Below are 72089 nucleotides of genomic sequence, written 5' to 3' on the forward strand. Positions count from 1 at the left end.
CCAGCGCTGGCTCCCCACTCCAGCTTCCTGCTAATGCAGACCCTACGAGGCAGCAGTGACAGCTCAAGGAATTGGGTTCCTGCCACTCACAGGGAGGCCTGGATGGAGTTACCAGCTCACTGCTTTGGCCCAGGCATTGTGGGCACTTGGGAAGTCAAACGGTGGGTAGGAGACCACTCTGTGCGTCTCTTAGAACAAGCCAAGGCAAGAAACTAAAAGGCGAGTTTTTCTGAGGGCTGCGCCTTTATCCACACCTGTGTCCTGGTGAGCAGGCATCCTCATGGGCCTCTGCTGTTCATCCCACTCTGCTTGGAAATCGCTTCCTTAGCTCTGCCTATGCAAATCCAACCTCGCCCTCGAAGCAAGCCAAGGGCCCCGCTTCTTCCCCACAGGTGCAGGGGACACTGACCTCTTCTCGGAGCATGTAAGAGACCACCACCCCAGTCCCTCTGCTCCCAGCACTCATCCTAAGTAGCACAGCTCCAGACAGACGCAACTCCTGGAGCCCACCTGAGGCCAGTCTCAGCTCTGGGACTCACAGCACACACACACCCAGCCTTAGGCTCTGGGACACAGCACACACATACACCCAGCCTTAGGCTCTGGGACACACAGGACACACACACACACACAGCCTTAGGTACTAAGACACAGCATACACACACACACAGCCTTAGGCTCTGGGACACACAGGACACACACACACACAGCTTTAGGTACTAAGACACAGCACACACACACACACAGCCTCAGGCACCCATCAAGTGCATACTGGGGCCCGTGGTGGTGACTGGGGCTGTTCACAGATATTCTTGGTTTCCTACAGGCGAGTTTGCATGCAACTCGCTTTGGTCAAACAGCCCAGGATGGGGACCTGCTGCCTGTTAACACCTTAGGGTTTGAGAGACACAGGCATGTTCCGGAAACCACTAGGAGGCCCCTGTGCTGCGGCAGAGGTGAGTGAGTCCAGGCGGTCCCCAGGGACTGGGTGGCACAGATGCCCTGCCGGGACTCTGGTTTTCTCTGAGTGAAACGGCCTGAGGAGCACAAGGAGGATGCAGAGGTTGGCTGGGGAACAAGGGGAGGGGCAGCTTCCAGCACGAACCTTCCAAGTCCACTGCTTCCTGCCCACAGAGGGAAATCTTTGATCCTGGAGGCCGATACAAATACAAGTTGTAGGGGGGCTGCTTTACAGTGAGTAAAGTCATTAATTGCATTTTGAATCTAAAAAAACAAACAAACAAACAAACAAAAAACCACCAGAATTTCTTAACTTAAAAAGATCTGTTTACTCTTCTTTCCCTGAGAGCTCATCTCCTCTCCTTCCAAACAGAAGTATGCCAACTTCAGTGAAGGCCTTCAAGTCTAAGGAAATCGTAGATTCTAATTTTAAAAAGTAAAATCATTTTCATATGTTCAGATTTTTATAACCAAATGAGTTTTGAAAAAAATCAGTTCAAAAAACTAAAATGTCAATCCAGTTCCAACAGATACAGAGAACCAACCATGTCATCTTCAAAAACTGGTATCGCGTTGTTCCTTATCTCAAATTAGAGAGACTTGGCCTCTGGGAAAGTTCCTTCTTAGAACCCCGCTCCTCTCGGGAGGCAGCTTTCACCAAGGCTGTGGTCCGGAAGATGTCAGATCCATTCGGCTGTGAAGCAGACAAACCTCTCTGCAACCCAGGCTGAACCAGCGACACCTACACGTTTGCACATGGCAAACAAGCCCTTAGGATACACAATGCAGAATTCCATGTCTTTAGATTTTTCAGTAGAAGTATTTACAGAAGTCCCAGTGTGGTCTGGGAACCTGTATGAGGAGATCTGGCTGTAGTGTAAGTCTCCCTAATAAATATATATTTTTAAAAACACAAGTTTAGGGACAAGCATTTGGACTAGTGGCTATATCACTGGGTGCGGTGCCCACATCCCACACTGGAGTGGCTGGGTTCCATACTCATTCCAGCTCTCAACTCCAGCTTCCTGCTAATGCTGACCCTAGAAGGCAGTGGTGTTGACTTAGTAATGAGGTTCCTGTCACCCATGTGGGAGACCTGGATTAAGCTCCCATCCCGGGGCTGGCACTGTGGTGCAGCGGGTTAAAGACCTAGCCTGAAGCACCGGCATCCCATATGGGTGCCGGTTCCAGTCCCAGCTGCTCCTCTTCCAATCCAGCTCTCTGCTATGCCCTGGGAAGGCAGTAGAAGATGGTCCAAGTCCTTGGGACCCTGCACCTACGTGCGAGACCCAGAAGAAGTTCCTGGCTCCTGGCTTTGGATTGGCATAGCTCAGGCCATTGCAGCCATCTGGGGAGCAAACCAGCAGATGGAAGACTCTCTCTCTCTCTGCCTCTCTCTGCCTATCTCTCTGCCTATCTGTAACTCTTTCAAAGAAATAAATCTTAAAAAAAAAGAAAAAAGTTCCCAGCCCAAGCTGTCATTAGCATTTGGGGAAAGCAGCAGCAGGTGGGAGCTCTCTATCAAATAACAAACAAATCAATGAAAGACAAGTTTATCTTGGCACATAAAAAAACTCACGCCCAACAGTTTCATTATGTGCATTTTTCATAAACTTGTTGAATAGCCCTTCTATTTAAAATAAAACCAAGGGCTGGCACCATGGCTCACTTGGTTAATCTTCCACCTGCGGCACTGGCATCCCATATGGGTGCCGGGTTCTAGTCCCCATTGCTCCTCTTCCAGTCCAGCTCTCTGCTCTGGCCCGGGAAGGCAGTGGAGGATGGCCCAAGGTCTTGGGCCCTGCACCCCCATGGGAGACCAGGAGGAAGCATCTGGCTCCTGGCTTCGGATTGGTGCAGCGCTGACCGTAGTGGCCATTTGGGGAGTGAACCAATGGAAGGAAGACTCTCTCTTTCACTATCTGTAACTCTACCTGTCAAATAAAAATAAAAAAAATAAAACAAAACCAAAGAAAAACAATAAAGCCTTCTGACTGCAGGCGTTAAGAATACTAAGCGAGGTTCCTTTTTTCTATCCAGGCATTATCTCTATCACCGCCTTTGTCAAATGCTAGGACCATTTTCCTTTTACTAAGGATCATTGTACAGGGTATATGTGGAAATGCACAAAGAAAGGCAGATAGCGAAAACGTCAAATTTACACCAATTACAAAAAAACTGATTTGCTCTAGTGACAAGTTTAAAAGGTCACTTCTATGTGCTTCTACCATGTCTGTTTAGTTATTTACTTATCTCTAGTTACCTTTAGTTATTTAGTTATCTTGTTATGACTGTTCTGGAAACTTTTTAGCTATAGAACAGTGAGTAAGCAGTTAAAAGTTCAACTGCTTATTCTTAACTCTGCTCTTAAAATGATAAACAATGAATCTTTGCCAAAATATTTTTTTCATTAAATACAATTAAATACACATTCAGGATTGTCATACTGAGGACTAGAAAAACAAACAGTCCCTGAATGACTTCAGAATGTTAGTGTACGGCACACATATAACCCCTTCAACTTAGGACGGTCACAAATTCCTTTAGCAAACTCTTTGACTTTTAAATACCAACTTGAACACAAAAATGAAGATGTAATACAAAAAGGATCTTTAGAAAGAGTGCAGTGTGGCCACACATGGGGTTCGACTGCCACTCAGAACAAAGTTTAAGTTCTCAGCACATTTAACAAAGACTGTACTTCAAAGCCAATTATTTTCAGAGAATTTCTCAGCGACATCTCAATCACATACTTGAGTTGGCTCCATAAAGCTCATACCGTGATAAAGTAACAGGAAGGAACTTGCCACTCAACTGACGTGAAAACTCAAATTAAATCCTTAAAATAACGTTCCCACTGTATCTCTACCGTCACAATCTCACCCTAAACATTTAAATGCATTGTCATTTCCTTTCCTAGTCACTGTAGAAATATCACTTCTCATAGTGCAAAGCAGCATGTTGACCTAATACCACAGCATCTCTACGAATTTGGCACTGAATATTCTCAAACTTTGTATTTGCAAATTTGTTCAAATATACAACCACTTTGCTTTAAATCTGTCACCCAGTTCTAAGGATGTTTACAATACAAATAAAAGGCCAGCATGATGGTGCAGCAGGTTAAGCTGCCACCTGCAAGGCTGGCATCCCCCTGGTTCGAGCCCCAACCACTCCACTTCTGATCCTGCTCCCTGCTAACGCGCCTAGGAAGGCAGCCAATGATGGTCCAAACACCTGGGCCCCTGCCACCCATCTCGAAACAAGCATGGAGGTCCTGGCTTCAGTCCAACCTAGCCCTGGCTGTTGCTGTCATTTTTAACACTCTTTCAAATAAGTTAATATGTAGTATATATATATATGTATATGTACATATGAGAGATGTATCAGATATTGATACAGTCTGATCATTCAGAAACTACTTTTAGAAATTAATAACTTAGAAACTAATATTTAGAAAGTAAATAATACTGTGATTTTTGTAGATACAAACAGTCAACTACTGGAAACTTGTCTGGCTCCAATTAATTCCGGGGAAAATGTTTGGGTAGCTGTAAGGAAGGCCACGGAGGAAGTGAAACGCTTTGGCCTCGCAGGCCCAAGGCCCGCACCTAGAGCGCAGCAGAGAATGGTGCACGCGTAGCAGGCTGGCTAGTCCAGGATTTGGGTTAACAGCGCAACTGTTTTTTTTTTTGACAGGCAGAGTGGACAGTGAGACAGAGACAGAGACAAAGATCTTCCTTTGCCGTTGGTTCACCCTCCAATGGCCACTATGGCTGGCGCGCTGTTGCCGGCGCACCGCGCTGATCCGAAGCCAGGAGCCAGGTGCTTCTCCTGGTCTCCCATGGGGTGCAGGGCCCAAGGACTTGGGCCATCCTCCACTGCACTCCCCGGCCACAGCAGAGAGCTGGCCTGGAAGAGGGGCAACCGGGACAGAATCCGGCGCCCCGACCGGGACTAGAACCCGGTGTGCCGGCGCCGCAAGGCGGAGGATTAGCCTAGTGAGCCGCGGCGCTGGCCAGACAGCGCAACTATTAACATGGAACAGTCCTCACCCTACAAAGGATATCAGAACCACTACGAATCTCACGTAGACAACAGGCAGCCACAAAGCCAAACCTTTTCTCTGTATCTGACAGGTGGCTGCTTTCACAGCCATTCCACAAAGTTCCACACAAGGCATCCAAACCGAGTTTTCTAGGGTAGTCAGTTCATCAAGAAACAAACCTTTCAAACAGAATCAAATATGATTTGACAGGGCGCTCGGTTTCAACAATTAGGCAATAACAAGGAAAAAGAGTAACTCAACACTAGTTTTAGTAATGAATTAATGGGAAAAAGTCATTGCCTTAAATTGCCTTCGATGTTCAAAAAAATACACCCTTCCCCCAAAAACCCCATAAACAGAACTGTGGGACATTCCGAAAAGTGAAGAGGTACCTCACTGGCCTCAGCCTCACTCAGTTCTAAGCCTGGCGAGGCCCCATTGTTGTTATTACATATCTGACAATAAACAGTAACAGTTTTCGCAGTTCAATTTTACTTGTATCACCAGTTCAATTCTAAACTCCCTCTTTAATTGTGGAAGCTAAGACTCAACTCACCCAAACCAGTAAGATAAGTCACTCTCAGACGTGAACACAGATGTGATGGAACCAACACTCCCAGTTAGTGGAGCAGGCACCCACTCCCTCGTGCACACAAGTGCCATCATGAAGCGTGCACCATGCGCAGTAGTGGAACTCTTCCCAAGACCACTCCCACTCCCAACTGCAACTCTTCCAGAGAGTAAGAAATAGACTTATCTGTTGTTGGGAATGTTCTTGCCAAAGAGGTACAGTTTTCAGCTTCTTTACCTCTGGTATGCTGTTAACCATCAATCCAAACTTTTTGGCTTTGAATAATCTTCCTAGGACTAGTAAGGGACACATCTAGTTCAAATCATGTATCTTTTTAAGCAAACTTACCAAGTTCAACTTGGGGGGGGGGGATACTTGTAAGTTTTCCTGATAACTAATTTCAATTTTTTAGAAGAACAAAAATGCTTTGAAATGGCAAACAATCATCAATATACACACACATTATGCAATTGCCTGTTTATTTAGTGGCACCAGTTTTGCAAACTAGAAATTATTTCTATTTTTCATCTCACATACAATCTGCAACCATTCACAGGCTGAATGCAATTTCTTCAGTGGACTTGAAAACAAAACAAAACAAAACAAAACAAAAGAGTACATTCTTAAAGTGAGAACTGAATTCACATACGTTCTTTGGACCGGGAAAGGGTACATAACGCAAAATATACATTTATGGACTTTCTGTGAGTTTGGATAACATCAACTGCAAAGTGAAGAGTCACTGTGGAGAATTTTGTTACACACCATTTAGGAAAAAAATTCTGCAGCTGTATTAGTCTTACATTTATAGACTTTAACACGTACATGTCTCTCCACTGGAACACTGACACAAATGAAGTGAAACCCAATCAGCTGAGGGGCATGTCATTCAAACAAGGCATTCCGCTACAGACAGCTTGCTGAGTACCTCCAGGGCTGACCAGATGAGAGGAGGATTTCTGTCTCCAAAGTCCCACAAATGGAAATTAAATAAGCTGTAACTGAATACTCAGTTTTGGTAACAAATACAGGTCAGCAACTGTTCTCTTTGTATTTAGGATACTTGGCTGTCCATGGTAGAGCCTAGTTTAACATGCTATAGTAAGTAAACGGTCAACTGCTGATAGTCTGAAATGAATTTTAACATTTAGGGGTGCTCAAATCTTAAAACCTGAGACCTGACAGTTAAACCGCATTATTAGTTAATAAGTATTTATACTGTGGAAGTCAGAAACACCCTGGACACACTCAATTTCCATTTCACCAATTTTCTGAATTTTAAAAGTGGCAAACCTTAGAGAAAAAAAATTATCTTCCAAAATCAGTTCAAATACTACATGTTTTCACCTTTAAGCATTCTCATTTCCTCCCACTACATTCTTTTTCAAGAAGGATCTTCTAGTATGTTCCAGCCAAGCTTCTCTCTCGCTTTGCCTTTTAAAAAGTGAAACAATCCCTTAAAATAGGCTCAAGTTATTTTCATGCCCTTGAAGCACGTTCATGGGTCTGCAGGAAAAAGGAGGACATCTTACATTGCTAAGTACCGGCTGTTCCCCAGGGGAACGAGGAGCCACGGCGATACTGTAAACTTTAGGGAGCCAGGCACAGCACCCGCATTCTCCTGGGTTACAGAGGCGCTAGGCTTTATCAAGCTCAAAGGACCTGTGACCACACAAGGTTGAGAACCACTGCCAAAATGAATTTGCGCCATTCAATGTACCGAATTAGGGTATTTCTAATTCTATAGCTACAAAATCTTTTATACACATCTAACTTACTTCAGAGAGTACCATACAAATGTAAATATTACTAAGTCGTCTTTTACTAGACTATGTAAAAGGAAAGGAAAAACTCTAAACATTTTTCCTAAACATGTAGTCAGTGAGAAAGCCATTAGTAGAAAACTGGGTTTTGGAGCGATGAAAAGAACTGAAAGGTTGGGTTTTACAATGAAGAAATGATGCATTTCCTTATTTCAGTTGTTTCTATGTTGAAGAATCAGTAACTTTTATCATTATCTTCCTGGAAAAATCAAACTGTATGAGCAGTAAAGGTTGATTCTTGCTGGTTTATGTGATACAACAGCTCACTAAAATGTATAGCCAGGTCCACGAAAGCCCCTCCTGTGGCTTTTACAAAGAATTAAAGAGTACCCCTGCAGTCCCCCCTCACTGGCACTCCACGCTCCTCCTCCAAGTGTGCTTACTTCCAGCCCAGTTTAACCTAGTATTTGTCGACACTGATGAGGTAACTCACTAAGCTTTCTTGATCAAGAAAATGGAATTGGGTCGTTCAGTCTGAAAAAGAGAACACCAAGAAGGAAGTAGAGGAAGTGAGGGCAACAGCTCATGCAGATAAAGAAAAAATCAGCATCTCATGGCAACTGAGCCCATGTCTGAGCTGAGTCCTTCCACTGAGCACTCCTACCTGCTAGTGACGTAAACAGGACACCACACGGAGGCCACTAGGTTAACACGAAGAACTGGTAAAAGGCCAAAAATTTGGGTGGAGGTGAATCAAAGTGGAAATGTCACTTGACAAGGAAGTAGGGCCCGTGTCTCGTTATTTCTGGAGAGCATTCTATCAGTAATAACTAAGCACTACGCTTCACCAACAGACACTATTTTGACCAAACAGTACAGTATTACACATTTAGAAAATGTATTCTTAATGTATTTCAAGCATATTCTGAAGTAATATAAAATTTAAAAATAAACCAAAACATATGGCACATTATTAAAGGAAATAAAGTAAAATCAGGCATTTAAAACCTTCAACTATAAAGACTTCCTAATGCCTAAAAGAAAAACAAGCTAGAAGACTAGATCATTCTATTGAAAAAATGGTCATGTCACCGGTAGTATCGGAAAGCAAAAATATACGAAACTCTTTAAGGCTCCTTTCCAAAGAAAACCTCAAATGAGAAACAGTCATGTACTGAAATATTTACCTACCTAATAACCAAAGCCTAATACTGTAAAATCAGCAAAGTTTAGACTAAAGTACATATCACGAAATTCAAAATTCAGCAAAATTGGAAAGACCAGTACTCCTTTTCATCAGTTCTTTCAGAAATCACAAGTAGGATTCCCAGATGAATCCGCCCAGTAAAGATGGGCAGTCAAATGACCTTCAGATACTAAAACCCAGTCATCATCTGACTGATATGGATATTAACACTGGCAGTGTGCTATAAAGAGCAGAGTTTTACTGAATACCAATTTAGCTACACACACACACACACACACACACACACACATACACACGCATGCACAAGTATTTTTTAATGCTTTAAACTCAAGCACCTCCTATTTCCAGGGTTGGAGAATTCTAAGGAATACGTTACACCTATTTCTCTGACTTCTGTTGTCAGCAGGAATAGCAAACAACATGCATTCATAATCAAGCACACAGAATGGACTTAAGCCTTGCCTCGTCAATTCAATTTTATTCTTACACCAAGCAAAACTTTCTTCAGAATGTAATTTTTAACTCTGGGAAAAGAAAACAGAACAAAAGCATTTCCAGATGAACAGAGGAAAAAAGAATGAGCTGTTTAGGCAGGGAACTGCCCTGTTCAGGAAAGTTCCTGGTAGACAGTAGGTGGGCAATTTCTTTTTAAATCAGCCATCCAGTTACAATATTAACATAGACTAGATTGCAAATTCTTACCAAATGTAAACTCCTTGAAAGCAAGAATCTAGTCATCTCCTTACAGCCCCAAGGTGCTTAGCCTAGAACAGTGCTTTGCAATTAACACTCAAAAACAAGACAACTAAAAACCATTTTGTGGCAAAACAGTGTTATTAGCTGGATTAATCTATGATCAAATGAATGATCACTAAAAGTACTGCTGTAATTCAGAATATGGGAATTACAGAAACGATTTATTCTGTAATCCAAATTTCTTAATGTTAGGAAGTTAGTATAAAAAATTACATCGCTGGAGCAGCTGCATAGTAGTCTAGAAGCAAGTTAATGACTATAACTAAAAATATGTTTGAGACAGTTCTAAAGCTGAATAAGAAAAGTACCACCTTGATTTGTCAGAGTTAATTCTTATATTGAGAACTTCTCTGTTATCTCTAAAAGTATATTCTAAGAAACTGGAAATTAGGAGAGCTTACCTTTTTAAGATAGTAAGAGATAGATCAGTGAAACTGTTCATGTTAGGGCAACAAGTGCCTACTATGTAAAACTGAATTTCCCATTAAAAGCAGCAAATTGGGTTCACCCTAATAAGAGATTTAAAGGACAGTGTATTTTTAATACTCTATTATCATCATTCAAGAACTCTTTCCCTCCAAAGTAAGGAACACAGAACACATCAAACAATTTTGAGGCATTTTCCTGAGATGCTAAGTAGCATAAAAAAAGTAGGGTCAAGAACTGAAGTGGTACAAAAATGAAGTGCACAATACAGGTGCAAAAGTGCGTTTTACCAGTGTGGTTGGTTTCCCACCATCACCATCGCCTCCAGGCACCAGATCGTGGTCTGCTTGTTAGAACGCATTTCCCTCCCTCCGTGTTTTCACAAGGGAAAATCCCCACCTCCTGGGGCAGTGCTGACTCACGTGGAAAAGACATCATCTTCTAGCTCACACTCAGACGTGGTCTTCTCTCATTTCCACGCTTAGTTTTAGTACTAGTAATTTTAACAGAGGGATACTGTAGTAGCTTGTTTGGTTTAAAGACTCTCAAATAAGAAAAACCCCTACATATGCTGTTAACCGAATGAAATACAGGTTTCTGTCAGATTTCACTTGTGACTTAAGTTTTGCATTCCAAGAGTACACAGCCCAGTTCAAGACTGTAAAATTTCTGGGACTAAAAACTTCAGATTACTTTCAAAATGAAGGACCTGACTTATTGTACTAGTACATCTGGTAATCAATCTATGCTAGAAGCAATGGTGTCCATGAAATGCACACTTAGATGCTTGCAAAGCCGTAATGAGAACGTTATCACACTTTGCACTCTACCACAGAGCTAGACATTAAGCATTTACTGTATGTAAGGAATTACAGAGGTAATTCCAACTGTTATGAATTTCTAAATTTAAATAGTACTTCAGTTTTTCTTCATTCATGCTGGATTCAGATATAAATTAAACACAATTAAGTTACATTTAATCACCTCACAAATGAGAGGGATAATGAAAAGATTTTGCTGGTATGAAACTACTTAAATCAGAGACATTTCACATTACTCTTCCCACTACTCCCCTAACTTTACATTAGTTTTAAGGCTATATATACAAATATGTATATCTCCAAGTTAGGGAAAAAAATATATAACAAAATGGATTATACTAGTTTTTTTTACACAAGGTTTTTTGATTTTGTATTCAAAGTTATATTTTACTCTTCTATTTTATTAGTTTTCTAGTGGGGAATCTGCCTACTGAATGAGTAAATTACATGGTGATAAATACAATACTCACCCTAAGGAGACAAAAATACAGAAGGGCACAGACAGCAGTCTTTTCAATGTGACAGATTTTAAAACTCACTTTCACATATGCTTAACCAGAAGGATTTAAGCCTAAATAAATTAGGTTATTTTATTTCTACAATTCCTTAAGTTTTGAAAGTTATTTTAAAGGCCAACAGCTAAATATTATCAACATGCTATAATTCAAGTTACAAATACATCGTAACCACTTGGATTCTAAAGACATGGGCCAATTAAAAATCACAGGCAAACACACACTCACACACTCACACTCACACACACCTACCATAGAGTGTTAGGCTGTGGAACTTTGACAATTATTTTAATTAAACAGTAGGCAAAGTCAAGCTGATGCACATCTTAATGAAAAACAAGCAGCCCAAAAGAAACTTAGTTAAAAAAATAGATTAAGGAACAACAGAGACTTAAATCTTCTAGTCTTTCTAACAGAACAGAAACAGTTCCATCTATGCCTTGAATAACAGTATCATCCAATTAAAAGAGACTACCAACTGTCCCTATGAGAAAATTTCATTTACAATGGCACTGGGTATTTTAAAAGGCAGGGGTACAAGAGGAATTACACATACATGATTAAACTTCTTGTTTGTTAAATCAAGCTTTATTGATAAAATGGAATTCAGAGTATCTTACTAGGACAGCAGCAGGCCCAGCCAATCATGATAGCAAAAATATGGCAGTCTCCTCCTCTATGTAGGAAGCTGCTGCTTATCAATTAGTAATTAAATGTAAGGACTTGTAAAAGAGGTGCAAAGAATCAAGGCGTTTGAGCCTCAAGATTGATGTTCTTATGAATATACTGTATTACCTGCAATACTCATGGCAACAAGGAGAGAACATTCGGAAAGACAGTTAAATGAAGGGAATGGCTGTATCAGTGGCGCCAATCCTCCCACCAAGAACATTAAGATGGTTTCCAGCAACTCCTTGGATGTCCAATTTTGTAATTATTCCCCATAATCACGCGCATATTTGAGTGTCTAGCTGACACGGCTGCTGCTCTCCCTGTCCCAACCCCAAGTCCAAACATAACATGACTTGAAAGGGTTATGTATCTGTTGCTTCACACAACAAGCCAAACATATCTTTTAACTTTGATAGTGATTTAAAGCAGTTCATAATTAAATATGAGCATTTTGTACACGGACAATTACACTTTACAAAAAAACAAAATCATACAACAAAAATTGCTGGAGTCTGATTTACAACATGAATTATGGTTGAAATCACGTTTACATAAGTCTCAAATTTACAAAAAAAAAATCAGTTCTGGGCTAGCTGTTGTACTGCTGAAGTTCTCTGGTGTAATCTCTCTCACCCACGTCATATCCCCTTCCTTAGAGTTGAGGATGGATGTTAAAAGGTTCAAGCTGTACTCTCCTTTGGAGGTGAAGGTAAACTCCATGGCTAGATGAGCAGTTTTACCACATATCATCAGTTGATGTAGAGTCCTTTATAAAAGGAAACAAACAAAACAAGGAACTAAATTAAAGCTTAGAGGTGCTAAAACTACTTTCTGGATAATGCAGAGAGATAAAGGTTTTGTAAAACTGACTTTTAGCATATAAATGTTCATCTTAAAGTATACAAATATGTATGTATGTATTATCAATAATCTATTCCAAGAACTGTTAACTCTGTTTTATGTTTGGAAAATGTGGAATGAGGTTACGTGAGGTTTAACAAATGTTATCACTGAATCAGTAACACTATATAATATAGAATACAAAGAATATTTTCTTTGATAAACTCAGTCCGTTTTTAGAACACAACTTTCATAAACTTTTAATGCATTAGAAGAGACTAAGACCTTAAGTAATACAAAATTTGGGAAAGCTTCATAATGCAATACATAAAACACTTGAGCTGTGCCCAAATGATTTTAAATGACCACTTCTCTATAAACATCACACTACAAACAGACTTGCGACAGAAAACTTGCTTGGAGAATATGGCATTCTAATGTCATATAAACAGTGCTCCCTACTTTAATATTTAAATGAGATCTGCATGCTACTTCAGGATTCTAGACAAAGTATTTCCAGCCACAAAAACCATTTAGTGGACATGGATATTCTGCAGTTCTGCTGTGGCGGCTCACAAAACCTAGAACAATCTCAGATTCTGAGCACACATATTATTCCCACGACAACAAAAACAGACCATCAGGTGAAGACAAACGTTCTGAAGGAGACTGCTTGTGGAAGCTTTGAAAAACCAGAATAATTCAAATGGACTTTCTTCGGTTTCGAGAGAGGTGGCCACTCACCATGATTATGTCCTCAATCACTAGAACTGTGGTGCAGGCAGAGATCAGAGCAAGCAGAGTTCAGAGCAATCAGTCAGGGGTATGTGTGAGAGAATGGGTGCAGTGAACAGCTCTGCAAAAACAGGTAGGAAGGATATGCATTTAGAGTGGAGGGGAGGGAAAGCAGAGGGAGCTAAAACGCTACTTACAGTGTCATCATTTTTGTAAGGATTCAGTCTATTGTAAACGGCTTCAATTACATTCCGCCTAAATAAAAAAAAAGCAGGAAATTAATTTTTTTGAAAAAGTACATAGTGCTTAATTACTCACAGCCAGGTGTTCATCAAAACTTCAAAAACAATCATATACTTAGAAATTATTTTAGTTCTGTTTCTTACGTTCAATAAGGGAACCTCACTTTAAGATATCTGGGCTCCAATATTAAAGTAGAGGTGAATTTACTCTACAATGTAACATTCTATCAACCCAGTTAATAGAAGACAAAAGTCACGGTTTGAAAAGAAAAGCAGTCTGACCTGGTCTACTCAGATTGGCAATAGCTTAAGTGGTTGTGAGTCAGCACTGGTAAGGAATGCCATTCTTACAATGTAATACTAACATATACTTAGTAGTCAGGAGATGAATCTTAGTTTTGAAGAAGTAACTTCAATGGCTAATGTAGTAAAATAATTCAGACAATTTAAGTTTTTGCTTTTTAAAATGCCCCTTGAAAGGTGCTTGTAAAAAAGAAATATCAAATATGGCATTTCCATGACAACCTAGGAATTTTTTTGAATAATATGTAAAAATCCATAGTAGCATGTATAAGTTATAGCTTCTCTCATTACAAAATTGATTTGAAGCAATTTTATAGCCAGCCATTATGCAGGACATATGGGAAAGAAAAGTTTCCCCAAAATAAAAGCTTCAAACAAGAACTTTTATAATCATTATGTAGTGAAATGATTAAAAAGAATATGGCATAGTCACAAGACACAGTGGAGAATCAAGGAAATAAAAATAACACATCTCTTATAAGTCAATTATATGAGTATTTGAGGTAAAAATGTTTTAAGACTTGAATGATAAAATTGCTTGATTTCTCCACTGTAGTATGTGTAAAGCTGTCAGCTTAATATTTAACACAAATTAGTCCAGTTCCATGAACTAAAGTGGAAAGAGAAAAAGGCAAAAAATGTGTTCTCCTATCTCTCCTGACACCAACTGTAACCAAAGAGCAACCAGCAACCAGGAACACTGGGAAAGTTAGAGATCCAGGAACATGGCTCAGATGGATGAAGGCAATCTGCAGTGTTGGGTTATGCAGATTGACAAGCTTATAAACCTGCTACTAAGACTCGGACTTTGGTATATGTAGTTTAAAAAAATTCTTTCACTCTGTTATCTCATTTATGCTGCGTGAGGCAATCAATGTCACCCAAGTTTCCACCAAAGCTAACTCTCAGTACGGGTCCTTACAGGCACTGGTATTCTGCTACCTAAACAAGGATCACACCCTAATACTAAAAGAACACAGAAATCACAGCTTAAATATTTTGAAGATGCAGACAGCTGCATCACTTTAGAAATTAGGGGTGCACACACACTTGATCACACACACACACACACCGTTTCCACACCCTAACACGGAATGTCCGAGTGCACAGAGCGGGACTTACTTGCTGGCCAGTTCGCCCCCTGGAGGGAGGCTGGGGATGTTCTCGCTGGCTAATGTGCGCATCACGTGGACTAAGTCCGGGACGCCTTCCCCCTGCTTCTTTAGGATTTCTGGGGATCAGAAGTACTTTTTTTGTAAGTGTTATCCAGATTAAATTTTTTAAAAACTGAAACAAAGATAACCTAGGTTTTTAAAGATGGCATTTACCACATCTGAGATTTTCTAGACTGGCATCATTAAAACAACAAACAACAATAATAAAGTCCCCAGGTTGACCTTTGAAAATTTTTGACAAATGGATGTAGAAAAAGACACAAAAGATGAACTTCAATGAATGAAAATAAGATAAAAATGTAGAAAGAAAAAACATGTCATGTTAAATTGATGCGTTACAAAATCAGGAACACGAATGTATACATGAGAACATCCTTCTTAAGATGTCAACTAGTTACTTCGGAGGAGATAACTCCTTTCTTTAGACTGGAGACATGTTTCCTGAATTTTACCCTGTAAAATACACCGCACTGATTAAAAAAATAAAAATAAAAAAAAGGAAACAATTTCAAGATTTGAAAAAAATAACTTTTTCTAAGTATAAGGGAATTTATTGATTACATACTAACACAAATCATTTTCACATTTATATTTGCCAAACAGTACTTAAGTAACATGCACACAAATTAAGTTATACACTGGAACTCCACTCTCGGCTCAATTTTCCTCTAAAGTATCTTTAAACAGTATATAGATATATAATACCATTTCCTTTGTTGATTACTTGAGTCAAGCCTTAAATGTAAAAGGTCTAAATTTTTAACAAAGTGTTTAAAAACAGGACGATCTGATAACCATACAACTGCATTTAAAAGAATTAATGTCCAAAAAACCAGCTATCAAATGGGTACAGCAATACACCCTGAATGTTGCCACAATCTGTTATTCCTATCACAGAATATAAAAAATTATAACCAAAGATCCTTACAAAGAACTCTAAAGCTATTCACTTCCAAGTACAAAAATTCTTCATGTGGGGGTTTTAGCAAATTCAAGCCAAAGATATTCAGTAAATTATGTGTTCAAGTTTTGTTTTTCAATGTTTATATTAAGAAATGGCATTTTCTTTGTCATCAATGGGGCCAGAAATGATCATTCTAGTTCTCAATTTGTAAATACTTTGGAAAATAACAATGCATACGAAGATCTTTCATCCTCTGATCAAGCTTCAAAATGTGATTTCATCATATTAAAAGACACATATTGAAAGACAGACATTGCTACCCATGATATTTCGTTAAAGGTTCAATTTCTCTTTTAAGAATAAAGACCAAATTCACCATCTAGTAGTTTTTGCCTTTAAAAAAAAACAAAAAAAAACCAAAAAAACAAAACCAGTCTTAAATCTGAACAAAAACCAAGGATCTCAGGTTGGGTTTGCCAAGTTCCTTTATTGTGGAGCATAGTTATTCTACATGGTTCTAGTGCTGGAATCTAATGTACAAAAATAAAGGGATTTGATGTTTACCTAAACTGCACAATTTCACAATCTAAAACTATAAAACACTTAACATACAGTCTATTGCTAAGCCAATACAATTATTTGGATAGGTAACTACATACAATAGAAATGAACACTGATGATAAATTCAATTGATGATGGTTTCAGGTCTAAAAAAACATTACCTTGAATTCTCTATATTTGATGTATCTTACATCTTTGTTAAAATATAAATTAGGATATTTTAACTGTGAGAAAATTACAAGAAACCAAATCCTTTAAAAAAAAATAACGTAAAGCTTTAAAAACTTCGTAAGGGACAATCCATTTAAACTATCTGAACATTAACACTAAACTAGACTTGCTTCCTTATGCTTTGAAAAAGAAAATTATTTTTAAGAAATATTCCTTTAATTCTCTTGGACTATATATTTTAATTAGAATGCAAAAAGACTGAACGCTTTTTATAAAGAATATATAGGTATAGAATATCCATGTTTCACATACATATATACAAACACATTCTGCTCTCCCTCCCCCTCTACCAGGTATGAGGGATTCTTCCCGGGTATGTAAAAATTAGCAACTTTAAAGCTCAGGTAGTCAGCAGCAAAAATTTTAAAAATATATGCATAAGTATAATCTTAAATTGGTTTAGAAGGCCCACAAACCTAGTATGGTTTAAATTACAGGCTGAATCTTTTACACCCACAGACAGCAGGAGAAAGAGCTGAAAAGCCTTTGTCCTCTTCTACAATGTGGACAGAGAAGCCAAAAATGTTCAAAGCAAACAAAATGAGGTCTGATGGGTCACAGTAATTTACTGAAGGCATTTATTTACAGAAAGGAGGGGGGAGAAGAGGTTTTGGTGCCTGTTTTAGAAGCTGAATGCAGTATTTTTCACTTATGACACACACCAACTTTTATAATGCAAACAGTTACATTCTTCCTATGTTTTTAAATGCAGTTTTAATTGATAAAATATTTATTCTCTAGTTGCAGTCTCATCAAATCTATCTGAGTAAAGAATACCTTATTTCACTTACACAATAATCTCTAATTGAATGGTACAGGCACAATAACACTTAAACATATCAAAAATACTGATTATTAATGTAAACTCTGTTCAGGTGGCAACTCTTGCTTCATAATATAAAACTTAATAGTGTAACAAAATTATGGAAAATATTTCATAATTCCATCAGAATCTTACTTTAATGAGAAAAGTAGCAATTCATTTCTAAAATTTGATACCATTTCATAGTAAAAATAATGAAGTACTTATTTCTTTAAACCAATATCAAAACATGTACTCCCAAGTTACTTTAAAGTGTCAATACATTAAATATCATCTTATCTCTATACATATTATTCTTGGGGTTTCCTAATTTTCTACTAATTGGCAGTTATAACTAATGACTTTGTAGCAATCTAATTTTTTAACTTTATTGTCTACAGATAACTTCTACTGAAATGATTAATTTAAAATATAAAAATACCAAGACCTTTGATAATAGTAAGAAAACACTCATTGAATAGTACATCCAATGAATGAAATGCTAAATACTACAGACACTATTAGACATATCACTATCAAGTAGGGGAGGGCAATAAAAATAAAATAGCAGCTTCAGACAGTACTGAAAATAAAAACCAATCATGATTGCAATATCACACTGATTATGACTGATATCAAACAGTAAAAAGGGAGGAAAACAACTCAAAGTACATACTGATTGTAACAATGCAGGCACAGTGGGGAATGTACTAGGTCAGTGCTTGCACGCTCTTCAAGGTCTTTAACACGCAAATTAACGACAGCAGGAGCCCAAAATGCATTTTAACACTGTTAAAGTTTTTCTCCTTACAGGGACTACATAATCTATATACTTATTACATATATGCAGTAAACTGATATTAACTGGGCAGACTTCAAGTTTCTATCAAGTAGGAGCTGCATGAAACATCATTCAAACTTTTTCAGATATTTAAAGGTGCTACACTTGAGCCAAATGGCTTTTGATTTGTTTCAAAGTGATTTGCAGAATTATGAGAAATATACTTCAGGAATTCCCCACTCATTTCTTGATCTTACTCAGCTACATTTCTACAAAGTAGGGAATTATCATGTCTTCATTTAAGAACATCTAGTTTGAGACAGTTAATGCCTCAAGCAAGAAGCCTTGAAACAATTTACCGAATTTTTCAAAGCTACAGCACACAAATGTTGCTAATCATAAGGCTGTGACCTTCCTGTTATCAAGATGGTATGCAAACTATCACCATCAAAATAAAAGTCTTTGTAATTAAATAAACCACAAATCAGATTTTCCCAGCATAAAACCACTCATACCAGTGAATTCATCAAGCATTTGAGAGTCCACAAGTACTTCAGCTTTTTAAAACAAGTTATCCTGAAGAGAATGCACAGGGCCACATCAGCTGGTACTGCTAACCTGGCTGTGACAGGACAGACTACACACATCTAAACAGCTGCTGCACAGACGCCCCGTCCCACTTCTGTACACGCAACAACACTCGATGCCAGAGGCATGGAAAGATCTAAGAGCTAACGTGTTAATAGTTTGATTGTGTTGCAGATTTTTCTTTAATAAAGCTACTTATTTTTTGTTAAATGATCCACCTTCTACTCTGCATTCCAGGTACTTGTCCAACTCTGCCTCCTTCTTCACCGCTTCTGGTGACACTTTGGGTGCATTTGGAAAACAGATCAAAATCACACTCATGTTGTCTCGACTTCCCTGGGAAGAAAAAAGTTTGAGAGAATATTTTGGTTTTTTTTTTTATTTTTATTTTTTGTGCTCTTAAAGCTAGCAATGTCATCTATAGTTATAATTGTCCTTGTGTTAATTTTAAGGAAGAAAAAATACAGGTATGCACACATACACTTGTGTGTAGAGAGAGAGGAGAACAGAGAATTTTTATGGACAATCTCCCGCCCCCATATAGTGTATATACCATATAACCTATACTCTAATAGACAGGAGAGAAACATTGCAGGTTAAAGCCCACTCTGATAATCATTTTTTAATAATTCTATCAAAGCTATTGCTAAACATTCACTGGTAGTTGTCTTAAAGCAATATCTAAAACATATACACATATACGTGCACATTCATGCCATACAACATGACAGACAATTCTACTGGTACTCTTTACAACAGGATTTGCTATGCAGATCTCTGACAAATTTACAGTTAAAATAATTTACAATAAATTGTGGGGTCAACACATTTGCCTCCTAAGTAAAATATGGAGTTAGAAGTAAAACTATATACATTAACTTTATAAACTACCTTTTAACTATCATTATAAAAAATGACCTTTTAGGAAATATATTCAAAGATACCCGAGTATTCAAAATGATTTAATTAAATGATTGAATTGATGGTGGGGCCTCCCTCTACTCTCCTTCCTACTAGGAAACTGGAGTTAACTTTTACTTTTTAAGCATTTAACTCAGGTATATGGAAAAGACTGATCTTCTGTATCATTAGCTTAATCAACAAACAAACTTAAGAAACAGAAAAGATCATCAGAGGAAAATTGTATAAGATGTGACAAATGTTAATATGTTTGCTAATTTTTAAAATAATGCAGAGGAGCTAAAAAAAAAAAAGTGGAATCTAAGGTATACTGTGTATTTGCACTCAAGAAAACTGTTCTTAATTTACCTAACAAGCATTTAACTCTCAAGCAGTGCAGAATAAACTCAATAAATGCTACTTTCCTACAGACTAAAGGTGACAACATATGTGCCTTAAATCATATTCAGTTCTCCTGAAATTCAGAAACTGACCGTATGCACTATTAATAGAGCTGTTACTCTATTGATGTCAACATATGCATTGGATATCACAGAAATCAGGTATCAATTAAGTCGAGTTGCTAGTGTGTCTATAAAACCATACAGAATGTTGAATTTGAATCTCTGAATGTTAAATCAAATACACGAATTTTATAAAATCAATGTGTTAAAAAGAAAAATCAATAAAACCACCACTGACAAAATACAACAATAAGCCATAAGTAAAATGTCAAGATTTTCTAGTTTTAATGCTGCCACTCAAGTTGTATAACCCTGTTTGAGTCATTTATAACTTACCTAGGAGAGACAGCAGCTTGTATAGAGGACGTATTATATGTTAAACTAGACAACTTACATATTTCATTCCAGCTCCCTGCTAACATGCCTGGGAAAGCAGCGGCAGATGGCCCCAAGTACTTGGGTCCATGCACCCATGTGGAAGACCTGGAAGAAGCTCCTGGCTCCTGGCTTTGGAATAGTCTAGTCCCAGCCCCGGCTGTTGCAGCCATCTGAGGAGTGAACCAGTGGATGGAAGGAAGATCTCTCTGTCTCTCTCCCTCCCCCCTCTCTGTAACTCTTTAAAAAAAAAAAAAAAAAAAAAGAGTATAAGAGTACAAAAGTCTACGAGGTAAGCCTTGATCCAGGTCTGTCTCACTATAGAACAAAACAGCCAAACTAGCTCATCTATGGATATGATCCCTTCTGATGCTCCCAACAAGCATACAGGACACAGTGTGAGAGTATGTCTTACCCTTTTCACAATTAAACTGATTTTTCCAGAGAATTTAAATCACTTACCTGAGTTAGAAACAGTCTCACACCAATTTCTTCTGACTCCATGTCCCAGGCTATTTCTATGACATCACACCAAATGCTCACTAAGTACCTTTGCTGGTGCTGATTCATTAAACCAAAGTCGAAAAGTACTTCCACATATGTTCTGAGATATCACATGGCAAAAGTATTAAATTTCTAAAATGTTTTTTCACTTGTATGAAAGCTAACCATCCCCATCTTCCTTCCTTTAAAAGAAGCATTCTAATATAATCTTTTTACCTTTGATAAACATCCCCATTATTAGAAGGTTCCAAGTAATCGTGGTTACTAAAAGACCAGTCAGTTGACAACTTGCATACATGATAATGGGGTAATTTACTTCTAAAAAGTGTCCCTGTATTTTCATAATAGATGAAGAGTAACCTGCAACTGTGCTAAAACTTACTTTTGAGAACCGCAGGTTACAGAATGATTAAATACTAATTAATACAACATAAATTGTTTTATGCTTAAAAAAAAAAAAGGTCTAGCTACCTTATACAAACAGGTGTCGACTACTTCATTGCAAACTTTCTCAAGGTCATCAGTGACTTCAAGTCTGGATCTTACAAAATCACAGAGCTCTTCGTTTCCCATGACATCCCAGATACCATCACATGCAAGGATAATGAACTGATCATCTTCTTCAGATCTTTCAATGTCATGGACTTCAGGCTCTGGAGAGACAAGCTGCTCTGTAGGACCTTTTCCATGGACACACTTGTAATCAAAATCCCCAAGAGCCCTCGATACAGCCAGAGAGCCATTCACACGCTGAATCATGACAGAGCCACCTGCATTCTGAATTCGTTCTTTTTCCAGCGGATTACTTGGTTTGTGATCTTGTGTGAAGAAGTGAACTTTCCTGTTCCTACAAAGTAAACCTCTTGAGTCTCCACAGTTAATGAAGTAAGTGTGCTGGGGTGAAATTAAGACCCCCACCGCTGTTGACCCACTCCTATCTGCACCGTGCTTCTTCTCGGACATAACTCGCATGTGTTCATCAATCTCCAGAAAACCTGTTCTGATTCCATTCTTGACGTTTTCCACAGACGGTGCTCCTGCAGACCCTTTAAAGTCCTGGTTATTGGTGATGTGATCTAACAAATGCTCACAGCAGTACTTGGCAACCTGAGAACCAGCATGCCCATCATACACAGCAAAGAATGACCATGTTTCAAGTCCACTTGGCAAACCGATCACAGCCGTGTGTGCATCCTCCATTTCCACGCGCCAGCCTTGCATGCTGCTTAGCCCATATCGCAACCCATTACCCTGCCCCTGGGCATTATGCTTTTCCATCTTTGGCTTGTCTAAAAATGCTCCCATTATGTCTTGATCCTCTAGTTCTGCAAAGGAAAAGAAACAGGAAAGTCAATCACTGCCTTATCTTTTCTGAAGATACAGCAAAAGTCTTAGACAAGTACTCACAACTCTTACTATAAGCAGACACCTGTGCTGTTGACTTACAAACTGGACACTAACAGGGAAGAACTGGGGGAGAAAGGCTGATCACGCACAGCTCAGAGTGGACCGCAGGTAGTGAGACCTAAAGCATGGGGATGAGGGGAAGCTGATAAAACACTCTCCCTGATGCTTGGGGTAGAAAGGGGACCTGACAGTGGCCATCAACTTGCACGAACCGGGACAAATGTTTAAGGATATACTGCACCTTTTCTTAGGGTATCTCAGAACTAACTCGTATGTGTATCAATCAAGAAAAGACAAATTCACAGGACATATAAGAATCCTATTAATTCAAACATCTTAGTTCCACGTTTAGGAATTTCCAAAGTTTATCCAAATTACCCGGTTCTATTCCCACTACATGAATCCACTGAGAAAGTAAAAAAAGATCTTCTTACAATGCTCACAATTGGCATACTCCTACCTTTACTCAAGTCAGCCTCCTTTACTGGAATCCCATGCTCCTCCTCTCTGCTTACAGAAAACAGTATAAAGTCTGGCTCAAATTCTACCTCTTCCATGAGGTTTTTCAGTCGTTGATTAAAAAAGTCTTTAATACGTTGTTAAATTACTATAAATGGCCCAATTTCAACTTTCTGTTGTTAAGATTTATTTATTTATTTGAAAGGCAGAGTTACAGAGATGGACAGAAAGGGAGAGAAAGAGATCTTTCATCCATTGGTTGACTTCCAAAATGGCTGCCAACGGCCAGGGTGAGGCTAGGCTGAAGCTAATAGCTTTAAGGGTGGCACAGGCCCAAGCACTTGGGCCATTTTCTGCTGTTTCCCTAGGCCATCAGCAGGGAGCTGGATCAGAACAGGAGCAGCTGGGACATGAACTGGTGCCCACGTGGGATGCTGGCACTGCAGGCAGCAGCTAAACACTTTGGGCTAAAACACCAGCCTGTCAATTTCAAGTTAAAAGCAATTATACAAACCACAAAGCTTCCTATACAAATATACCAAAATTAATCTAATAATCTAATAATCTAAAGGCAAAAACACATTACTATTATACTCTATTTGACCACCATGTATAAATAGTAAAGGAGATCAAAAGGTCTTGCCCTGATGATGAGTCTGAAAGCTTAGTTAATCTCCCTTCCCAATCCTCCAAAGTCTGGAATGGAACAGCACAAGGCACGGAGACAGTTGGTCAGGTCTTAGGTTGGCCTCTAGATGACTAACAGCCTAGGTTCATGGACACTTGGGATCTGTGTAACCCAATGAGTCGCAACAGAACTAAAAGTGATCTGAAAGAAATAACAATGAACAGAGGTTTAATGGAAGTGACCATCACAAGGGACAGTAACTAGGTCTACCAGTATGCAGCTGGGAGACTAGGAGACAGATGCTAACCTCAGAGGAAACTGGGAGAGAAAGAGGGAAAATAAGGCCCTCTACAAAGGAAACAAGAGCTACGTTTGGTTTCCCAGGAACCTTCTGCCTCTCCTTCCCATCCCCAACCCAGAACCAAACAGATACACAGAAGACTAGCTGACTGGTGTAATAAAACAATCTGCTTACTCCTCTGCCCCATTACAATTCCACTAGCCGAAGGCAGACACTGAAAACTAGTTATCATTCATCCTTTACAGCAGTATTTATCACATTACTTTTCAGACACCAAATGGATACACATTAACATAAAGGTGAGTATTTTGATTGGAGGAAAGATAACCAACCATGATACCTTACAAGTAGACAATGTTTAAAAATTCTAAATCCTTCTAGTATTTTGCAAACATTACCTCATTTAACCTCAACAACCCTTTAAGGTGAGTGGTAATATTATCTCCAACTTACAGATGAAAAACCTTAGCTGAGATTAAAGAATTACAATAATGTCACTCAACTAGAAAGGACTCTCAAGTACCATTAACCCACCAAGGCAACGGTTCTCAACCCATGGTTGTACAATAGAATTGTCTGTAGACCTTTTGAAAAAATAAAGGTTTCCAAACAAGAACTTGCAGGATAGGAATGGAAACTAGGCATCTGTATATTTAAAAAATTTCACACGTAACTGTAAGGCACAGCAAGATTACAGATCACTGGAAAAGATCAGGTGGAATGTACAAGGTAGAGGATGGGGGACGAGAGATGAACACACAGCCATCAAAGACAACAAGCCGATTCATAATGGGGTCAAAAGCAAGTACATGACAATATATATCAGGGAAGTTTTACAAGAGGAAAGACTCCACTATTCCAAGGAGGGAGATGTAAACTCATTAATAGACAAACCAACAGAAGAAAGCAGAAATGACAAATCTTCCTCCTCTTAAGAATTCCCAAACAAAATAAAGTATGTATGAACATACATTACAAAGTTAGACCAACCTGGATTTAAATTCTGGGCCCATTAATAACTGTATGACTATTTAACTTTTCTGCATCTCTCTCCATATCTGTCTAAGAGGGTACTCATTTTACAGGCTCCTATGAAGATTAAATAAGTCATTCAATGCACTTAGCATATTGTCTAGCATACTATAACTCTCAATATATGGTAGAAATTATAATATTTGTTTCACTATTTTTTCTGTCAGAAGGAAAATTCAGTTATTCTAACCTTTCCTCCCTGCAAACAGTGGTGACTACCCTTAAACTTTAAATTTCTGTGTGATACACTTTACAGCACACTTTAGGGGTTGCCATTGTGGCACAGTGGGACAAGCAGCTGCCTGTAACGTAGAAGTCCCATATGGGCACCTGTTCAAGTCCTGGATGTTCCAATTCCCATCCAGCTCTCTGCTATGGCCTGGGAAAGCAGAAGATGGCCCAAGTCTTGGGTTCCAGCATCCAAATGGGAGACCCAGAAGAGCTTCTGGCTCCTGGCTTTGCGCAGTTCCGGCCGTTTCAGCCATCAGAGAAGTAAACCAACAGATGGAAGACCTCTCTCTCTCTCTGCCTTTCAAGCAAATAAATAAATCTTAAAAAAAAAAAAAAAAAAGATGAATTCCAGTGTGTATCAGGTGGCAATGGTAAATAAACACTGTTCCTTTCACTCCAGACGTGTGATTGTGTTTTCTGAGCTGAGGTATATACTTCTTACTATAGTCACAATCAAAAGCTTGAAACTCGGGGCTGGCACCCTGGCTCACTTGGCTAATCCTCCGCCTGCGGCACCAGCATCCCATATGGGTGCAGGGTTCTAGTCCTGGTTGCTCCTCTTCCAGTCCAGCTCTCTGCTGTGGCCCAGGAAGGCAGTGGAGGATGTCCCAAGTGCTTGGGCTCTTGTACTTGCATGGGAGACCAGGAAGAAGCACCTGGCTCCTGGCTTCGGATCGGCATAGTTCCAGCCGTAGCGGCCATTTGGGGGTTGAACCAACAGAAGGAAGACCTTTCTCTCTGTCTCTCTCTCTAACTCTATCTGTCAAAAAAAAAAAAAAAAAAAAAAAAAAAAAAGCTTGAAACTCACTGCCTTAGAGAAACTCTTGCATATGTCCAGGTGATGGGGCAATCTTTTTGAAGAACTGTTAATATCAAACACTGGAAACAATCTAACTGCTCATTAGAAGGCAAAATGGGTAAATAATAGAATACCAGGTAGCAAAACTGGTTTTACTATAAGAAGTATTCTTAAAAAGAAAGGGCAACATGGGGGAAGATGCAGCAAAGCACTTCTATGTACATCCTTGTTACAGCGTAAAACAACACGCAGGACACACACTCCATTCAGGACAGCAGCTCCAAGAGAACAGGGACTCAGCTTCGTTCACTGGCAGCCCCTCCCTCCGGACAGAGCCTAACACAGAGCAGAAGTGCAAAAAAATGTGTTGAATTACAAAGTTTCTGTCTGGGGAGCAAAAGAGAGAATGGCTTCAGGAAAGGGCCTGAAATGGCCCACTGTCAATGTAATTCATATTTCCTGGGCTTTGAAGCAGTAACAGGGACTTTAGGCACATAATTTCTGCTTTATCTTTTAGTTTTTTTTTTTTTTTTTTTTGCTTGGTTTTTTTTTTTTTTCCTTTAATTTGAAAGGCAGAGTAATAGAACAAGGGAAAGACAGAGAGAAAGAGGTAAGAGATCTTTCATCTGCTGGTTCACTCCCAAAACGGCCACAACAGCCAAGGCTAAGCCAGGCTGGAGCCTGGAGGCTGGAGCAGCTCACATTCAGACTGGCTCTCCAACATGGATCATCTAAGGGAAACTATATTCCTTCCTAGGTTACTTTAATTAAGAAATCAAAGAAAATAAAAACAGGAGCCAAAGAAAACAAAACCAAGGAATGTTTCAAAAGCACTCAGGATCGGGGCCGGCGCTGTGGCGCAGCGGGTTAAAGCCCTGTCCTGAAGCGCCGGCATCCCATGTTGGTGCTGGTTCGAGACCTGGCTGCTCCTCTTCCGATCCAGCTCTCTGCTATGGCCTGGGAAAGCAGTGGAAGATGGCCCAAGTCCTTGGGCCCCTGCACCCGTGTGGGAGACCTGGAGGAAGCTCCTGGCTTCGGATCTGCACAGCTCTGGCTGTTGCGGCCATCTGGGGAGTGAGTGGATGGAAGACCTCTCTCTCTCTGCCTCTCCTCTCTCTGTGTAACTCTGCCTTTCAAATAATAAATAAAATCTTAAAAAATAAAAAAAAATAAAATAAAAAGCACATAGGATTTTCTTCAGTTTAACTTAGATTTCCCACTAAACGAATGCCTCTCTGCTTCATTCTTCCTATAGCCCATATCCTCACACCACACAACTACATAACAGGTAGTTAAGGCTAATAACATCTAATAGTTACAGCAGAATTACTACTAGCCACTGTCCTACAGTTGTATATGTTAACTTCTTTTATCTTCACACCAAAAGATAGGTGCTACTCTTACCCTCTTCCACAACTGAAGAACCGGAGCTGTGAAGTTAAGCTGCCTACTCAAAGTCAACAGCAGTTGCCTCATTTCAGTGCCACTATTCCCTGAGCTAGACTGCGGAAAGGGGAGCGCAGGCATTAGGCTTAGGACACTTAGTCCCCATTAATCCAGCCTCTCTCAGCTTCCTCATCTGTACAGTGGACAGATTAATACTCACCACTGACTACTGCAGGACGTTTAAATGATGCAAAAATGAGGCATGCGGGGCCAGCGCTATGGCGTAGTAGGTTAAACCTTGGCCTGCGGCACTGGTATTCCATGTGGGTGCCAGTTCCTGTCCTGCCTGCTCCTCTTCCAATCCAGCTCTCTGCTAATGGTCTGAGACAGCAGTTGAAGATGGCCCAAGTGCTTGGGCCCCCACACCTATGTGGGAGACCTGGATTGAAGCTCTTGGCTCCTGACTTCAGATCAGCCCAGCTCTGGCCACTGTGGCCATTTGTGGGGTAAACCAGGATGGAAAACCTCTCTCTCTGTCTCTCCCTCTCCCTGTCTCTAACTCTCCTTCTCAAATAAATAAATCTTAAAAAAAAAAAAAAAAATGAGGCACTCAGCAAATGGAAACTAATTATGACTACTGTTGCTACATACATAGCAACATCTAGATTCCAACCTCTTCTAACAGGGACCTTACTCTCTTTTATAGGTCAGTCCAGTACTTATTTCCCAGATGTGCATTCGAAAGTATAATAAATAAGACTTTTGAAAAATATACACAAGAATGTAACAAAAACACTAAATTTAACAAATGAAGTCAATCATTTGATAAAATTTGAGGACCCATTCCACAGCAACTGCAAAAATATGGTCAAGAAAAAATGACTAATTTTGTGATTGGACTTTTACACATGATCATTGGTGATTCAGAAATCTTACCTCGTTGGGTTCTGAGTGATCTGTGGAGTCCTGGGAAGCAGCCAAGTGTATGCTAAATAAATTCAGTTGGCTATGTAAATGTAATACCAGAAAATTATTTTACTATAAATACTATGTTTACATAGTCACCTTGTATCAGCAGACATCTAAGCAGTATTTTATTTCGATTATTAAATTGGCATGCATCTAGAAGTGGTAAAGATCAAAGGAATTCAATTAATTAGCCCATGAAAGTTGAAGTCAGTTTCTGAGAGAAATTACGAATTCTTGCCTGAGGTCTTTACTCTTGAATATACACTGGGTCTGACCACAGCGGTGGCTATTTTTATCAGTTGATCTGAACTTTTTAAAACAGGGTAGTAGTACCATGACAATCATGAGACTTAACTACTCTTTGATATAATCACAGAATTTAGTGAACATTTTGTCTTTTGAAACTAAACTAATCCCTAATTGAAAAATTAAGGTTGGGCCAGTGAGTTATTCATTAAAATTCAGCCACTGTCTTTTATATAATATGCTTTCCATATTTTGATTTATTTATTTTGAACGTCATAGTAACAGAGAGAGAGAGAGATCTCCCATCTGTTGATTCACTCCCCAAATGGCCGCAACAGCCAGACTGGACCAGGCCAAAGCCAGGAGCTAGGAGCTTCATCCTGGTCTCCCACATGGATGTAGGGACCCAAACACTTGGGCCATCTTCCATTGCCTTCCCAGAGCATTAACAAGGATCTGGATGGGAACTAGAGCAGCCGAGACTCGAACAGGTGCCGATAGGGAATGCTACCATTGCAGGTGGTGGCTTAACCCAGTCTGCCACAAAACCTGCCCCAGCCACTGTGTTTTTTATAAAGGAAACAGCGGAATATTGAACCTGGTCATTTGGCTTAATCCATTCATTATTATACCAAAGAACAATTTTCAAAACCCCTGTCTGCATTATTGTCAAGATCCCCTGGGGCTGGCACTGTAGTGCAGAGGGTTAACACCCTGGCCTGAAGCGCCAGCATCCCATATGAGTGCTGGTTCAAGACCTGGCTGCTTTACTTCCCATCCAGCTCTCTGCTATGGCCTGGGAAAGCAGTGGAGGATGGCCCAATCCCTTGGGCCCCTGCACCCACGTGGGAGACCCGGAGGAAGCTCCTGGCTCCTAGCTTCGGATTGGCACAGCTCCGGCCATTGCGGCCATCCGGGGAGTGAACCATCGGATGAAGACCTCTCTCTCTCTGTGTAACTCTTTCAAATAAATAAATAAAATCTTCAACAACAACAAAAAAATCCCCTAAGCATTAGCCTTGAAGTAACAAGAGTTAGTCAACAAAGAATATGAATAGAGTCCTTAAAAAACTGAATAATAAAACTCTACAAGGTATTTTCTGATTATCTACAGATACATAGTCTAATACAGAATCCCTTGTAGGAAAAATGATATTCCCTTAGTATCTGATGTCAAAATTCTTAAGATTAACCCTACTTTTTCTGAGAAGCACTACCTTGATCAGATACTTAAGAGGGTGGTCAGGCTCAAAAGATATACTCAACAGAAGATCACTCACTGCTACACAGGCATCCCAATGACTGTGGATGTTGGTAACTTCGTTTGATAAGCACTAAAATAGGCTTATTATAAACATTTGGGAGGAAAATCTGGAGACCTGCATTAAAAGCAGCAGCTCCTTGGAGAAAGAGGAGGAAAAAAATAAACACCGGCTAACAGCACAGGCAGTGGTATACAACAGGGCAACATCCAAGTTATTTGTAGATGGATGTGGAGTATACTCACTACTACTACCAAATGTCTATATTCTACACTGCTCACTAGTGCCTACACAGTGGACTCTGTCCTCAACGATGAAGACACTCGGTTGACCTCTGGAATGTACATTACTGAAGCATAGATTAAGCAATATATTGCAAAGCTGGAATTCCATGAAGAATCATATGCTCCTTGTGACATGTCTGTACGGGATAATTTAGGCTACACAAACCACTTTTACCTTGCCAAGCTATATGACATAGTAATTGAAAAACTATGCTTTGTAACCCAACACAGCCATTTCTGCTATCTTCCAGGGCAAAGATAAACAGAAACAACCATAGTGGCCATTTGTGGGGTGAACCAACAGAAGGAAGATCTCTCTCTCTCTCTCTCTCTCTCTCTCTGTCTAACTCTGCCTGTCAAAAAATAAAAATAAAAAATAAAGACACTCATGCATCTTACCCATTAAAAAAAAATCTTCATGGAACTGTTTTCCCTTTAGCTACCCCACCTGCCTGTCTTTTTCCCTTTAAACTTGGAAAACGTGTTAGCTGGCTGCTCCACCAAAATCGAGTTCCTCCAAGTCACTGAATCCAAGAGACATTTTCAGCCTTGATTCAACGGACTGCTCGCAGCAGTATTCACCACAACACTCCTCCTGCAACACGCTTCCTGATGGCTTACAAGATGCTGCACACTCCTGGTTTTCCCTCTACCCCTAACCTTCCCACCCGTGTCCTTGGTAGGCTCCTCCTCATCTCACAAGCTGCCAAATACTGGCCCTCCCAAGGTACAGACCTGGGTCCTCTTTCCATGAGGGTGCAGGAAGGCTCCTTAAGATTTCCTTTACCATCACCAAAGGCCAAGGACATGGCTAACACCTCCTTCTATCATCTCCTGTCGGTCCATCAAGTCTCATGGATTGTATTTCCTAAATATTCATAAATCTTCACTTACTTTCTTTCTCCCACACCCTAGTCTCCAAGCTACACCACCCCCACTGTGGAAGCCCAGCTTCCTCTTTTGCCTCTTCACATGCACGCTGACACCCCTCCAACTGGCATTCCAAATTGTAGCCCAAGTAAACCTTTCACAATAACAAATTTCATCCTATCACTCCTGTACTAAAAGGCTTTCAGTGGCCTTCCACTGTTCAGAGTGGGGACAGAGGGATACAAAAATTGCTTCATATGGCTCACGGGAAAGCTCTGAATGGCCCACTCCTTTCACTTCTTCCTGTTCCTCCACCACATTCCCTACTCCAACCACAAAGTCTTTCCTATACTACCTAGTACTTTTTACGCTTCCTTCCTCCAAATTCACTAACAAATGCTACTGCCGCTACCTAAAATGCTTTCCCCTCATCCCTTAATCTGGTTAATTCCTACTCATTCTTCAGATTTTAATTCAAACCCCAGCTTTTCAGAAGCCCCTTCTTGAATTCCTTAGGTCAGTTCCCCAGCACAGAGCACACAGCTGACCAACAATCATTATTTCCTGAATACATGAACTCAAAGAAAAATCAGATGCAAATAAAAATTTGATAACGAGTGCACCCAGAGAGTACATACACATACTCATAGAAAAGTAAGACACTCTGAGGGAGAAAACAAGAAGAGAACAAAGTTTTCCTCAGTTCTCAAAGTTTCCTCAGTTCCTTCTGAAACTCACGAAGCTCACTGGACTAACCACTGAAAATCCACTCTTGTTGGCAGGTGTTGTGGCCCAGTGGGCTAAACCGCTGCTTGGGATGCCCGCTTCCCATGTCAGAGTGCTGGTTTGGGTCGTGGCTACTCCACTTCCAGTCCAGCTTTCTGCTAATGCATCCTGGGAGGCAGCAGTGATGTATAAGCACTTGGCTCTCTGCCACCCAGGTGGGAGGCCTGGACTGAGTTCTGGGCTCCTGACACCAGCCTGGCCCAGCCTTGGCTGCTGTGGGCATTTGGGGAATGAACCAACAGGTAGGAGCTCTCTCTCTTGCTTTCCCTGTTGCTATGCCTTTCAAATAACTAAAAAATATAAAAATGTTTTAAAAAGACCCACTCCTAGTCACCCATGACTACAGAAACTGAATGAACAAATACCATAATGTAAATAAAATCCTGGACAAAAACATGAGTAATCGTCAAAACAAAGTTATGAAATGGGTATTAATCAGAACAGCTGCAAAACTGAACCCTAAAAAACCACAGAGAATAGAGTTCTAAAAGTTCATGGACTTGGAATCACACAACACAAACTATTACTCATGTGCATATGCTGCGTGGGGAAGGAGGCAGGAGACATTTCAGGACACTCCAGGGACACAAAGTGCATACCCATTCCCTCTTCATTTAAAAACAAATCCCGCCAGCGCCGCGGCTCACTAGGCTAATCCTCCGCCTGCGGTGCCGGCACACGGGGTTCTAGTCCCGGTCGGGGTGTCGAATTCTGTCCCAGTTGCTGCTCTTCCAGTCCAGCTCTCTGCTATGGACCAGGAGTGCAGTGGAGGATGGCCCCAGTGCTTGGGCCCTGCACCTGGAGAAGCACCTGGCTCCTGGCTTTGGATCAGCACAGCGCGCCTGCCACAGCGGCCATTGGAGAGTGAACCAACGGTAAAGGAAGACCTTTCTCTCTGTCTCTCTCTCTCTGTCTCTGTCTCTCACTGTCCACTCTGCCTGTCCAAAACAAAACAAAACAAAACAAAACAAATCCCAGCCAAGCAAACATCTACTCACTGTGTTCTAAAGCCAAGTTCATCTCTGTATGGCTTTTCTTTTTTTTTTTTTTCTTTTTTTTATTTTTTTAAACTTTTATTTAATGACTATAAATTTCCAAAGTACGACTTATGGATTACAATGGCTTCCCCCCCATACCGTCCCTCCCACCCACAACCCTCCCCTTTCCCACTCCCTCTCCCCTTCCATTCACATCAAGATTCATTTTCGATTATCTTAATATACAGAAGATCAGCTTAGTATACATCAAGTATGGATTTCAACAGTTTGCTCCCACACAGAAACATAAAGTGAAAAATAATAGATGATTTTTTTTAAACGATGATGAAATCAGAGCAGACCTATTGTCATGTTTAATCCCAGTGAGAGTCAAGTTGGGAATTGATAATTTCTTTTTCTTTTTTTTACAGAGGATCAGTTTAGTATGCATTAAGTAAGGATTTCAACAGTTTGCACCCCCATAAAAACACAAAGTGAAATATATTGTTTGAGTACTCGTTATAGCATTAAATCTCAATGTATGGCTTTTCTTTAGTTTAACTTCACATTACAGAAGAAGTGACAAGTAATTTGAATTCTTAAAAATAACACATCCAGAAAAACAAAATCCAAAATATAAAGAGAACTTAGAAAATTGTCCCACTATTCAATTATTACTAGGGAGATACTCCTTTTATGTCTTCAGGATTCAAAATTTTAACAGCATAGCACATATAAAATGCAAAGAAAAAAAAGGAACTCGCCTTTCCATAAGAGTAAAGTTACAGGTCTATGCAATATGTGCCTTTAGCTTAATATCTAACTTTCCTCACTCAAAAATGAGTGACCTCATTAGTTGCAAATTAAGCTTGTTCTAAGAAATGTGTAAGAACTGAAAAGACTAAAATTCTAGGAATACCCAGATAAAAATCATTAGTAAATTAATATTTTAGTCCAAAATTATCCTGATGAATTAATTCCTACTTAAAAACTCCTATTTTCAATTCCATGATGAAGGGTGATTTAAAAAAAGAGACAGTTTTACTATAGAAACATCAATTTCTAAGAAATGAAAAAAGAAAAAACAGCTGCAATTTTGGCCTGCAAGTTGGTAGCCTGAATCTGATCTTCATATGTGCTGTAAGTCCCTCCCGCACCAGACAACATGTGCTCTCACCACCACTTCGCACTAACCACACCCAGCCTACTTCAGCTACCTTCCCACCATGGCGTCTGATTCTGCGTCAAGGCTCTAACAACATACAGTGATGAGGATTTACCCTAGCTGGATTTCTTACTAAAGGGGCTGCCTCCTCACCCAACAACAGCAAAGCAAAATACTTCAATAATGGTCCCCAAAGTTATCAGGTCCTAATCCTGTAAATGTTACCTTATTTGGAAAAAAAGTTCTTTACAGAAATGATTAAGAATCTCTAGATGAGAGGGTAATCCTGGATTAGCCAGAGGCCTATAAATTCGATCATGTGTTCTCAAGGGAGAGAGGAAGCAGTGCCACTCGGGGACAGGAGTGGCTGCAAGGTGCCATCGGCGACCAGGAGGTGGAGAAAGCCAAGCACAGGCTCACCCTTCACGCCTCTGGACTGAGCACACCCCTGCTGGCACCTTCACGCTGGCCCAGTGAAACTAATCTTGGACTTGTGGTCTCTCGTACTACAGAAGGCAGTAATCTGTACTGTGTCCCATCATGACATGTGTGGCAGTTTGTGACAGCAGCCACAGGAACAAATCAATACTCAATAGCAGGGACCCTGTTGGAAAAGAAAATCCCAACTGGTAAAAATCTTGCAAGTTCAACAAGCAGCAAGAGAAAAATCAATAAAGTTTCTTACCTACCTAAAAAAAGTTAACAGGACCAGCTCTCTATCATCTCTCAAAAAATGAATATTGGGGCCAATGTTGCGGAGCAGTGAGTTAAGCTCCTGCTCCCAACACCAGCCTCAGAGCACCAGTTCCCATCCCAGCTGCTTTGCTTCTAATCCAGCTCCCAGCTATTGGGCCTGGGAAGGCAGCAGAAGATGGCCCAAGTATTGGGCCCCTTCTACATGTGGGAGAGCTGGATGGAGTGCCTCTCCATCATTCTGCCTTTCAAATAAATAAATCAGTCTTCAAAACATGGAATACTGTAGTCAACCTGGTAATTCTACATAGTTCAGCCTGTCATTTTAAACTCCAAGCAGAAGATGGGAATGGTATCTGGCATCTTGAGAGGATAGCCAAGAAACATTTAGTCACTATTTTTGGCCAAACAACAGAAAAAACTGCCATCCTTTACACAAAAAACAGAAACAAAATTTATGGAAATCACATCAAAGTTCTGAAGTAAAAAGCAATAGTTTTAAAAAGTACTCAAGGTCGGCGCCGCGGCTCAATAGGCTAATCCTCCGCCTTGCGGCGCCGGCACACCAGGTTCTGGTCCCGGTCGGGGTGCCGGATTCTGTCCCGGTTGCCCCTCTTCCAGGCCAGCTCTCTGCTGTGGCCCGGCAGTGCAGTGGAGGATGGCCCAAGCGCTTGGGCCCTGCACCTGCATGGGAGACCAGGAGAAGTGCCTGGCTCCTAGCTTCGGATCAGCGCGATGTGTCGGCCGCAGCGGCCACTGGAGGGTGAACCAACAGCAAAAGGAAGACCTTTCTCTCTGTCTCTCTCTCACTGTCCACTCTGCCTGTCAAAAATAAAAATAATAATAATAATAAAAAGTACTCAAGAGGGGCCAGCATTATGGCACAGCGGGGCAGGCAGCCACTGGTGATGTCTAGTTCAAGCCACCAGTGATGACTAGTTCAAGTCCCAGCTGCTCCACTTCTGATCCGGCTCCCTCCTAATGGGCCTGGGAGGACAGCAGAAGATGGCCCAAGCACTTTGGAGGGAGGCCCAGATTAAGTTCCAGGCTCCTGACTTTAACCTAGCCCAGCCCAGCCACTGGTGACCATTCAGAGAATGAACCAGCCAGTGGAAGACCTTTTTCTCTTTCACTGCCTCTCTAATTCTGCCTTTCAAATAAGTAAGTATCTTGGGGGAAAAAAGGACGCCAGGACAAGTCACAGCTTGAAGAAGTTACCCAGAAAACAGAAGAAAAATATGTAACAGCTTATATATAAAGAAATTACAAAAAATTTGGTTTAAGAATCAAAAGATAAAAAAAATAACAAACCAGAATACAAAAGTCAGGCATTTGGTGCAGCAGCTAAATCACCACTTGAGATGCCTGCATTTCACACCCCAGTGCCTCTGCTTCCCCCCAGCCAGCGCCCAGCTAGTGTGCACCCAGGGAGGCAGCAGTGATGGACCAGGCAGTCAGATCCCTGCCACTCACAGGAGAAACCCAGACGGGGTCCAGCCCCGGCTGTGCAGGCATTTTAGGAGTGAAGCAGCATATGACTTTCTCTTTTAGATAAAAATGTAAAATTTTAAAAATTGGTTAAGATGGTATTAGCAGGGATAAGGAAAGAAATTGAAGACATAAAAATTGCAGTACTATAGTGTTATGAGAAATAACGGAGAGGAGGGAAGGACCTACAGCTAACAATAAACAAGGAGTAAAAACTGAAACAAGAACAAGCAAATTGAGAAGACTGGAGAACAGAAACAAGCAAGGCAGACTGAACAGCTTAATTAGCACATTGCAGAAAGAAAATTAAATAGAAGAGAAACTAAATTCCAAAGAAAGAAGAAATTTATCCTAAGCTAAAGGAAAAAAAATCTGAACTGGAGGAGTTCATCAAGTAGTAGTTAAATTTAGTAGAAACTGACCTAATCTGGTGAAGATAATTAGTTAAAAAAAAAAAAAAAAAAACTAAAGATGCCCAGAAAATAAATAAAAACAGACAAATCAGGTTGGCTTTGGACTTCTCTGCAACATTAGATGACAGGCAATAATAAAGTAATGCCTATAAATGCTGTGGATAAAGAGGTATATTCCAAGAATTCCATGCTCAGCAAAATTATTTACATGTGAAGGTAGCGAAAAGAAATATGCCAGCCCTAAAGCAGGGCTATCCATCATCCATGTTCCAATTCCAAAAAAACCTACTTAAAGATGATTCAGGCAATCAAGAAATTTATCAAGAAACTTAAATATGCAGATGTCATAGTACAAAAGCACTTTGAGGTAAGCAAAAACACACTAGGCAAATGTCATCAAACAGCCATCAACAACTGTACCATAAAATCAAAGAACAAGAGATGAAATAAAAACAGGAGAAGAGCTATCTTTTAATTAGTGAAAGGGGTAGTCTTAAATTGTAAATGAAATTATATAAATTTTTATGTGTCAAATAATTAATAGATTGATCCAATAATTTAACTTGCTGAAATCAAGTTATGCTTTCTGTTCGAACACACCTGAAACATTAAAAAAGCATTTATGGGATTATATACTGAAAAAACACAAGTTTTATAGATTCCTAATACAGTCCTCATCCCATTCCCTGGAAAAAAGCAAAGAAAATAAAATGATCCAGATCACATTATCCGATATGAATAAAATAACAGCAGATATTAGTAACAGAAAATTCTTCCTTTGCTTCCTTGCCAACACTTGTTAGTGTTTATCCTCTTGGTAATAGCCATTCTACCTGCGGTGAGGTGATACCTCACCGTTTAAGAGAACAGTTTAAGAGAACCTTAAACATTGGAAATTTTTAGAAATCATACGCTGAGGCCATTCTGCAGTAAGTTTGTATATTTCTATAATTACAGAATATTTAGAAACAAAAATAGAAAAAAAAAAAACTTCTTTTCAAATTCTGAGATGTAACCAAACCTAATTTAGAAAAACTCATGCTTTTAATAAAAAAAAAAGAGTATGCTACTCAACAAAAACTAAGAAAAAAAAGTATATTCACATGGAATTTAAACACCACCCACTCACAAAAGGAGAGCTAGAAGGATATAACATATTGTAAATATTATGACAAAACATAAGTTATATGAAAGAAAACTAGGTAAACCACTAGCTAGTCTAATCAAGAAAAACAATTATGGGGCAGGCATTTGACCTAGTAGTTTAAGATGCCCGTGTACATCAGGGTATTTGACAATGCTCCTGACTCCAGCTTCCTGCTACTACAGACCCTTGTGAGAGACCCAGATTGAGTTTCTGGCTCCCAGCCAGACACCAGCCAGACCCAGACCACTGTGTGCATTCGCAGAGTGAACTAGTGGATAGCATTTTTCTCTCGCTCTCTACCATGCCTCCCACCCTCCTCTCCAAACAAAAAAAAACATTTAGGAAACAATCAGGCTATCTTCATATCACAGAAATTTATTTTTTAAAGATAACACACAATGAATCTGAAAATATGGAGGACACTGTCAAATCTTAGAGACAAATCACTAACTTTTTTTTAAGTGCTGGAGTGAAGACCAGTAATTCTGGAGCACAGGTGGGTTTGTGCCACCGTGGTTAAGATACTCAGATCCCACATCAGTCTCCAGTCGGTTCTGCTCTCAATGCTAGCTTCCTGCTAATGCGCCCCTGGGAGGCACCAGATGACAGCTCAAGAAGTTGGGTCCCTGCTGCCCGCTTGGCAGATGTGGACTGAGTCCCCAGCTCCCACACATTAGGGAAGTGAACCAGCAGACAGTAGCCCACTCTCTCACACACTGCCCATCTTTCTGCCTCTAAAATAAAAATTTTATAAAACCTGAAACTCCAGAGTTGCTCATGAACTGAACATTTTTCAAAAGAAGATATACAAATAGCCACCCAATTTATGAAGAAATGCTCAACATCACTAACCATCAGGAAATGCAAATCAAAATCATAAAGAGGTATCACCTCACCGCAGGTAGAATGGCTATTACCAAGAGGATAAACACTAACAAGTGTTGGCAAGGAAGCAAAGGAAGAATTTTCATATACCACTGATAGGACTGTAAGTACAGTTATCACAGAAAACAGTATGGAGGCGACTCAAAAACTAAAAACAGAACTAGCACAGGATCCAGCAACGCCACCACTGGCTCTTTACCCAAAGGAGATGAAACCAGCAAGCCAAAGAAACATCCCCACTCAAACATTTACTGCAGTATTATTCACAACAGCTGAGATGTGGAATGAACTGAGGCATCCAGCAAGAAATGAATGGATAAGGGGCCGGCACCGTGCTCACTTGGTTAATCCTCCGCCTGCGGCGCCTGCATCCCATATGGGCTACAGGTTCTAGTCCCAGTTACTCCTCTTCCAGTCCAGCTCTCTGCTGTGGCCTGGGAGGGCAGTGGAGGATGGCTCAGGTGCTTGGGCCCCTGCACCTGCATGGGAGACCAGGAAGGGGCACCTGGCTCCTGGCTTCGCAGCCATTAGGGGAGTGAAACAACGTAAGGAAGACCTTTCTGTCTCTCTCTGTCTATAACTCTACCTGTCAAAAAAAAAAAAAAAAAATGGATAAAGGAAAAGTGCGGTATTTACATAAAATAGAATATCCAGTCATAAAAAAAAAAAAGAGTATCATTTTGCTTTTTTACAACATGGATGGAACCAAGACAAAACATTAGAAGCCAGGCACAGAAAAACAAATACCACAAATTCTCACTTGCAGAGGTAGAAAGTAGAACAGTGATTCCTGAGAGCCTGGGAAGGGTGTGGAGGTGAAAGAGGGCAAGAGGTGGCTACTGGGTACTGGGGTGCAGCAGGATCAAAGGTGCAACTTCTAATGTTCTACAGCACATCAGGATAACTATGGTTGACAACCACTAATTGCACATTTCAAAATAGCCAGTAGAGAGGATTTTGAAACAACTAATAAAATCTGACTATGCACATTAAATAATGGTATTGTATAAATGTTCAATTTCCTAAATTTGATTATTGAACTACTGCTATAAGGGGATGCCCTAAATCACATTCTTATGGGATTTACATTAGGTAGCTATGTGTAAAGGTCAACTGTATCTTAAGTGTTCAGCAAAAGCAAAAAGTAACAAGATGCATGTGTGTACACCAAGAGAATATGCATACACATACACATGTACACACTGCACACAGAAAACAACAAAAAATTTATAAAACCAATGTGAGGGCCAGCACTGTGGCACAATGGGTTAAAACCCCGGCCTGCAGTCCCAACCCCAAAATTGGATATATTGAATATTTTGATTTTTAAAATATTTTTTAGTGGCTGGCCTATGGCAAAGCAGTTAAGCCGCCACCTAAAGCACCAGCATCCCATATGGGCACTGGTTGAGTCCCAGCTGCTCCACTTCCGATCCAGCTCCCTGCTAATGCACCTGGGAAATGCACCCACGTGGGAAACCTGGAGGAAGCTCCTGGCTCCTGGCTTTGAATTGGCTCAGCTCCAGCCACTGAGGCCATCTGGGGAGTGAACTGGCAAATGAAGACCTCCCTCCCTCTCTCTCTTTCAAATAAATAAAATAATTTTTTTTTTAAAATGTGCTAAAATGTAATAGCTGGTCATTTAGCTAATTATAGGAATTCACTGTACTTTTGTCAACTTTATTTTGAAAATAATTCAAATGTAAAGAAAGTTATTAAAAATAAAAGTGTACCACATGAAATGATTTTAAAGCCAAGTTTTTTTTTTTTTTCTTTTCAAGATTTTATTTATTTGAAAGGCAGAGTGAGAGACAGAGACAGAGAGGTTTCCATACACTAGTTTTCTCCCCAAATGGCCCTAACAGCCAGGACTAAGTCAGGCCAAAGCCACAAGCCAGGCGCTCCTCTCAGTCTCCCACATGGGTGCAGATGCCCAAATACTTGGGCCATCCTCTGCCATCTTCCCAGGTGCATTAACAAGGAGCTGGATTGGAAGTAGAGCAGTTGGGACTTGAACCTGTGCCCATAGGAGATGCCAGTGTTGCAGGTGGCAGCTTAACCTGCTATGCCACAACACCAGTCCTCAAACCAGGATCTTTCAAACACTAAAGGAATATATTCTATAACTCTCAAGTTACCTATAGATCAGAGGAAAAAAAACTTTCCACTTCTTTTGACAAATCATAATCTTGATATAAAATCTGACAAAGATTGCATTAAAAAATAAAACTACAATCCAAACACACTCATTAATACAGATGAAAAATCTGTGAATAATAAAAATATTACAAATATTTAAGGACTGGTGTTGTGGCATAGCGGCTTTACCTGCTACGCCACAGCGCCAGCCTTAAACTTGATTTCAAATTACAGCACTTAAGAGACAGTGCTGATGGTAGAATAAATTGATCAGGGGAAGAGAACGGAGACTCCAGAAAGTGAGCTATGGGAACAGAGATTAGTAAGTGGTGCTAAAACCAGTGATTTGCTCCGCTCTCACCCATGGTGAGTGGTTGAATCTCTACTTCATACCTTAAGCTATGAGATCAAAGGTTCAAGTCTGAAGTACTAGTAAAACCATACCAGTATATCCAGGCAAGTATGAGGCTACTTCAAAAAGTTTGTGGGACAATACAATTAAAAAACATTTATTTTGGTGCAAAAATGTTTTGAATTCATGCATAGCTTTTCCCTAAACACATTTCCATGAACGTATTAAAGACCCTGATATTCCTATAATCTGATGGTAGGGAAGGAGTTTCTAAAGATGACAATAATAGTACAAAGGAAAATAAAAACAGTGATTCCAGAGGAATAAAAATTCTACACTATAAAACAAAGTTCATAAGTCTGAATTGCAAACATCTCTATCAGCAAAATATAAGATAAAGACTTAACATTCCTATAATAAGATTCTTATACAACAAAAAACAAACACTTAAAAGGAAAAAAAATGAAGAACACAAATAGGCGATTCAATGAACAAAAGAACACAAATAGCTAAAAAATACATGGATCAAAGACCACCCTCAGTAGCTATTAAACACAAATTGATTTTTACATATTACCTGGCCACTACAGGTAAAGGAGTAGAAAATTTACTCATACTTCTCATAGGTAATAAGCTGAGTTCCATCTGAATGATACATAGGATATACTAAAACAGCAAGTAACAAAAACAGTCCACAGACACAGGCTTTACAGCCTGGACTTCATGGTAGCCATGAAGCCCAGGAACTGTTAACACATCTTTTTTCACGTCAACTCCCTGGAACATGTTAACATAGTAATAGAGTTTTCTAACATATACATTTATTGTACAGAATCAGAAAAACAGCAAAATAATGGTTCTTTATTCGACACAGTACAGCTTACCTGTATTTAACAATTTATCTTGTCTCATACTTTCTAAATATTCTTAAATCATAGCAATCTTCAAATTTCCACACCTATCTTAAGTTAGAATTCTCTCATAGAGTCTATTAGTCTGCAATTCACAGAACCAAGATCTCTAGAATGTCCCTAAAATTGCCCTCAGGACTGCAAATATTTTCAGATCCCTCTGGTTAAACACACTTTTAATCAAACTCAACCCGGTAGGTTAGCCAGTTAAAGCTTAAGTTTCTCCTACAATACAGATCACCTAAAAAACAGTAATGAAGATTTATATAAGGAAAATCTTTTGTCAAGACAGGAATTCTTGTTTTTAAAAACAAATTTACATATACATATTTTGTAAACTTGGTTTTCTTACTATACACCTGCATTTAAATCAGATAACACACTTTCTCAGTTAAATAATGAATCTCAATTGATGTAAAGAAAATGTAACCTACTTTCATTACCTGGTCCTTAAACAAATGATACACAAAATATTACCAGCAACATTTCTGATACAGAATTGAATTTAGGGTTTAAAGCAGGTCATCCAAGTATTCACAGTTCCCAAGCGTTTGCACTCCCCTCCCCGCCAATTTCCACTCTGCACTCTGTCAGGGCACTTGCAGTCAGCTCTTAGAATTCACAAACAATTCTGATTCAAACACAAAGCACCTCTGCTCTCAAACTGAGGTCAGGTCTCCTTTGGCAGTGGCATTTCCTCAGTTAGCTCCATTTTCTGGCCATTGGTAGACATCTAAAGCAGACCACTGAGCGTGTGGAGCACCAGGAATAGGTTTCTATCCCCAATCTGAAATCCCTGAAGGATGGTACCAGATAGTCCTCTAGGAAATCTCTCTGAAAAATAATCCCAAGGTGATATGTCTTTCTCACTCTACTGCCTCCAACCCAAAGATCTTGGAATAACTCAGAATATACGATTATGGCTCAGTTTCAAAATCTAGACACAAAGTTCTAGAAGAAAAGTATCTTAAGAGTATTAAATCTCATCAGAAAAGGCACGTATCTTTGGTGCTTCACTGATACATGACTAAAGCTCAAAATTCAGAACTGAAAATTTTTTAAAATTTCACCCTTCTTATCTTGTAACATATCACATCTTTGCCTTTTGCTTCTTCCCACTATGCCTTATTCTTTCCTAAACACCAATTCAGTATCATTGAATTTTTAACTCTTTCTATTTTGCTCTTACCACTTTGCCCCTCCCCAGCCGGAGCAACCTCTTCTATTTTCCCTTCTTGCTTTTATTTATTTTCACTTAATTGAAGGAGATACAGAAAAAAAGAAAGATCATCCATCCACTAGTTCACTCCTCAAATGTCCATAACTGCTGGGCCTGGGCCAGGCAGATGCCAGGAGCTGGGAACTCAATCAGGGTCCCAAGTGGGTAGCAGGGACCCACCTGTCTGAGCCATCATTTGCTGCCTCCCAGGGTGCACCAGCAGGAAAGCTGGTCTGAAGCTGAGGGGGACTGGAACCCAGGCACTCTGGAATGAGGTAGAGGCACCCCAATGGTGTCCTTGGTGCACCACATGCCTGCCCCTGCCTTCTTCCTTTCAATTCTTCATCCTTGGATTTAGTAGGAAAATAAGAAGGCAGAGTTCAGGCAAGCCATATACAAAGGGAAACATTTCAGTGAATTCATACAGGTCTGACTTTGAGAGGCAGAAGGGAAATGGCCACCACTTTAGGGCCAAGCTGAGGGGCTCCCGAGCAACCCACAGAGAACAGCACTGCTGGAGAAGAGCATTAAGTCCTTGGAGTTCTAACACCAGTAAAGAGCCTGATTCTTTATTTAAACTTGGATACAGTCCCCCAATTACTATATAATTTTCCTGGTCAGACAAGAAGGAAAATAATCATCATTTAAGCTACAGAAGAAGGCTAACTTGTCCAAAGTTAGCTATCTAGGAGACATACAAGACGTGTATAAAAATCACTGACCAAAAGTTTACCTATGTTCTATTTACATGAAATACCCAAGGTAGGCAATCTATGGACAAAAGGCAGCTGACACAAGGCTGAAAGGCCTGGGAGAGAGGAGAACGGGGAGTGACTGCGAATGAGCACAGGGTTTCTTCTGGGGATGATCAAAATGTCCTGAAATTAGATTGTGGCGATGATGGTATAATTCTGTGAAAAGTATATTAAAAACTACTCAACTGCAAACTTTAAATAGGTGAATTTTATGATATATGAGTTACGAAGTTGCTTTAAAAATTAGTTTTCTATGTGTTTCATTTAACATTAAAAGGCTAAAAAGATGGATCATACAAACTACTATGAAAAACACTTAAACATTTTTCAAAGTTACCTGAAAATTTCTCAGCTGCCAAATATTTCATCTTATAGCTTAAATACTTACTTTTCAACCAAATATTTACTTTCAACAAATTAACAGTCACTCATGATTCTAATGCAAGTTAACTAATAATGAATTAAATGTGCTACAAGTTGAAAGCTTAAAAACACAATTTGAAAAAGCAAACTAAAATCAGTAATTGGACCAACCAAAATAACTCAGTTACAGCTCTTGTATGCTAAAGATCATTTTTCTTACCCTAAAATTATTTAAAAATAATTAGTCTTTACCAAGCTAGGTAAAAATTTACAAGTATTCAACCAACGGCCAGCTTGCAACAGACCCTGACAGAATTTCAATTTCACAAAGTGCACGTGATACATTCTGAAAACTGTGAGACAGAGCTTGTCCATTTTGATGTTTCCTTCATGCGGTATTTTTTAAAAAGTCTTATTTATTTTATTTGAAAGGCAGAGAGAGCCAGCAAGCAAGCAACCCGCCAGGCACATAGGTGGCAGGGGTCCAAGTACTTGAGTCATCCATTCCTGCGGCAGGAAGGCAGACGGGAAGCGGAGTACCCAGGACTAGACCCAGCACTGTGAAAGGGCAAACAGGAATGCCAGCCCACGTGCGCAACTTTTTAATTTATCAACACCCAGACATGCGCTGTAATCTGAATTACATATTTCATAAGATAATCTTAAATTTCTACAAAGGTATGTATGTATGTACTGTGTAATTTCTTTAAGTAAATTTTCTAAGTATATAATGGCCTGGAAATATCTACACTGAAGGGCTCCAGTGACTATGAAAATTAGATACTAACCTATCTTCACCAACAATTATAGTACAAGCAAATCACTGAAAAGATTCAGATGGCACAGTTCTGTTATTTACAATCTCAGTGTGCCTCGTGTGCTAACTAACCCAGCGTATCAGTTCTGGGTAACTTGCCTCCAGATTCAGAAGCAGATTCATTCCTAGTGGCTGGTTTTCAGTCCCTGCACACTTGAGGACTCAAGAGTCAGACTGACCCAGAAAACAAGCAACTTTCTAAGCCAACTCATTATTTTTTTCTTTTGTTTAAAACAAACAAAAAACACCCTCACACAGAGCATTTGTAAGTGTTTGCTGATGAAAGAAGGGGAAAACAGAAATTTATTTAAAATTGTGATGGTAAAAGGTTCATTCACATACAAAATCCAGGGATGCTAAGTATTTGAAGTGAATGAAAAGTCCCTGCTGGGGAAAACAGAAACAACCAGAAGCCTTTGCCTCTGACAGACTTTGGCTGCTACAATCTAGCATTCTCCAAAACAGAATCACCACTGAGTCCATGAACTATGATAGGGGATGCTATGATTGTAGAGAAATGGGTCCTGGGAAAAGAATACTGTGTGAAAGTTCTTTGCGTTTCTGGCTTAAAAAAGAAATCTGTCTATCTACTTCCTGTTCCTAACAGCGTCACCTCAAACGACAGGGCCCAAAATTACCTTTTCAACCCCCTGCCCCTTCCTTGTCTCAGGAAACAAACCTCTCCCACACACACACCCAGGGCTGCCAGAACAGTTTCCCTTATCCTGGCACCAACCCTGTGAACACCTCTCATTCAGATGTTAAGATCACGTGCTTCTTTGCAGTGTGTAGCACGTACTGATATTTGATGAATCTGTGGCACAAGCTAATGACAAGCCTTCATTTTGATGTACTCCTTATTAACGGAGTTAATGATTCTTTTCTACACAGGAAAAAGCATTCATTCCCATAAAAGTCAACTGTATCCTATCATTCCTATCTTGTTCACAGAATAATTTTACTTTGGTTTTATTCCATACTGAAATATAATGAATTTTTCATTAAGAAAATATTCGACCAAAAACAAACTTGCAGCTTCCCAATAATTTTCAGATTTTCGAAAATGACTTTAGGGGCCGGCGCCTGCAGTGCCAGCATACCATATGGGCACTGGTTCCAGTCCTGGCTGCTCCACTTCCCATCCAGCTCTCTGCTATGGCCTGGGAAAGCAGTGAAGGATGGCCCAAGTCCTTAGGCCCCTGAACCTGCATGGGAGACTCAGAGGAAGCTCCAGGCTCCTGGCTTTGGAACACGCAGCTCTGGCTGTTTGGTCAATTGGGGAGTGAACCAAAGGATGGAAGACCTCTCTCTGCCTCTCCTCTCTCTGTGTAACTCTGACTTTCAAGTAAATAAATCTTTAAAAAAATGACTTTAAAAAGTTTCTCAACATTAGATACACAGTTCCATTATTTAAAAAATGCCCTGTAAGGTATATTTGGAGGAGATAAAGAGAAAAGTTTTTTTTTTGTTTTGTTTTGTTTTGTTTTTTTACAGGCAGAGTGGAAAGTGAGAGAGAGAGACAGACAGAAAGGTCTTCCTTTGCCGTTGGTGAACACCCTCCAATGGCCGCCATGGCTGCCGCGCTGCGGCCGGCGCACTGCGTTGATCCAAAGGCAGGAGCCAGGTGCTTCTCCTGGTCTCCCATGGGGTGCAGGGCCCAAGCACTTGGGCCATCCTCCACTGCACTCCCTGGCCACAGCAGAGAGCTGGCCTGGAAGAGGGGCAACCAGGACAGAATCCGGCGCCCCGACCGGGACTAGAACCCGGTGTGCCGGCACTGCTAGGCAGAGGATTAGCCTAGTGAGCTGCGGCGCCAGCTAAGATGTTTTTATTATTAGGTGACAGCCACCTGTTCTCTGTCCCTATTTATCTGCTCATTCATTTGAAATGGATTGTTTTAAGAAGTATTTTCTATGTGAGTAGCAAAGTATAAGGTAATTTAGAAACAACAGGATTTCTGGGAGGTAGAAACTTCTCTTTCAAGGTCTCTTAGAAAAAAAAATCTTTAACTTCATCTTGGAGTTTTATTGTATAAAACACACTAGGAGGTACCAGTGCTGTGGCGCAGCGGGTTAAATCCCAAGCCTGAGGCACCGGCATCCCATATGGGCACTGGTTAGAGTCCCGGCTGCTCCTCTTCTGATCCAGCTCTCTGCTACAGTCTGGGAAACCAGGAGAGGATGGCCCAAGTCCTTGGGCCCCTGCACCCATGTGGGAGATCTGGAAGAAGCTCCTGGCTCCTGGCTTCGGATTGACACAGCTCAAGCTGTTGCAGCCATCTGGGGAGTGAACCAGAGGATGGAAGACCTCTCTGTTTCTGCCTCTCTCTGTAGTTCTTTCAAATAAATAAATCAATCTTAAACACACACACACACACACACACACACACACACTAGGGCAGGCATTGTGGCACTTCATGTAAAGCACCCCTGGGGATGCCTACTTCCGAGCTCAGTGTGTCTGGGACTGAATCCCACCTCTGCTTCCCATCCAGCTTCCTGCTAATGCACACCCTGGGAGGCAGCAGAGGATGAATCAAGTACTCGGGTCCCTGCTACCCACAGGGGAGACACAGAGGGAGGGGAGACTCGGAGTTCCTGGTTCCAGTTCCCACCCCAGCTGTTGCTGGCAGTGGAGGAATAAACCAGCAGATGAAAGATTCTCCCCTCACCCCCCAATGCCTTTCAAATAAAAATAAACTTAAAAAAAAAAAAAAAAAACTTATAATCAAGGAAACCAGTACAAGATCACTGTAGATGCTGCCTATGTGTTAAAAAACTTACAATATCAGGAAGCATTTGAAGATGAAGAAACACAGAGTAAACTATGGCTTGACCACAGAACAAAAGCTACCACTCTAATAAGGGCCCCTTGACAGTCAAAACATACTCAGCAAGGATAATATTCTACTGCTTTACAAAAAGTGATGACACTGTCATAAATTTAACATTCTGAAGCATGATGGCATACTGCAAAGATTTTTTCTAAAACCTTATTAAGTTCTGAAATCCTGTTTAAAAACAAACTACACAGTAGCCATGCTTATCATTTATCCTTAATATTTTCATTTCTGTATTTTGAAAACAAAGGTAGGCCGGCGCCGCGGCTCACTAGGCTAATCCTCCGCCTAGCGGCGCCGGCACACCGGGTTCTAGTCCCGGTCGGGGTGCCGGATTCTGTCCCGGTTGCCCCTCTTCCAGGCCAGCCCTCTGCTGTGGCCAGGGAGTGCAGTGGAGGATGGCCCAGGTGCTTGGGCCCTGCACCCCATGGGAGACCAGGAAAAGCACCTGGCTCCTGGCTCCTGCCATCGGATCAGCGCGGTGCGCGGGCCGCAGCGCGCCGGCCGCGGCGGCCATTGGAGGGTGAACCAACGGCAAAGGAAGACCTTTCTCTCTGTCTCTCTCTCTCACTGTCCACTCTGCCTGTCAAAAAAAAAAAGGTAACCAAGCTGCATCTTTTACAGATGTAATAACAAACTTGGTACAATTTTCTATCACTCATACCAAAGAAAAAGTGCTAAGAATACAACACAAAGTTGGGAGTGAATTATGTTCTTATTCTTTGAAACAGTATATTAAATAATATATTCTTCAATTAAAATAACATATACTACGACTCAAAAAATGTTTATCCACCTGCCCACCTGAAGCAGTCATATCAGATGAAAACAAAGCACCAGCCTATATTTAAACTGGATTATACGTGATCTATGCTGTCCAATCTGCTCCACTTCTGGCTCCCACTCAGTTTTCTCTGTCTTGTTTTCAACAGAAAGTAAGCAGACACTATAATATACTGTAGAACAGTATATAAACAGTCATACTGAGAACCTGTTTAAAATGAAATGAAACAAGATCCCTATTTTTCAAGGAATTTATTTTCAATTACCTTAACACTAAAATTTCCATTTATAATACAATCTCCATAGTAAGTCCAATTAGGTAGCTTGTGTTTGAGATACCTTCTTAAACTCACTAGGAACTGCACTGAACAAAGAACCAATGAAATAATTTATGACAGCAGGTTGCTAAACAGCAAACAGGAATAAAATAGGCCATAAAACAAAACTGTGTTTGGCTTCAGGAACTCACTGTATTATACTCATGTCTTACATGCTTTAAAAATTTTTTGCATTTGAGAGGCAAAGACAAAGCTCCCATCTGCTGGCTCACTCAAAGGCCCAAAAGTCTGAAGGTGGACTGGGGAGCAAAGCCGGGAGCCAGGAACACAAGACAGGTCTCCCCTGTGGCTGGCTGCACCTCCACCATTTGAAGCATCATCACTGCCTCCCAAGATTTGCAGTAACAGGAAACAGGAGGCAGGAGCTGAAAACGGAAACCGAATTCAGGCACTGCAATGTGGGATGCTGGCATCTGAACCACCAGGCTAAAAGGCCACTCCCTTACACGCTTTGTTTGTGTTAAAAACTGTAATAGCTCTGGGTGAAAAGTTCTAATGTAATTTTCAAATTGAGTATAGATTGCCATCTCAGGACCCAACTCAGTCAAAAGAGTCACTCTGGGCACGATGGATCCATATATACAAACACTTCTGACAACTGTCATCCAATACACGACAGTAGCAATAAAAGTGCAATGACCCAGATACAGAATTATTTTGCAAAATCCAGGGATATGTATTTGACTTCTGTTACTAGCTGTGAAACTGTATTGGGGCCGGTGCTGTGGCATAGTGGGTAAAGCTGCTGCCTGCGGTGCCGGCATCCCATATGGACGGCAGTTCAAGTCCCAGTTGCACCACCTCTAATACAGCTCTCTGCTATGGCCTGAGAAAGCAGTGAAAGATGGCCCAAGTGCTTGAGCCCCTGCACCCACGTGGGAAAACACAAGAAGCTCTTGGTTCCAGACTGGCCCAGCTCCAGTTGCTGTGGTCATTTGAGGAGTGAACCAGTGGCTACAAGACCTTTCTCTACCTCCCTCCCTCCCTCCCTCCCTCCCTCCCTCTCTCTCTGCCTCTGCCTCTCTGTAACTCTGCCTTGCAAATAAATAAATAAATCTTTAAAAAGAAAATGAGTTGTGATAAATGAGAAAACTAAAGCTGGAGAAAAGAATTCCAGCCTATAAATTAACATAAGCAAAGATCCCTGGAGAGAAAAAGCAAAGGGTGTTTTTCAGAGATACAAATGCACCAGTCTGATTAAAATCAGTTCTAACTTACAAGTCAAGGGGACCAGTGAGGCAGGTAAAGCTGCTGCCTACCTTGCTGGCATCCCATTTGAGCACCAGTTCAAGTCCACGCTGCTCCACTTCCAATCCAACTACCTGCTAAGCCTAGGAAGGCAACAGAGGATGGCCCAAGTGCTTACGACCCTGAGACACACAAGGGATACTGGAAAGAAGCTCCTGTTCTCAGCCTGGCTCAGCCCTGGCCATTGCAGCCACTTGGGAAGTGAACCAGTGGATATCTCCGACCCTGTATCTCTCTCTGTAACTCTTTCAAATAAATAAACTTTATTTTTATTTTAAAGGTTTATTTATCTAAAAGGCAGAGAAAGTGAGGGAGACACAGAGTGGGGTTCATTGGTCTACTCCCCAAATGGCTACAATAGCTGTAGCTTGGCTAATCTGAAACCAGGAGCCAGGAGCTTCTTCAGGGTCTCCTACATGGGTGGCAGGGGCCTAAAGACTTGGGCCATCTTCTGCTGCTTTCCCAGGCCATGGCAGCGGGCTGGATAGAAGCAGGACAGCCGGGATTTGAACTGGTGCCCATATGGGATGCCGGCACCACAGGTGTCAGCTTTACCTACTATGCTGCAGCCCAATAAATAAATCTTAAAAACAAGATAGGAATGTAGCCAATAAACATGGAAAAATGCTCCCATCAGCAGTCACTACGGAAATATAACTTAAAATGAAATACCATTACACATCTGCTAGAATTTTAAGCAGGAGAAACTCAAATATCCATCAATAGGTAAGTGACTAAATAAACTGTGGGATATCACTAGTCAGCAACAAGTTATAAATTACTAAAAGGTGAACAACATGGATGAATTCCCCCAAAAAATATGCTGAGCAAGTGAAGTCAGACACAACACATTACAGGTTCTCTTATTCTGTTTATATGACTTAGTCGGCCCAAACGTTTGGGTCCTGGCATGCACGCACGTGGTGGCAGATCCAGAAGAAGCTCCTGACTCCTGCCTTCGGCCTGGCCCAGCCCCAGCTCCACCTGTTGCAGCCATTTGGAGAGCGAGCAAGAGAAGGGACGATCTCACTCAATCCCCCTACTTCCCTGTGTAACTCTGACTTTCAGATAAATAAATCTTAAAAAAAAAAAAAAAGAAAAGAAAAGAAACCATACTAAGACTTCCCAACATTATTCTAGGAGCAAAAGGGAGTCACTGGAGCACAGAGAAGAGAAAACTGTAATTTAGGAAGCACTTTGTGATGGTTTCTAGAAGAGGGAGGAGAATGCAGGGCCGGAAGCTGCTGGGGAGAAAGACCAGCTGGAGTGCTAATACAAGTCTCTTGGTTGGGGATGAGTTAGTAAAGACCTGCATCATCCCAAGACAGCTTTTCAGTCTTAAACAACCTAGGACCCACATAGTAAAGCCTTAATGTCTTATTAAATATAATATATATATTAAAGCCTTAATATCTTTTGTGAAGACTCTACTTTGAAAAAAAGTAAAACAGAAAGAACTGAGCTAATCAAAATAATTGTTTCCTTATTCTCCCTCATTTCCTTCCTTCCTTATCAATCTAGTCTGAAAATTCACCTTTGCTTTATTACTGTTAGTCTATGCCCTGTTCAGCCATCTATTCCTTCCAAACCAACCAATGCTTTTCCAGCTTCACATTGCCACAAATAATCTATGCATATTCGACTCTCTCTTATCTTAATTTCCAGTCTGTTCATACGCAAGCACTATATACCCACAGCCTTCACAGCCTCTTCTAAATTCTCTACTCAATTTCTTCTACTTTGGCTCTCAGGTTCACTGCCAAAACTACTCAAAGACAACCAACCTCCCACCCCCACCAAGTCCACTCCCCGAAGTATCCCAAATTTCATATCCTCACTTAAAGCTGCACTTTCTTCATGGCAGAAAATGTCCATCATAATCAGAGCACTGAATCTTTAAAGTAACCTTAATGAGAAAGGCGTTTCCACTTGACAGATAAGAAAACTAAGTCTTGGAGAAAATGAAGGAGCCAACCCAACAATACCCTACCAGGAAGTGGATGAGCAGCAACACAGGCACTTCTGACTTTCAAGGGCTACTGTTTTTTTTTGTTTGTTTGTTTTTTGTTTGTTTTTTTTTTTTTTTTTTTTTGACAGGCAGAGTGGACAGTGAGAGAGAGAGACAGAGAGAAAGGTCTTCCTTTGCCATTGGTTCACCCTCCAATGGCCACCGCGGTGGGCGCGCTGCGGCCGGCGCACCGCGCTGATCCGATGGCAGGAGCCAGGAGCCAGGTGCTTCTCCTGGTCTCCCATGGTGTGCAGGGCCCAAGCACCTGGGCCATCCTCCACTGCACTACCTGGCCACAGCAGAGAGCTGGCCTGGAAGAGGGGCAACCGGGACAGAATCTGGCGCCCCGACCGGGACTAGAACCCGGTGTGCCGGCACCGCTAGGCAGAGGATTAGCCTAGTGAGCCGCGGCGCTGGCCTGTTTTTGCTTGTTTTTAAAAGACATTTGTTCACTTGAAAGTCAGAGTTACAGAGAGAGAGAGAGACGGAGAGAGAGAGATCTTCCTCCCACTGGTTCACTCCCCAAATGGCAACAGCCAGGGCTGGGCCTCGTTGAAGCCAGGAGCTTCATCCAGGTCTCTCACTTGGCTGGCAGGTACCCAACACTTGGTCCATCTTCTGCTGCTTTTCCCAGGCCATCAGCAAAGAGCTGTATCAGAAGTGGAGCAGCTAGGACACGAACAAGAGCCATTATGGGATGCTGGCATCACAGGCAGCGATTTAACCAGCTATGCCACAACATGGGCACCCTTCAGGGATACTTTTACCTTATTCTCCTATAGGGGACCCTCAGTGAAACTGTTTTGATTATATTTACACAAACATTTTTCTAGGTTCTTCATTAAGGGTATTAACCATCTGAAACTCAAAACTGATTACATTGTTCAATCTGAGCAATGGTAGTTGATGAAATCGAAGTTCTAGCTCTGTTAACTTCTGAAACTTTGGAAATAAGAAAGTGGACTTAATTTATTGTTTTCTGAATGTTTTAGAAAGAATTCTTGGAATAGAAAACTACATAATCAGAAGTACTAACATTCAGTTTTTGGGACTGGCACTATTGTATAGTAGGTTAAGCCTCTGCCTGTGGCACCAGCATCCCATATGTGTGCAAGTTCATGTCTCGGCTGCTCCTCTTCCAATCCAGCTCTCTGCTATGGCCTGAGAAAGCAGTGGAAGATGGCCCAAGTGCTTGGGTCCCTTCACCCATATGGGAGACTCCAAAGAAGCTCCTGGCTCCTGGCTTCAGATTGGCTCAGCTCTGGCTGTTGCAACCATTTGAGGAATTAACCAGCAGATGGAAGACCTCTCTTCTGTCTCTCCCTCTCTTAGTAACTCTACCTCTTAAATAAATACATCAAGTTTTAAAATCTTGATTTATTTAAAAATCAGTTTTTAAAATTTTAGTTTCCAGAACTAAGAAGGCTCATCTAACTGGGAAGATCCTACTCAGAAATATTGTGAAAATATTTTTATATCCACAAATCTGATCCTGTCAATTGGGTTTTCTGTGCCTGTAAGGTAGACACTCAGCACCTGGTATCTGTGGGAGAATAGTTGCAGGTTCTCCCTCTAAGCAGATACCAAAGCCCAAGGATGCTGGGGCAGGCATCTGGTGTAGTGGTTGTTATGCGCAGGTCCTGAATGGAAATACCTGGGTTCAATTCTCAGCATCTGACTCCGCCTTCCTGCACACACAGATCCCAGGAGGCAGTAGCGATAGCTCCTGCTACTCACACAGAAAATGTGGACTGAGTTCCTGGCTCCTAGCTTTGAAGGCCCCTGACCGCGGCCACTGTGGGTATTTGGGGAGTGATCCAGAAGATGGGATGCTCTCTCTCAAATTAAAAAAACATAAAAATAATTGCCCGCTTGTTTTTCTAAAAAAGGTCTGCAGGTGCTTAAGTCCTTCATATAAAATGGTGATGTACTTGCATAGAACCTATGCACATCTTCTCATCTACTTTAAATCAGCTCTCCATTACTGATAATACCTAATGTAATATAAATAGCTATTACATAATATATATTGCTCATACGGATGGGGAAGAGTCCCTACATGTTCAGTACAGAAGACACTCTTTTTCAAATAGTTTTGATCCCATGATTCTCTTGATGAGAAATCCACAGGTATGGAGGATCAACTGTAAAACAGAGATACGGAGATAACATCATGTATTTTAGAGGACTGAAGCAAAAAACTAAAGCCAGATACAAATAAATGGTCAATGAACTATGGCTTTTATTATTTCCTTTCTTCTGCATCTAAAGGTAATTCAGTCTTATAGGATTTAAATTCAAATTATATCAACCACAAAAACTGACTTTCAATCCAGATCCTAAATAAGAACACAATGTAAACATGGTCAATGGATCCTCCCCCAAAAATAAGAATTACAAAAACTCAGGTTCCCTCCTTTGTACATTTACTCAAGGATGGAGTTGGTGTTGCAGCACAGTGGGTTAAGCCGCCGCTTGCAATGGCCAGCATCCCATATAGGCACTGGTTCAAGTCCTGGCTGTTCCACTTCTCATCTAGCTCCCTGCTAATATGCCTGGAAAAACAATGGAAGATGGCCCAAACCCTTGGGCCTCTATACCCATGTGAGGGACCCAGATGGAGTTCGTGGCTCCTGACTTCAGCCCAGCCAGCCCCCACTGTTATAGACATTTAAGGAGTGAAGCAAGGAATGGAAGATGGATTGATGAGTCGACCTCTCCCTCTCCCTCCTTGTCCCCACCTAATCCAGCTCCCAGCTAAAGCGCAGAGGAAAGTCCCAAGTGCTTGGGCCCTTACACTCATGTGGGAGACCCAGATGAAGTTCTTGGCTTCAGATTAGCCCAGCTCCAGCCATTGCACCCATTTGGGGAGTGAACCAGCAGATGGAAGACTTCTCTCTTTCTCTTTCTCTCTTTCTGCCTCTGCCTCTCACTGTTAACTCTTTCAAATAAATAAATCTTTTATAAAAAGGAATACCTACAATATCTCTAAGACTATAAACACAGTACCAACAAAGACCAATTTATTGATAATAATTTACTTGTAGCTTTCTCAGTTTCTTAAAAACTTATCAAGTCTCACGTTTTAGACAGGTATACAGACAGTCACTCAATCACTTCCTTTCTCTAGTTCCTCCTACCTGCCTCAGCAAAAGAGCTAGGAAGAGATTACCTAGATAGAACAAGCAAAGGACAAAATCATCAAAGAACATTTGAGTGTTCTGGAGATTGGTAACAAAGTATAAAACTGTTATTTGTATAATGTGGCACCCATTAGAGTGAAGGAAGACAAGAGCTCAGACTGCAACTTAAGTTAACTCCAGCTTCTTTCATATAAAGGAGAGAAGCAATCCCAGGTCAGAAAAGTGATATATCCTGGCAAATAGCAAAATAATAAATGAAGCAAACAAAATTAACTTTTTGCTGTTGACATGGAAGACAGGACACACTGTAACACAAAAGCATTACCCAAGGTATAAAACGACACTTTCATATCACCCTCTCCCCTCCCAAAAGAGCCATATATTTTGCAGGGCCACACCTTGCTTTATCATCTTAACTCTTACAAAATTCTGCTTGGGCAGACTTTCTTACATGGCTATCTCCTGATCTGATGAGAGACAGAAAGTATGCAAGAATACCACTAGTCAGGTGCCCAGTTAAAAGCAGAACATCATTTGAGGGGACCATCAAAGTATCACCTTGTAATTAGTTCTACATGAGCACAGATGCACACCTTAAAAAATTAATCCAGCTCTCTTTGGGCATTTCAGAGACAACAGCTTCCTGTGGACACATGTCAGTCTTCAGTTTAAAATTTAAGATAAATAAGCATTCATAGTTAAACTCAGCCATACATTCTTTTAGCTATTATAAACTGTCTTGGTGTAAAGTGAAATTACAAAATTACAAATTCAAAGACTGTAGCTATCTAGGAACTGCTCAGCAATATTGACCATATAACCAAAGGATGTTGCCATAGATTTATGTTTAAAAATGAAGTATTAGCGTTGTGTGTGTGGGTGCAAACTGTTGAAATCTTTACTTAGCATAGAGTTGGTCTTCTGTATATAAAGTTAAACTAAAAATGAATCTTGATGAAGAATGGGATGGGAGAGGGAGTAGGAGGTGGGACGGGAGTGAGGGTGGTGGTGGATATGGGAGGGAAGAACCACTATATTCCTAAAGTTGTACCTATGAAATTTGCATTCATTAAATAAAAGCTTTTACAAATAAAAAATGAGGTATTAGGCAACAATTTTCCCAAATGAAGGCTTATAAAAACAAGATAATCAAGAGCCAAACTGAATGGATAAGAAAACCTTCCAAATGTGTCCTTGCATCAAACTACCATGGGCCATGTGCCTGTTCAAACTTGTAGCCCCAAACACCCTTTGCCTCCCATGAAATTTCCAGCCTCCACCCTCTCAAGAGTTTCTCTAACTTCCCTACCCCCACAGAAAAATCAGTAATGGCCATCTCCAGAAATAGCTTTCCTCGAGACAAATCCCTAACCTAAACAAAAATCAGCCTTAGCACTCTGGTTCATCTGTGACTAGCAAGTATTGATTTGTAAAGGTATGTTAAGTAGACACACACTGTTGATGAGAAAAAAATGAGTCGGACCATTCACGTGACTGTATGATCTACCCCTCTGCTTTACTAATTTGGAAGCTGAGATCCAAGCAGGTTAAAGGACTTCCCCATGGACACATACTCTGGAGCACAGCCATGACTAAACAGTTCTTGTCTGGGGCAGTGTTCCCTTCAATCGGTTCTACTGCAACTATGGTCATCATTTCAGCCCCTTCCTACTAAAACATAACAAGATACAATCTGTGTGGAAAATACATAAAGAAAACAAGCCCTGTAAGATGCAATCTCTAGCACTCAGCCGCATCATTTCTCGAATGTGCAGAGGTAGCTACCTTCAAGCAGTATCAGTCTCAATGCCCCTCTTACAATCCTTTCACTGATGTGAGAAGCTTAATGTGATCAAATAAAAACATCTTAAGCATGCATTCCACATGCACTCCACTGTTGTTTTAATAACGTGCTATTACTATTATCAACTTCTAGGTTAAGAGTAACCAACCCTGGTTAACCAGATACATGTATGTCACACCTAAATTTAAGAGTTACAGTATCAGGCCAAAAATGTTACTTTGTACTTCAAATCACATATTGGCAAAGGAAACATGACATCAATTATGGTAATACCTAAGGTTAGAAAACAGGGAGTAGGTCACTATCTCCCCAGTCTGCAATTCCTGTAAAGCAATTAACATAAGTATATTCTCTGAAAAAGGCCCATATGTAAAAAGGTAAAAGTGAAGTGTTTCAGTAAAGGGGGGCGGGGGCTGTGGGCCACGCCCTGCTGTCCCGACAGCTCTGTAACCCTTAGGGCTCAGAACACAACTTAAATAAATGAACCCCAGGGATGGCCTTGTGCCCCAGGTAAACATCCCATACGCAGGTGCTGACTGGAGTCCCAGCTGCTCTGCTTCCAATCCAGGTTCCTGCTCATGTGCCTGACACGGGAGGGAAAACGGCCCAGGCATTTGGGCCTCTGCTACCCAGGGGATGGAGTTCCTGGCTCCTGACTTCGGCCTGGTCCAGCCCAAAGCGCGGCTGCTGCAGCCATTTGGAGAGTGAACCAGCTGATCAAAGATCTCCCTCTCTCCGTCACTCTGCCTTTCACACAAATAATCCTTTCAAAGAATTACATGCCTCTTCTGAGTGCTTTGCAACTCAAAAGCGGTTGTTTAAAAACCTCAGTGTGAGAGCTTGGGAAAGAGTATGCCTTTTTCTCTAAGACCCTTTTTACACGTCTAGTGTTGTTTTTTTTTTTTCCCAGTAATGTCAAACTCACTTATTCCTCCAGCCACCTCACATACTCTTCCAATCAGTCCTTAAAACTCATGTGTTCGCTGTTTTTCCAAGCAGCAGGCAACTTGGGCACTCGGATCCCTGGGCTTGGACAAGTCGGGTATGACCTTCGCGGATTTCTAAGCACAAGGTGGTGCTTGAAGAAGTGGGCAGAAAAAATACAGCTCAGGTGCTGAAATTCTCAAAACGCATCCGAAACTGCGGGAGGCAGAGGGCTGTCCGCAGCCGGCTTGTCTTTCACGAAAAAGCCTCCGAGTTTATTTAAAAAGCCACAAGCACAACAGAACCACAGCTCAACCAGCCCCTACCATCAGCAACTTCCACCCAATTCTACACGGTTAAAAGGGACAGGAAGCCAGAGGACTCGGCTCCAAGGGATTTGCGCGATGCCTTTACTAATGAATGGGCCGGCGGCAGCCCTGGGTCGAGCTCAGCCCTGCCCCCCTGGAAAACCTTAGAGCTTTCTACACAACCGGCCAAGCCCAGCTCGGGGGGCGGCCTCCAGCCCGGGGCAGCCGGGCGCCGGGGCGCGCGGGCCGCCGAGAAAAGTTCCGCGGGCCCGCGGCCCTCGCCCAGCGCGGGGGCCCGGGGGTCGCGCCCCCGGCCCGCGCCGGGCGTTCGTTAACCCCGGGAGGAGGCCGGGCCCGGGGGTGGAGTTGTCGCGTCTCCGCCCGGGAGCGCCGGCTTGTTTACAGGCCTCAGGCCTGGCCGCCGCCGCGCAGGCCCGCGCCCGCCGCCCGCCCGCCCTCGGCCCGAGCGCCGCGCTTACCCGGAGCAGCCGCGGGCGGGCGGGTCCCCTGCGGGCCGAGGCGGCGGCGGCGGCGGCGGCGGCAGCGGCGGACGGGAGGAGCCGGGCTGCGTCCGGGCCCCCGGCTCTCGGCGCCCTCGCGGCTCAGATCATCCGGGCGTTGGAGCGGGAGGCAGAGAGCGGGTCCCGGAGGAGGACGAGGAAGAGCCGAGGACTCATCGCTTTCCCGCCCCACCTGCCTGGCGTCCCCCCACCCCTCCCTCCCTCCCCAGCCACCCGTGCCGAGCTGCAGCCGCCGGAGCACCCGAAGCCGCGGGGCCGGGCCGGCGCCGAGACCACTGCTTCTGGAGCCTCCCGCGCGCGCTCCCGTCCCTAGCGCCGCCGCCGCCTCTAGCGCGGCCCCGCGCAGGCGCGCTCACGACGGTCGCGCTGCCCTTCCCCCACTCCTCCGCCAGCCCCGCCCCGCCCCGCCCCGCCCCGCCCCGCCGGCCCCCGCGGCCGCTACAGCTGTGGCGCGGCGGAGCAGCTGGAGAGACCCGGATGTCGGAGGGCAGGCACTGCGGCTGCAGCCGGCGGGCGGGGGCAGGGACGACTGCGGTGACGTCACTGCCTCGCGCGGCGTCTTCCCTGCGGCCCTCCTGAGCTGAGGCAGAAGGGAGGGTTGGAGTCTCTGGTACGAGCCCAGGCGCGGGCCTTCGATACCTCGCTGACGGTGGCTGGAAGAAATGTACGAGAGCTGGGAGCCCCAGGGCCCGAGAGCCGCGGGCCGAGCCAGGGACTCGGCTCTGCCTCTGGGGGGTCCGCTCTCGCCGCCCGGCTCCTCTGCCTGCCTGCGGACGCGGTCCCCGCAGCCCCGACGCCAGGCCCGGAGCTTCTGACCCTCGGGCGCCTCCGTGGCGCCGCAGTGACCCCCGGGGACCTAGGCAGGGGCCCGGGCCGCACCGGCTCTCCCACCACCACCACAATGCTCATGGGACTCTCCGTTGTGTTTATTTGCATTGGCTGAGACGGTCACGTGGCTGTGTCCCGAGGGCCCTCAGGCGACCTCCAGGGAGGTTGAGGGGACGGAGGGCTTTAAACAATGTGGAGGAGCTGAAGTTGGTTGAAACTGCACGTGCAGGTGGCCAGAATCCAGTCAAGCGAGCTAGACGACGAGAACCCGACCCACGCGGCTCGCGAACGCGGCGGGTAGAATGACACACACCCCGGGCAGCCAATGAGCGGAGGCCGGGGTGCTACACGTCACCGGCGCGCGCTCCCATTGGCTGGGCTGCGGCCCGCCCCCCTGGCCCCAGGCTCAACCTGCTCCTGGCCTTGGCTCACGGCACATGCGCAGGAACAGAGGTTCGAGTACACATCGGTATTTTAAAAAAAGGTGTTCTGGCATGTATAAAGGAAAGAAAAAACTGCTTCATTGTAGGGGGCAGGTCTTCAAAAATAAATAAATAAAAATATTAGCCAGATTCAGTTCTGACGAGTGGAGGTAGCTTGAGGAGACCTTTCTGTAGCAACCTTGCTACTTTGTAGCTCCCAAAACCAAGTCATTGCCCCAGTTGTTAAATCCAGATCGTTGTACTGGCTGCTTGTTACCATTTACCAAAAATCCCTTAGCTGCTTGTCAAGTCGCAAAAGCCACCTCCGGGTTTTTCAACAGGACTTTTGGGGACAAGTTCTGTTCCCTTCCCTTTTGGCTCTGTGACCTAACAAATACAATCACTAGTCACTGCCAGAAGAAATCTTCAGGAAACCCCAAAAATCACCCCACTCAGTATCTTTGGGGTGAGAATTTCTTAGAGTACCATGAAAACAGATCACTCTCAGGTATATAAAGTAAAAATAAAATCTATGCGTTTGTTTGGTCCAAGTGTCATTTGAGGTCACATTTCCTAATTCTCCACACAACTGCCAAAAAAAAGAGGGGGTGGTTAAGGGGGAATTAGATCAAAGATCTTTGAAACTCTGCCTTATTGGAATCCTCCATACTTCAGACAAGTAACAGCATGATTAGCATGCTAGTATACTCATTAACATTCTGAAGTAGAAAAGACCATGTGGCAGCCACCCTTTGGAGAGCTCTAAAAAAACAAATTTTCGTATTCATAAGACAGAAGCTAGAGCCCCAGTGGCACCAATGGATCAATAGAGAACTTAAAGATCTTGCCTATCTTCCTTTGCTCTGTGTTCCACGCCAGCAAAGAGAATCTGGGTCAATTGTAGCAGAAGCAGAAAAATAGGAAATGTGAACATACAAAGATGTTTACCTTGTCTGTTTAGTGTAACCCAGACCACCAAATAAAGCTACACCTTCTTTCTATTATCTCAGTACACAGTGTGCAGGGGATATTTTGCTAAGACCAGAACATGCATGGGTTGTAACCCTAATATTTTAAAATTTGAAACAAACAAACAAAAATCTGACTATATATGCTTGATATTACATCCCCTTCGCCATAATTAAGTCATACTAAGGGAGAATAAAGCTGGATGTTGGTAGAGGGAGAAAATGGAAATGGAGTTTAGAAGAGTTTTCCTTGTTTTTTGAACCAGGAACAACTTTGTTTGAGCCACCATCTTGTATCTGAGATGTTTCACAGGATGTTTTTGCCATGACTGTCTTTGAGTCACTTTTCTAGGTTTACTCTAAAACCCTATTCCTGCTTCGGAAATGTTAGCTAACACCCTAGTAACTGGGAGACTTGGGGTGAGGGCACGGGCTCCAGAGGTGAGTCTAAAGTTTAGTTAACAATAATCGCTCCCCCTTTCCTCCGCAATTGTAACTGGAGGAAATCCTCTAATTACTCCTGTGAACGCATCCAGGAGTCAATGAGACAGCTTGGCCTGGGCCTCTCAGAATGTGGCTCAGTGGTTTAAGTGGCTCCTCTGTGGGGACAGCTGTTCCCGAGCCATCCCGCCCTTTGACACTGCAACCAGAGTCCCGGCTCTTCCTGCCTCCCTCCCTCCTCCTCCGATACCTGGTTCAATATTCTTTCTCTCCAGGATCCTCCTCAACTGCCCTCCTCGTCTGGCCCTTCCTCCACCGCTCTCCTTTCTCCTCTTCTTTCTTCTCCCATTCGGCGCCCTTCTTCTCTCCTTTGCCCCGCTCTTCCTCATTCTTCTTGTCTTTCTTTTCTTTATCTTAGTCCAGAGTACACCTTCTACCACCCATTTTCTCGCCAACCCGAACATTTGAGGGGCTACTATCCTTAAACTAAATTAGTTTGGGTGGGGGGTGTACCCCCCACCCGAATCTGCCTCCCTCCCACCCAGCGTCTATCGCGTTTGAAAACCTTAGCTCTCTCAAGGACTATCACGGAATGAGAAGGGCTTAGAGAATCCTGTCCTTTGTGACATCACTGGGGCAGTCCCTAGGGTGGGGCAGGAGGCCATCCTGTGCTGCCATGGTGGCTTCCTCTGGGGCCTTGGGAGAAATGTGGGCAACGGCCAAGTCCAGGATGGTCTTCGACTCAAGAAAATCGCATCCATGCGTGACCAGAGCCTTAACACTGGTGTGGATCAGAGAAGCGCCTCTGCTCACAGAAAGTGATCATGTGCCAGGCATCATGCCGAGTACTGGAGACAGACAATGACATCAATGGACTGGGGCTCCTGCCCCCAAGGAGTTGACATTAAAACGAGGGACGTGGACAAAGATGTAAGCAGAGAAACAGGGAATTTCAGAATGAGATCAGTGCTATGAGGGCAGTAAAGAGGAAGTGACGATGCGTGCTCAGGGCAGCCCTCTGGGAGTGGTAGCATTTGAGCTGAATGGTGAGAAGGAGTCTGCTTTGTGAAGCACCAGCAGGGAGCTTCCCTGGCAGAGGGCTCAGCGTGGGCGCAGGGCCTGATGCCGGAAAGAACTTGGCAGAAGAGCTGTGTGCCATCAGAAGGGAGCTGAGCCAACTCAAGGAAAATATTTCATAGTCATTCAAGGTGAGACAGTGATTGGGATCTTTACTATAACAGTTAGGAATGGGGAAGGGTATAACCCTTACAAAGTAACTTGGTGAATTGTTTGATCTAGGCCAAAAAGCAAGGCAGCCTTGACAATTCTAAGTCAAAACTAAGAGGACCCATCTCCACCTATTGAAATTGAGAGGTATTCTGCAACCTGGTAGACTACCCAACAATGGATAATTTATATACTTTCAGAAATTAGCTTTTCTCCCAGGATAGGAAGCTGTCCTTATTAAGGCTAGTGTGGGGCAAGCACTGTGTTGCTGCAAGTTAAGCTACCATTTGGGACACTGCGTTCTGTAGGGGAATGCTAGTTTGAGTCTTGGCGACTACACTTCTGATCCAGCTCTCTGCTACTGGGCCTGAGAAGCAGCAAATGACTCAAGTAACTGAGTCCCCTGCCACACAGATAGAGTCCCCCGCTCCTGACTTAAACCTGGCCCAGCCCTGGCTGTCGCAGCCATCTGGGGAGTGAACCAGCAGATGAAAGATTCTCCCCACCCGCACCCCCGTCACTCTGCCTTTTCAAATAAATAAATCTTTTTTTTTTTTTCCTATGACTAACAAAATTGAGAGTGGCTTTTTGAGAGCAGTTCTGCTTTGTGTTTGGTGTCTATTGGCATTACAGAAGATCTGAAAGATCTAAAAGGAAACCACCCTTTGAAGGTGGCAACACATTTTACACTCTTACCTATGGTGGCCTGGGAAAACCAGTGACGAGGCGGCTGTCATAATAAAGCCTTTTATTCTGTATGTGGCTTTGCAGTTGACAAAGCAGTGCCATGCAGATCAGCTGTTCAACCCACTCAACAATCCTTGTAGGCAGGGTAAGAACTGTTACCTTTATAGACAAGAATACTAAGCATCCCAAGGTGACACAGAGTAACAGTGCCACTTCGTGTTTTCTCCCACGTGCTACTGATCCTCCCTAGCTTTCTCAGGCTAGTAATAAAGACAGCAGAGAGAGACAGCAGTGGAAAGGGCCCTAAATGTGTCTAGAAGACAGAGCGTAGATCAGGCTTGTCACTGGCTCAGGAGAGCAGATGGTTAGATTTTTAGGGATTTTGCCAACTGTTTGTTAAATATAGCCACTATTTAAAAATTCGAGCGTATAAACTTACAACTAAAAATTAAAATTTTCAAAAATTGATGTATTTGTGTGGCAGAGAGACAGACACAGAGAGAGTGCCCCCATCTGCTAGTTCACTCTCCAGATGCCTACAGTGTCCAGGGCTGGGCCGGGCCAAAGCCCGCAGCAGAAATCCTACTACATGAGCCATCATTGTTGCTTTCCAGGGTCCCACGCTGGTGGGAAGCTGGAATGGAAAGACAGCCACAGCCAGGAATGAAACCCAGACACTCTGACATGGAACACAGGTTCCTTGACCACTAGGCCGGGCATTTGGCCTCTAATTATATTTTAAGCAAAGGGAGGTAATGTATGGCAAAGCCTCACCACTTCCAAATTACTTTAATGTGAAAGTACTTCCAGTTGCCAGCGCTGTAGCGTAGTGGGTGAAGCACCGCCTGAAGTGCCAGCATCCCATATAGGCACTGGTTCAAGTCCCGGCTGCTCCACTTCCGATCCAGCTCTCTGCTATGGCCTGGGAAAGCAGTAGAAGGTGGCCCAAGTCCTTGGGCACCTGCACGCGTATGGGAAACCCAGAAGAAGCTCCTGGCTCCTGGCTTCGGATTGACACAGCTCTGGCCCTTGCAGCCATCTAGGAGTGAACCAGCAGATGGAAGACTCTCTCTCTCTCTCTCTGCCTCTCTTTCTCTCTGTGTGTAACTCTGCCTTTCAAATAAATAAATAAATCTTTTTAAAAGAAAGAAAGAAAGTGTAACTGTTATTGTAAACACATAGCAAGATATTTTTAATAATAGCCACTCGACTCTGTTCATTCGATGTTTTATACAGTCTTAGTCTCAGGTTCACACTAGAGTTGTCAATTTCAGGGGCCAAAGTCATTCTTTCCAAGAGTTATTTCAGCTTCTGGTCTTCATCTCAGGGAAGAACTGTGGATACCTATGAGAATGTCTGACCTCAAAGTGGAGGAGGCGGGGCCTAGTGCTCATTCCAGGCCCTGGCCATGCAGCAACAGAGGAATTCCTAATGCTGGCTTATATAAAGCAGAAGGTGAGAAAGTGAACACACACACATGCGCATAGGTGGGGAGTGGGTCAGAAGGAAAAAGGGGTTGGGGGAGGGGAAGTAGATACAAGGCACCTTGGCATCGCCTCCGGCCCTGCTCTCCAGCCTACGTGGGGTCTTCCCAGTTGTTGGCCTCTTCTATCATGTTGGAAGGGGAGTGGCTATTTACATAGCACCTCCCCTCCCCAGGTGCCCTGTGAAGAAGATACATCCCAGACATGTGAGGGAGGGGCTTGTGTCTTGCAGGCACCTCCAGCTCGGTGTGCCTAGCTAACTTCCTGCCTTATCCCATATCAGGAGGATACAGCTCCCTACTGGACCCTGCCATGTGAATTTTCTCCTTCACACTCTCTGCACCAACAGTGAGCATTTGGTTCTGAACCTAAATTCTAGATTTTTCTTCTATAGAACACAAGCCCTACTTTTATAATTTATGTGTTACAGTATCCTATAGTTTTATATTACAAAACTTGAGTTACCATGCATTCTAAAGAGTTTATCTATCTATCTATCTATCTATTAATCTGAGAGGCAGAGAGAGTTTTCCCATCCACCTGTTCCATCCCCAAATGCCTGGCTGGGCCAGGCCAACGCTGGAAGTTGTCTCCCATGTGCATGTCAGGGATCCAACTACGTGAACCACTGCTGCTTCCCAGGGTCTGCCTCGTTAGGAAGCTGACGCCAGGAGCTGGAGCCTGATATCAAACCCAAACACTCGGATGTGGAATGCAGGCACCTTAACTACTTGGCTAAGCACCTGCTCCTTACCTTGCATTTCATTCCATCAACAGACATGAATCCCCTGGAATATACAAGGCACCACTCTGGGCACTGGAAATACCCATGAAGAAGAGAAGTAGCTTTCGAAGAGTTGATATGGGGTCTGTGGGGTCAGAAAACAAGCAGGATCATTGCAGAGAGGGCTAAGTACTGCAAAGGATTTAGAGCAAAGCAGAGCATGAGCAGCAGGGTGGGAGAAGGGGTGAAGGGAGGGGAGGGTATTTTACCTGGGCTGGGCAAAGCCCAGTTGGAGGAGCTGGCAACTGTGCAGGCCTGAATGACAGGAGGAAGATGCCATGGGAATCTGGGGGAAGAGTGTCCCAGGCCGGGCAGAGGCCCTGGGGTGGGCAGGGGCTTGGCGTGTCCAGGAACAGACTGAATTCTGAGATGTCCAGGATTTGCTGAGACATGGAGGCTGCAACATACATAGGCCAAAGGAAGGAATTTTTAATATTATTCTAAGTGGGATGGAAAAGCTACTGGAGTTTGTTAGCTTTTTGTTAATTCTACTTAGCTCACAGTTTCAGAGGTTCATGTCCAAGACTGGGCAGCCCCATGGTTCTGGCTTCTGATGAGGACAATGGATGGTATGGTGGAGCATGGGCAGAGAGGGATTACAGGAGTTGGGAGGCAGGGAGACAGAGGGGGTGGGACAAACTAAGGCTTTCATTCCAGACCTCTCTAATGCGAACTACCTTTTTTGTTTGTAACATTTAGTTATTTATTTGAAAGTCAGAGTTACACAGAGCAAGAAGGAGAGGCAGAGAGAGAGAGAGAGAGAGGTCTTCCATCTGCTGGTTCACTCCACAATTGACTGCAACGGTCGGAGCCGCGCTGATCCAAAGCCAGGAGCCAGGAGTTTCTTCTGGGCCTCCCATGTGGGTGCAGGGGCCCAAGGACTTGGGCCATCTTCTCCTGCTTTCCCAGGCCATAGCAGAGAGTTGGATCGGAAGTAGAGCAGCCAGGACTTGAACCAGTGCCTATATGGGATGCCGGCACTGCAGGCAACAGCTTTACCCGTTACTCCACAGTGCCGGCCCGGAGAACGACCTTTGTAAAGTGCTTTCCAAATTACCTAGCAGCTTTCACCAGGCCGTTCCTCTTAAAGGGTCCACTACCTCCTGATACAATACTGCTACCCTGGGGACTAAGCTAGCTTGCTTGCTTGCTTGCTTCCAAGATATTTTTATTTATTTGAAAGGCAGAGTAACGGAGAGACAGAGAGAAAAGCAAATACACACAGAGATAGACAAAGACAAAGACATCTTCTGTCTGCTGGTTCACCCTCCAGATGGCCACAATAGCCAGGGCCCAGGCTAAAGCTGGTGGCCAGGAACTCCTTCTGGGTCTCCCGTGAGGGTGTGAGGGATTCAATACCTGAGCCACCGTCCGCTGCTTCCCAGGCACATTCTCAGGGAGCTGGGTCTGACGCCAGAGTACCTGGGACTTGAACCGGGACTCCTACATGGGGTGCAGGTATCAGAGTGAGGAGGCCTAGCCTGCCGCATCGCAATGCCCGCACCAGGACCAGGCTTTGGAGGACATTCAACACCCAAGCCATAGCACGTTTTATGCTAGGGAGCGACGTGATCTGATCTGCGTCGTTCTTGATGCAGCAGAGAGGAGAGAGTTTAAGAAAGCAAAAATGGAAGAAAATCCTTTCATGTCCATTTCCTGTACCCTTAAAGAAGAAGTGAAACTGCCTTCAGCCTTCAGCGAGCTGCAGTGATTATACTCTTGTTACTGAGCCTCCTTGTTGCATTTTCTAGGAAGTGTAGTTTGACTTTTTTGCCAATGACTCATCAGATGACCTTTCTTGGTAAATGCAAGGATCACAGTGTGGGAAAGACCGGGTTGTGTGTAGGGAATACAGAAGCCCACTTAACGCGATTCGACTTCAGGTGAATTCTTATTGCCATAAAAATATTCTCTAAGAACTTTATTTCTCTCTCTCCCTCTGTGGTCACTGCTTCCCCAAAACACATGTGAAGGCTGAAGACTGGTATTCTCGTTAACTTACACCTTGTGCTATTCAGTGAAGTCGATGCCTAACGTGTCCTTGCCTAAAGCAGTCATTAACACCTCGCTATGATGTCTTGAGACCATTGGTGGAGACAAATATTGAGATTTGGGCTGCTTGGCAGGTGTTGGTGAGATGAGGTCAAAGAAATTAAGAAGGGAGGGTTTGGCATCATGGCGCAGCAGGTTAAGCCATCACCGACTAATGCCAGTATCCCATGTCAGAGCACCAGTTCCAGTCCTGGCTATTCCACTTTCAATCCAGCTCCCTGCTCATGTGCCTGGGAAAGCAGCAGGGGATGGCCCAGGTGCTTGGGCCCCTGCACCCACATGGGAGACTGGGATGGAGTTCCTGGCTCCTGGCTCCTGGCTTTGGCCTGACCCAGCCCTGGTCTTTGCAGCCATTTGAGAAGTGAATCAGCAGATGGAGGAGCTCTTTCTCTCTGTCTCTCCATTTCCCTGTCACTTTGCCTTTCAAATACATTTTTACAAAAAGAAAAAAATTAAGAAGAGATTTAATAAAGACTCCCGTAATACCAAAGACCAATTCTCCTTCTTCTACAGCTGTGTTTAGATTTGTTCTCACTCCTGGACCTGTGAAAGAAATAAATACATTTCCGGGCCAGCGCCGCGGCTCACTAGGCTAATCCTCCGCCTTGTGGCGCCGGCACACCAGGTTCTAGTCCCGGTCCGGGCGCCGGATTCTGTCCCGGTTGCCCCTCTTCCAGGCCAGCTCTCTGCTGTGGCCCAGGAGTGCAGTGGAGGATGGCCCAGGTGCTTGGACCCTGCACCCCATGGGAGACCAGGATAAGTACCTGGCTCCTGCCATCGGATCAGTGCGGTGCGCCGGCTGCAGCGCGCCGGCTGCGGCGGCCATTGGAGGGTGAACAACGACAAAAGGAAGACCTTTCTCTCTGTCTCTCTCTCTCACTGTCCACTCTGCCTGTCAAAAAAAAAGAAAAAAAAAGAAATAAATACATTTCCCATGCTCATCCTTTTCACTGCCACTAGGTTTTTTTTTCATTAATTTAATGGTCTGCATGGACCATCTTCAAACTAAACATAGAATAGGCCTTTGGAGGGGTCTGTGACTAATTTTATGTTTGATCTTATAGTCACCCTAGAAATATTTTATAATAAAAATTATTATGGCTATTATGGTACAATTGTAGAATCTGAATATTCTACAGTGATGCGTCCAAACAACAATTTCCACCCATAGAGTTGAATTTAGTCTACCCATTAGGTGGTATAAGTCATAAGAGCTCATCACTGGAAAGAATAATGCACCATTTGGGAGTGGACATTTGGCAAAGCACTTAAGAGCCACACCTCTTAGGTCTGAGTCCTGACTCCATTTCTGATGGTAACTTCCTGTTAATGTGCACTCTGAAAGGCAGCTGGTAATGGCTCAGGTAGGTAGGTCCCTGACACCTACTTGTAGGAACCAGGCTGAAGTCTTAACTCCCAGCTTTGACCTGGCCCAGACCTGGTCACTACAGACATCTGGGGAGTGAACCAGCACATGGAAGATTTCTGTCTGTCTCTGTCTCTCTGGCTTTTGAGTAAATAAAAATAAATATATAAAATTAAAAAAAATCATCCCACAGGAAATAAACTTCCCCATACTACATTAAAACCAACTATTGATTAAGAACCTACTATAGGGGCTGGTGCTGAGGCATAGGATGCTGCCATCCCATACGGGAGATGGTTTGAGTCCTGGCTACTCTACTTCCGATCCAGCTCCTTGCTATTGCTCATGGGAAAGCAGTGGAGGATGGTCCAAGTGCCTGGGCCCCTACAACCACATAGGAGACCTGGAGGAGGCTCCTGGCTCCTAGTTTCAGATCGGCCTAGCTCCAGCCATTGTGATCACTTGGGGAGTGAACCAGCAAATGAAGATCTCTCTCTCTGTCTCTCCCTCTCTAACTCTGCCTTTCAAATAAATAAATATTTTTTTTAAAAAAAGAGCCTACTACATGTTAAACTCCATGAAACACGGAAGAGGATGAACATAGCATATTGTAAACTTTCTATTTGTCAGATTCTTATATTATCAATGCTATTACAAATATCTGTTAAAAACAAATCATTGCTTAAATTATATTTTCTGACAATTCCAGGACCTTGAAGCAATTGTTTAATAGAGTCTATCTATGCTCCTGAACTTCACGAGAACCACATGGCCATCTCCTGGGGTACGGCAACAGTACTGACCTTTGTCCAAGTAGGCAGGACACACAAAACTCTTTTGTGTTGTCACTCACAACAAAAGCAGGGAAAGGGTAAAGGGAACAATGTGAGTACTTGAAACATGCGATGCCAAAAGAAAAGTCCTGGCTTGCTATGAAATACCAGTGATTTCTACGGCCGGGTGAGTCACGTGCATCATATCTGGGCTATGTACCCATAAACACTGGCCGGAAGGCAGTCAGACTCTTTAGATTGTCATCACTAAAATCATCATCCCATGTCAGGCCTGCCTGAATTCAACAGCGAAAACAGAGCAACGCGCGCAGCTGACAACATGCGCGCTTTCTGCTGTCCTACATTTAGATTCCCAAAGGCAACGCTCCGGAAGGGTGTTTAAAAGCTCAGGCAATGCTCCCTGCAATTCTATTTCATTTGGATAAGATCCTTCTTGCTTATCTAATATCAATTTCAAGGCTGTTAAGGCAAAAAAATGCTCAATGACTCCTCAGTAACATGCTCTAGATGATGTAAACCATAACCCTTTACCTCAGAAAAGAGTCAGATTGGTCAAACATCAGATATACGATAAAACACAGGATGTTTCAAATCCCATCAAATAGGGCAAAAGATGTGAATCATAGCTGCTATTTATTTCCCACTTCCTGTTCGCTAGAATGTTTATTACTACATATCCGATAGAATCCAGATAATATCCCCTGAGGCAGGTGTTATTACCTGTGTTTTTGAGATCAGAAATGGAGGCTTAGAGAGGTTAAACCATTTGTCCAAATTTAGAGAACAAGTGGGTGGATGGAATTTAAATCCTTTCTGATTCCAATTTTTTATGGCTTTTTTTTTTTTAAAAAAGAGTATTTATTTGAAAGAGTTACACAGAAAAAGAGAGGCAGAGAGAGAGAGAGAGAGAGGTCTTCCATCCACTGGTTCACTCCCCAATTGGCCTGGAGCTGCACGGATCCAAAGCCAGGAGCCAGGAGCTTCTTCCAGGTCTCCCACATGGGTTCAGGGGCCCAAGGACTTGGCCCATCCTCCACTGCTTTCCCAGGCCACAGCAGAGAGCTGGATCGGAAGTGGAGCAGCCGGGACTCATACAGGATGCCGGCACTGCAGGCAGCAGCTTTACTCGCTATGCCACAGTGTCCGCCCCTCTCCCATTGATTTAGAAACTGCCTCAGCTAACAGAATGTGACCCAACAGACGCAGACTTACTTCCAAGGCTGTCAGGTGCGGCGTACCCGGCTCTCCCTCTATCAGAACATTTGCCCTTGGCGCCGCACCGCCATATTGTGAAGAAGCCCGGGCTGCAGGGAGCAGCCGGGGCGGTGTTCTTGCTCACAGCCTGTGTCATGAAGCATTGGGGTGACCCTCTCCCGTGGCTTCTGGAAAATGACAGAACTCTCACAGATAAATCTGACTGACTTGTCTGCAGGTCCAGGGAGACAGCCTCTAAACTGCAATTTTCTGAGAAAGAAGCGTCTTTGTTATTCATCATGGCCCCTGACAGTTTACGCTAATGAGGCGACTACGGGCTGCTTCCTAGGTGGTTTAAATGAATGACTCAAGATGGAGGCTGGAGTTCAGCACTGTGTTGCAGTGGGTTAAGCCCCCATGAGCAATGCTGCATCCCTTCTGAGTTCAAGTCCCAGCTGCTCCACTTCTGGTCCAGCTCCCTGTTAATACACCTGGGAAGAGCAGCAGAAGTTGGCCCAAGTGCTTGGACCCCTGCCACCCACATGAGAGACCCGGATATACTTCCACGCTCCTGACTTAGGCCTTGCCCAATCCTGGTCTTTGTGGAATCAATGGATGGAAGATCTCGCTCGCTCTCTCTCGCTCTCTCTCTCTCTGACTCTGTCTTTCAAACAAATAAATATGTATTTTTTAAAACGATGGAGACTGATCATGCCAAAGAGATAGATTTTTAAGAGATGTATTTATTTATTTGAAAGAGAGAGAGGGAGAAATCTTTCACCAGCTAGTTCACTCTCC

The 72089-nt window shown here is 42.5% G+C and overlaps 1 protein-coding gene across 6 annotated transcripts; it reads right to left on the minus strand.

The window, feature by feature from the left end:
- Nucleotides 1–9007: 9007 nt before the first annotated feature.
- PPM1A (protein phosphatase, Mg2+/Mn2+ dependent 1A) lies at nt 9008–59374 on the minus strand. Of its 6 annotated transcripts, none has more exons than XR_016226397.1 (8): nt 59003–59141; nt 58217–58369; nt 21616–22469; nt 19120–19237; nt 14982–15090; nt 13512–13569; nt 13324–13435; nt 9008–12505 (listed from the first exon to the last, which is right to left on the minus strand). XR_016226397.1 is itself a non-coding variant. In XM_070065029.2 (7 exons), the coding sequence occupies exons 3-7, from the start codon at nt 22447–22449 to the stop codon at nt 12476–12478; spliced, it is 1149 nt and encodes a 382-aa protein (XP_069921130.1). In that variant the 5' UTR covers nt 22450–22469; nt 58217–58369; nt 59003–59141; the 3' UTR covers nt 9008–12475. The 6 variants fall into 6 exon arrangements, 3 of the variants coding, with proteins under 3 accessions (XP_069921130.1, XP_069921129.1, NP_001076167.1); XR_016226398.1 differs by lacking the exon at nt 58217–58369 and adding an exon at nt 28324–28393 and having other exon boundaries at nt 59003–59106; XR_016226396.1 differs by lacking the exon at nt 58217–58369 and having other exon boundaries at nt 59003–59139.
- Nucleotides 59375–72089: the final 12715 nt, after the last annotated feature.

This window comes from Oryctolagus cuniculus, chromosome 20 (assembly GCF_051225735.1).
Source record: "Oryctolagus cuniculus isolate XC-2025 breed Fujian yellow rabbit chromosome 20, ASM5122573v1, whole genome shotgun sequence".
NCBI lineage: Eukaryota > Metazoa > Chordata > Mammalia > Lagomorpha > Leporidae > Oryctolagus > Oryctolagus cuniculus.

What these genes read in the sequence shown, in the direction of transcription:
- PPM1A (XM_070065028.2), bottom strand. Translation starts at nt 22,449, where the DNA reads ATGGGAGCATTTTTAGACAAGCCAAAGATGGAAAAGCATAATGCCCAG. An exon ending in TCGACACCTGTTTGTATAAG is followed by an intron (nt 19,238 to 21,615) that starts GTAGCTAGACCT and finishes TTTTCTTCCCAG; the next exon opens with GGAAGTCGAGACAACATGAG. An exon ending in CCTGGAATGCAGAGTAGAAG is followed by an intron (nt 15,091 to 19,119) that starts GTGGATCATTTA and finishes TCTGATCCCCAG; the next exon opens with AAATCCTAAAGAAGCAGGGG.